Source organism: Ochotona curzoniae, unplaced genomic scaffold (assembly GCF_017591425.1).
Source record: "Ochotona curzoniae isolate NIBS_2020 unplaced genomic scaffold, NIBS_Ocur_1.0 contig_2688, whole genome shotgun sequence".
NCBI lineage: Eukaryota > Metazoa > Chordata > Mammalia > Lagomorpha > Ochotonidae > Ochotona > Ochotona curzoniae.
In genome coordinates this window covers 17478196-17547337 of record NW_024465553.1, presented here as the reverse complement: position 1 = coordinate 17547337, position 69142 = coordinate 17478196, and the positions used below count along the sequence as shown (strand labels likewise).

The 69142-nt window shown below is 51.7% G+C and overlaps 3 protein-coding genes across 4 annotated transcripts in view; 1 reads left to right on the top strand and 2 right to left on the bottom strand.

Moving 5' to 3' along the window:
• ABCD4 (ATP binding cassette subfamily D member 4) overlaps positions 1-11584 on the bottom strand; it is a 14325-nt gene extending 2741 nt beyond the window's left edge. Inside the window, exons 1-13 of one of the 2 annotated variants that reach the window (XM_040975291.1) lie at positions 11482-11584; positions 10309-10427; positions 10020-10147; positions 8499-8638; positions 6949-7065; positions 6495-6620; positions 5531-5581; positions 3281-3375; positions 2945-3066; positions 2770-2861; positions 2505-2594; positions 478-686; positions 295-386 (exon numbers count right to left, since the gene is read on the bottom strand). In XM_040975291.1, coding sequence (XP_040831225.1) covers positions 295-386; positions 478-686; positions 2505-2594; positions 2770-2861; positions 2945-3066; positions 3281-3375; positions 5531-5581; positions 6495-6620; positions 6949-7065; positions 8499-8638; positions 10020-10147; positions 10309-10427; positions 11482-11519 — 1419 coding nt within the window. In that variant the 5' untranslated portion in view covers positions 11520-11584. The remainder of the gene's footprint in view (positions 1-294; positions 387-477; positions 687-2504; positions 2595-2769; positions 2862-2944; positions 3067-3280; positions 3376-5530; positions 5582-6494; positions 6621-6948; positions 7066-8498; positions 8639-10019; positions 10148-10308; positions 10428-11481) is intronic. The other variant, XM_040975292.1, reaches the window with a different exon arrangement.
• Positions 11585-29198: 17614 nt separating this feature from the next.
• Positions 29199-31418, top strand: VRTN (vertebrae development associated). Its single transcript, XM_040975601.1, has one exon. It carries the CDS (start codon positions 29199-29201, stop codon positions 31416-31418), a length of 2220 nt encoding a protein of 739 aa, XP_040831535.1.
• Positions 31419-53410: 21992 nt separating this feature from the next.
• On the bottom strand, positions 53411-56192 carry SYNDIG1L (synapse differentiation inducing 1 like). Its single transcript, XM_040975599.1, has 3 exons — positions 55773-56192; positions 53725-53871; positions 53411-53569 (listed from the first exon to the last, which is right to left on the bottom strand). The coding sequence occupies exons 1-3, from the start codon at positions 56190-56192 to the stop codon at positions 53411-53413; spliced, it is 726 nt and encodes a 241-aa protein (XP_040831533.1).
• Between the last annotated feature and the right edge of the window lie 12950 nt (positions 56193-69142).

Below are 69142 nucleotides of genomic sequence, written 5' to 3'. Positions count from 1 at the left end.
CTGGAAATCCCTGCCAGGAGCCAGGGAGGCAGAGGGAAAGGTCTGGCCCACAGCCAGAGGTGAACAGGGTCCACCGTGCAGCCCTGCCCTGAGCCTGTGGGCCTCCTGTAAACAGGGCCTCGATGCTCCCATAGGCGCCATGTGGCCTACAGCCCACCCCCTTCATCCGACCCAGGAGCAGCTAGTTCCCATTATGGGCTGCTGTCCCGGGCTGAGGCCTGTCCCTCTGCCAGGTGTGGGTGTGGGGCTGGCAGGGGTGTGGGGTTGGCAGGGGCGTGGGTACGGCTGGCTGACCTGCTCACGGAGGGTCCCGTCAGTGAAGAAGGGTTTCTGTGGCAGGAACAGCACCCCATGGGGCCCGAAGTCTGTGAGCATCTGTACAGAGCCTGCGGACGCCCACAGATCTCCAGGGGCTGCCCTCCTGGGACCCGCCCTCACTCCACCCTTCATGCCTATCAGCAGGGAGGCCCAGCCTACCCCGTGTGCTGGTCCACAGGCCGCCCAGCACCCGCAGCAGGGAGGTCTTGCCCGTGCCCGTGTTGCCTGTGATGAGCAGGCTCTGGCCCTCGCAGACCTTCAAGCTCAGGTCCTTGATGAGTGGCTTGTCCGAGGAGGGGGCTGAGATGCAGGCCCGGTCCAGGAGGAAGGCTGCGTCAGCGGGCTCTGCTGCTGGCCACCCTGGGACCCTGCAGTCAGAGAAGGCCATGGGGAGGTGGGACTTTTCCTCCTAGGAGGCGTCACCTCCAGCCTGGGCTCAGAACAGCACCATCAGGAAGCAACCACTTTAAAGGGTGGGGCTGGTCAAAATTGGGTGAGACTCTCAGGAGTCAAAAGGAGACTGGGGGAGGATAGGAAGGGAGGCACACAAGAAAAGGCTACAGGGCCCGGTGTGATAGCCTAGCAGCTCAAGTCCTCGCCTTATACATGCTGGGATTCCATAAGGGCACTGGTTCTAATCCCGGCAGCCCCGCTTTCCATCCTGCTCCTTGCTTGGTGGCTGGGAAAGCAGTCAAGGACGGCCCAAAGCCTTGGGACCCTGCACCTGCGTAGGAGACCCAGAAGAAGTTCCTGGCTCCTGGCTTTGGACTGGCACAGCTCTGGCCTTTGCGGTCGCTTGCAGAGTAAATCAACGGACGGACGATCTTCCTCTCTGTCTCTCTTCCTCTTTGTATTATTGACTTTTCAATGAAAATAAATAAATCTTTAAAAAAAAACAAAGCAAAACAAAAGGCTACAGCAGTGAGAGGACCAGAGCCAATACCTTGATCTTACATTGCAGCCTCCACAACTGTAAGAAAACACATTTTCTACCTGCCTGTGGCATTTCACGCAGGCAATATGGAGGTGAAGTGGGGTACCCACTCTGTGCCCAGCTGAGCAAAGCTCTACAAGCAAATGAACTTGCGCAGCCTCAAGGCCCTAGAATTTCAGCTGTTACTCCACCTGGCTATGCCCCCTGCCCAGGGTGGCAGTGTTGAGTCTGTGTAATGCTAACGGTGCTATGCCAAACCCCCTGTGGTTACTGGTCTCCAAGAACAACACCCTCAGCCTTGGGACTCACAGGTGCACAAAACTCAGAACGGGGGCAACACCAGCTGCTTAATTTTCTTAGAAGACAGAATTGGCCACAGGGTCTGGAATTCAGACAATTTCCTTCTTAAAAAAAAGCAGGTTTTGGTGAATTTAAATGAAAAACTCTTCTTGCTGTTATTGATTTAATTTGAAAAGCAGAGACAGAGACCTCCTATGCACTGGGTTCATGCCCTCAAATGCCACAACAGCTGGGGCCAGACAAGATGGAAACCAGAGCCTGAAACTCAGCCTGGGTCTCCCATGTGGATAGCAGTGATCCAACTGCCTGAGCTATCACTGATGCCTCCCCGAGAAAGCACGAGCAGAATCTGTGATCTGAGGGTGAGCTTGGACAGGCACCCAGGCACGCTGACATGGGATGCGTGGTGTTTAAATGCTATGCCCAACCTCAGCACGCTTGCTGCAAGAGCACTTTCCTTGGACAATAACCTCCGAGTCTCACAACCACTCCAGGAGGAAGGTTCCAGATTAGAACAGGAAGTCATGTGCCCAGGAAAAGGGAGTTGCTGAAAGAGATCTGGGATGCACAGCATGGTTGGAGGCATTACAGATCTGAGAAGATGCAGGAATACAGGCATCTCCAAGACTCTGTGAGCTGCAGCAGAGGTAAGGCTTGGAGTGAGGAGGAGGGAGGGAGTGCTGTTCAGATTTTTCTTTCACTCTCTCGGGCCAGCAGGTGCACAGGCCAGCAGGTGCATGCATGTGGCCCCCATCAGTGGAGGTAACAATGTGAACATGCAGAAAGCTCAATGGCCACAGTGAGGTGTGCACCTCTGCTGTGTCTGGCAGAGTCGGCAGCCTCCACATGGATCCTTCACCACTCGGCTCCCCTTCCGCCCAGGCCAGTGCAGGGCACCAGCAGCAGAGCCTGCCCTCTCCGCTCCTGCCCTCCATCCCAGCCCAGTACTCACTTGTCTAAGTCCCACTCACTGTTGCCCAAAGTATCACAGTCCTGCGATTTGGAGGACATGTCCAGCAGGGTCTCCTGAAGTTCCCCAATCCTGGACAGGAAGTGACACCTGAGCTGGGGCTTGTGGGGGGGGTAGGCAGTTGAAGGCAGAACTTTCCATCTCGCACAGGTTTAGAACAGGTTGAGGTTTTCTTTTCAACCTCCTATTCAGCCCCTCCTTCTGCACATGCTTTGCTGAGGAGGCGGGAGGCAGGGTACAGCCTCACCTGTGTGTGTACCCAGCCACGTCAGAGAGCGTGGTGGACAGGTCGATGAGCCGGGTGAAGCAGCTGATGAGGTAGATGCACACGAAGGCGTTCTAGTGGGAAGGAGAGCGGCAGGTGCAGCCCTGGCCAGAGAGTGAAGGGCCAGCCTCAGGGGGTCCCTGCGAGGGGTCCTCACCTTGCTGACCAGCGCACTGAGCTCTGTTGGGGTCAAGTCTCCGAAGACCCCACTGAAGATGGGGATTGCAATGACCACATAACTCAAGATGCTGCCCAGGTAGTCGAAGGTGTTGACACCAACTGCAGAGGACAGACCGGGTCAGAGGGTGAGGGGATGCGGCCTGTGGAAGCCAGCCTGGCCTCGCTCTCCAGCACCCACATGGAAGGTGATTAAGGAGGTTGCTACCCTGGATCGTGTGCCAGTGTGCAGGGAAGGTGGGGGTTGGTGAAGGGAAGTGGCCTACACTGGCTCAGGGCCCCCTCTTCCGGGTTCTTCCACCCCCACCCTGCCTACTGTATAGCCAGAGCTCCTTGGCCATCAGCTCCCTCTGGGTCTGCAGCAGCCTCTGCAACCGGCGGTCGGTCCTCATGTGCTCCACCTGTCCAGCTCTGGCAAGAAAGGCAGAGATGGCCACCGGACCTGGGGTGGTAAGGTCAGGCTTGGGCGGGGAGGAGGGGCTGCACCCTCACCATGTCCTCCTTAGGGACCCAGCCCATCCAGGTGACCTTAGCCTCAGGCCACTCTTGCCACTGGGGTGCTGCAGCCTTTCCTTATGGCCATATATGCAAACCACGTGAACAGTTGGCCAGGCCTGGTTCAAATTCAAATCCTGGCTCCATTCAGCTACTAACTGGGCAACATTGTAGTCGACTCAAACCTGAGCCTCAATTTTCCCATCTGCAAAACAGAGCTAACAGTGCCTCTCTAACAGGTCAGATTAAGAATTTAGTTTCCAGGTAGGAGCGTGTCATGACACAGTGAGTTAAATCAGGGACACCTGCACCCCATCACCAGAGTGTGTTTCTAGTTCCCATTGCACTAGGTTTCCGAGCCAGCTTCCTGCCAACACACCTTGCAGGCAGCTGTGATGGCCCCAGGACTTGGTTTCCTGCCATCCACATGGGAGATGCTAATGGAGTTCAGGGATCCTGGCTTCTGTCTGGCCCAGCCCTGCTGCTGTGGGCATTTGGGAAGTCCACAAGGTGAAGACTCACCTGTTCCAATTGCGTTTCCAAAGAAATCTCTAATTAAAAAGTTTCCAAATATAAAGTGACCGGGTATTAGAGCTGCTATTCACTAAACATAACACTCAGGGGCTGGTATTCTGGCACAACAAGTTAAGCCCATGCCTGAGGCACTGGCATCCCAAAAAGGCACAAGTTGGGAATCTCAGCAGCTGTACTTCCAATCCAGCTCCCTGCTAATGCATCTGGGAAAGCAGCAGAAGATGGCAAGTGCTTGGGCCTTGCACTCATGTGGGAGAAACAGATAAAGCTTCTGGCTTCTCGCTTTGGCCTGGTGCAGTCCTGGCTGCTAGGGTCATCTGAGGAATAAACCAGTGGATAGAAGATCTCTGTTTTCTGTTTGTTTGGTTTTGTCTTTAAGGTTTATTTTATTTGAAAAGCAGTTACAAGAGAGAAGGAGAAACAGAGAGATCTCCCATTTGCTGGTCTACTGGCCAGATGGCTACAACAGCCAGAGCTAAGCTGATCCAAAGCCAGGAGCCAGGAACTTCTTAAGGATTTCCCACGGGGGTGTGGAGTCCTAAGGCTTTAGGCCATCCTCTGTTGCCCTCCAAGGCCATAAGCAAGGAGCTGGATGGGAAGTGGAATAGCTGGGACACAACCACCATCCATATGGGAGGTTTTGCCTATTATACCACAGCACTGCAACCACTCGGGCCGGGCCGTGTATGTTGGTTAGTGTGATAAAGAGGCAGGTACGAGGGCCCTGTCCGCTGAGCGTCTTTGGAGCGCTCAGCCCAAAGAGCACCTGGACAGCACACATAAATGTGGAAGGCAGGCTTGGCCTCTGCGAGGTGCCCAAGAGAGGCCTTGTGGCTCCAAGGATGGACAAAAATTCTGCAGGCAGGAAAGGTGAAGGGAACGGGACAGGTTGTGGCATGCTTCTTTCCTTCTGCATCATCTGACTGTACAGCAAGGCCACAGAAGCCAGCAGACGCTGCAGGAATGAGTCAGCCTGCCCTGAGGCCGCAGCAGCCCTGCCCAGCACAGACCCTAGCAGGCCGATTCCTGGGACTCCTGCTGCACCCAGGGTGCTGGCTGCAGGCTGCAGCGAACATGGAGAACAGGCAAAGCACTCAGGGTTATGAGATCCATCCCACAGTGCCAGGGATCCTAGAAGTAGCTTCCATTTCATAACACTAACCCCTGGCACCTGCGCTGTTGGTGCAGACGCCAAGGAGACTCCACAGGGGAAGCAGGGATTTCATGGCACTGTCACCTGTCTTTTTGGATAGCACAAATAGCTGGCCTCCTAACCCTGGCCTGGGCGGGGAAGTCACTCTGCAGGATCACAGGCAGAAGAGATGCCTCGCAGGCATCAGCACAGACCACAAAGCTCACATTTCATTGTGAATTCTGACTGTGTGTGAGCCCACCCACCACAGCTGACCCCTCTAAAGCCCCTGTGATACCAGGTCCCGAGGCAAACCCCTGGTCCTAAGGAGAGCAGACCAGGGACAGCCAAATGTGGTAAGCTCAACTCTGATGCGGGAGGACGGTAGTTTCCAACCACACTCACCGGTAGAAAGCAGCAGCCTCAGCATTCACCCGAATCTGCATGTGTTTGAACCTGGGAAAACAGAAGGAAAGAGGTACCGGCAATGAGAAGTCCTGACTCCTCCACGTCGCAGCCCTGAGTCTAGAAGACGCCCCTGCTCCTGCCAGACCAATGCTCCAAACTTTGGCATGGGGGGCAGGCTGTTGAGACGTCTGCAATGGGCATCAGAGCACCTGGGTTTAACACTCATCTTGTGCTAATGCAGACCCAGGCGGGCAGCGTGGTGGCTCACTTGAGACACCTGTACCGTGTCCAGTCCCTGGTTTTGCTCTTCCCACCCCCTACCACTACAAGATTTGGACAGTGAATCAGTAGATGGCAGCTCTTTCAAATACAAATAAATACATTTAAAATCTGAACTATGGGGCCTAGCATGATAGCCTGGTGGCTAAATTCCTCCCCTTGAACGTGCTGGGATCCCACATGGGCACCGGTTCTAATCCTGGCAGCCCCACTTCCCATCCAGCTCCTTGCTTGTGGCCTGGGAAAGCAGTGGAGGACGGCCCTAAGCCTTGGGACCCTGCACCCACGTGGGAGACCCGGTGGAGGCTCCAGTCTCCTGGCTTCAGATCGGCGTAGCTCTCGCCATTGCCGCCACTTGGGGAGTGTCTCTTCTCTCTCTGTAAATCTGACTTTCCAATAAAAATAAATAAATCTTAAAAAAAAAAAAAAGCTATCAAATAGTATCTAGCTGCCCTAGCCCACCCTTTCTTAGAACTGACAGAGATGAGAAATACAGGGGTCTTCTGGGGAGAGCAGGGCTACCCCTAGACTTTCTGCCCTGGTGGGTCAAAACACACAGTAGAGCTGGCTGGTTGGACATAGGTCAAGGGGTCAAGCCCAAGATCTCACTCAGGCTGTCCTCGTCCACAGCCCATTCCCAACTACTACACCCCACCAATAGCTCGGGGTGAGGGACACGCACCGGAAATCCCCCTCCAGCTTCTCTTGCTGCACCAGCTTCGTCACAATAGGCCCCATCAGTGTTTTGTTCACCATGGTTCCCAGGATGAAATAGCCGAAGATGCTCACGGGCCCAAGCCACCCTGTGCTGCAAGGCACACGGGGAAGGAGGATGAGCAAGGGTGAGGGGTGTCTCGTACCCCCACAGGCCTCAGCCTTGGCTCTTGCTGTCCATCTTGTCCAGTGCCAGTAGCCCCGGCTGCTCCTATATGGGGATACCTGACCCTGTCATGGTACCAGGATGCTGAAGTAGCAGAGGGCAAAAGAGAGAGATGGGGCCTGAGCACCATGCAGTCCCTGGGGAGTGAGTGGGAGGGTGGGGTACGGGGTGGGGAGGGAAACATCACTTTTGGACCTTGACCTGGGAGAGCCAAAGCCCGCCCCAGGCGACCTTCACAGGAGAGGGGTGGCTTCACCTCCGGAAGCACTGGTAGGTGTAGTAGATGAGTGTGAAGGGGGAGATGATGAGCTGGCTGGCCATGCTGCTGAGCTGCCGGCAGAATCGCTCCACATCCTGGCTGATGCGCTGGTCCCTGCAGCGATGACACAAGCACTGGAGCCTTGGAGCCAAGCCTGAGGATTCCAGGGGACGACAGTCCCACCTAACTGCTTCTCCTGACCTCGCCGTTCAGCACTGGTGGCAGGCGCCCAGCTGGTGGGGGGAATGACCCAGGGTTGCTGGGTTTCCTGGAGGCAGCCACACCCACAGGGTCTTAACCAGGGTTCCCAACGCTGGCTTCCTACTGTACTTCAGTTTACTCCTCAGAAAACGTGGGACTGGAAAGGTCCAACACCCAGGGGCTTGTACCAGCTCTGAGCAAAACCAGAGAACTTGCAGGAGGGTGAGCTGCCCTTCCTGGAAGAACAGAAGACAGCCCCTTCCTTCTTAACTCCCCCTGTTTTCTCCGATTTGAGCCTGAGTCTGCTCTACTCTAGCTGAGCAGCTGGGAAAGGTTTATGTGGGTGGGGCCGTCAGGCAGCAGCCACATACCCAGGGTCCTGGCTGCAAAGCCAGTCTGAAAGAGGACAGGCCACCCCAAGATCCCATCTCATGACCAGGGCATTATAGACTTTCACTCCTCATAAAGGATGCTCAGTGATCTTGGGCAAGTTACCTACAATCTCTGGGCCTCAGTTTCCTCACCTGTAACTCCTATGGGAGTGCCTGTTATGCAACAAGGACTGAGCTCAGTACCACCTGAATGACAACATGGCAGTCTCTGCCCCAGGAGCCACTGTCACTTCCTTGACACAGGAGAAGGACCTGGAACTCAGTGATGTAGGAGCTGGAAGGTGCTAGAATCTGAATCCCAGACTCAGTCCTCAACTGTGGTCGTTCTGTTTTCTGTCAAAATGCTAAGAGCTGAGAATGGCGCTGACTAGGTTAAGCCATGGCCTGTAGTGCTGATATTGCATCTGGGCACCAATTCAAGTCCCAGGTGCTCCACTTTTAATCCAGGTTCCTGCTAATGTGTCTGGGAAAGCAGCAGAGGATAGCTCAAGTGCTTGGAACCCTGCACCTGTGTGGGAGATCCGGAAGAAGCTCCTGGCTACAGCCTGGCCCAGCACCAGTCATTGCAGCCATTTTAGTAAGTGAATCAACAGATAGAAACTTGCCACCTCTCTTACTCTGTCTCTCCTCTCTAATTCTGCCTTTCAAAAAAATAAAAATAAAACAAAAACAAAAAATAAGGGCTGGTTTTCTAGCAAGGCCACTGTCTTCAGAGGGGGCCTATTGGCAGCCCAGAGTATAAACTGAATGAAGGGACTGCTTCTGGCCTCGTCCTTTTAGCTTCTGTTCTCAGCCCGGCAGCATCTCTGGGAGTGTCCCCTCCCGCCCCGGTCCAGCCTCCAGGCTGCCACATCTCTAAGTGACCACTGCAGATCCTCTCTGTGGGGCCTGTTCCCCAGGCCTATGCCAGGGGGACAGGACCCGCGGAGGGGCATGGGCACAGAGGGCGCCTACGGGTTATCGATGTCGTCCCGCAGCACGTTCAGGGTGTAGTACACGCGGCCCTGGAAGTAGAGGCGGTGCAGGTGCTCGGTGAGGTCCCTCCTCCAGCTCACATACAGCAGGTTGCAGGTGAACTGGTCAAGGCTCTTCAGCTGCGCAGTGGGGGGAGGCAAGGGAGAGGGAGGGAGGGAGGCAGAGCTGGCTTCCTGCAAGGCCCAGTTCAAAGCTCAGCACTGGCAGGAAGCCTCGGCTGACCTGGCTCTGTGCTCACTCAGCACTTCTCTTGTTTACAGCCAGAGGATTCTGCCTTCCTCATTCACCCGCCTGTTCACTCCCTTGGCGAAGCTGGAGGGGTCAACCAATGCAAGGCCTGGTGCTCCGGTCTACAGGGGCCACACTGACCATCCCACTCCTGTCCTGGCTCTCCCATACTGGCAGTGAGGTTCAAGGCACAGTAAGAGCTTGCAGGAAAGCGGCCACAGCAGGAAGAGAAGCACTATTCCTAAGAAAGTGGCTGCACAGCCCGACAGAGAGCTGCAGGTGCAGCCTTCCTTTGCTATCTGCGAGGCATGTGCAAGCACGGAGCACGGGGAAACCCACACATTCCATCTGGCAAACAGACAAGTGCAAGGGCATGGGAAGCGTGGCCTGCAGAGGAAATCTCAAGAACGTGGCCAAGCACAGAGAGAGGGCAGCGCTTGGTGGAGGAAACTCAAAGCTCATCACCAAGGACTCAAAAGCAGTGCCAATGGAGAGCCACTCAGAAATGAGCAGGGAGCTAGCACTGAACACTGCGGGTTAAACTGCCACCATTGATGCCAGCATCCCATCTGAGCACTGGTTCTAATCTCAGCTGCTCCACTTCCAATTCAGCTCCCTGCTAATGCACCTGGGGAAGCAGCAGAGGATGGCCCAAGTCCTGGGGTCCCTGCTACCCACCTGGGAGGCCCCCAGATGGAGTTCCTGCCTCCTTGGTCTGGCCCAGCACCAGGTCACTGTGACCATTTAGGGAATGAATCAGTGGATGAGAGATCTGTGCATCTGTGTGTGTGTCTCCCCATCCCTAACACTACCTTTCAAATCAATAAATCAATATCTTAATAAAAAGAAAATGAGCAGGCTTCAGCCAACTGAACAAGGAATGGGAGAAGGCAGCCATTCGCAAGAAGGCAGCAGGTGGAAGATGAGTGGGAGGCCGTGTCAGGCAGTCTGACCCCAGCCCCGGGAGCCAAAAGTGCGCCTGTGGTTGCAGGTCACAGTTAGCCAGTGTTCTGAGCTTCCTAATGCAAGCGTTCTGGGAACGAAACAGATAATCGTGCCCACTAAATCCCTGTGGCCTAGACCTGGGAGTGCAACGCCAGAGAAAACAGTCCCATGTGTGCAAAGAGCAAGAACAATGCCCTGCTCAGTTCCAACCCTGCCTCCCCGCCCCAGGGCCACTACCAGCCCTCCCGTTCCCAGAAGAGGAAGGGAGACAGGCAGCCTGCTGACACTAGATGGGGAGGGGAGGGCAGAGGCGGGGAGAGTCCTTACCGTGGAGTTGACCACGATGAGCACCACGGCCAGGAACGTCAGGGCCTTGAACCCATCCAGGTCTTTGTTTCCCAGGACCCCATAGTACTGACTGGGGATCAGGCCCACCCGGTAGATCACCAGTTGTTCTAGGGCAAGGGAGGGCAGTCAGATGGCGGTGGGGGAGGGGGGGGTAAGAAAGCGGAGGCCTCCCCTTGCACACCTGCTTCACTGACACCCCAGGGAGAAGGAGAGGGATTCAAAACTGGGGCGCCGCTCCTTCCCTCACCCAGAGCTCTCACTCACTCACCCAGGAGAGCCACCATGAGGAGGGTGACGAACATCAAGACGTTCTGTGACGACCACGAGGGAAACAGAACCTCCTGGATCTTCAGGAATCGCTGGAGGAACCTCAGGTCTAATCTGGGCCTGTGTAAAAGGCCACAGGGAAGCAGAGGGAAGTCCCGAAGGGAATGTGCGCCTTAGGGAGCAGCTAGCAGGCCAGACGGTGCTGCCACAAGACGCCTGGCCAGGCCGGCTGAGGATGGCAGGGGCAGAAAGCTAACCACGAAACCTAGCGCCCTGGCTAGAAGGAAAAGCAGAGAGAGAAACCTTAATGAGGACACCCAAGTGATACTGGGGTGAAAAAACCCACAAACTCTAAAGGGGGGGACACCGATGAAGTGCTTCCATTCTGCACAGTGTCTTTGAGTTGGAGAAGGTGATCTGTAAAGTGTGAAAGCAAGAACAACAAAAATTCATGGTATGTCACACATTCCTCAACCCAGCAGGAAGCCAGGAAATCCACAGGGTACAGAGGCAGCTCACAAAAAGGGGGCAGGAGGAGCCCCCACCGCCAAACGTCTAACACACACGGCAAAGTGAGCAGTGGGGGAGACCACCTCAGATCCCCGAGATGGACAAACATTCCCCAAGTCAGACAAGACCTATAAGGCCAGGTGGAGGGACGGGAAGAAACAGGCAACTAGAACCTTCTCTTGGGGAAGTATCGATGAGGTGACCACTCCAGGTGGCGACACATGCCAGTACATTCCTGTGTGGTCCCCATGGTGGCTGAAACACTGGGGACAATCCGCGCTTATCACCCCAGCACACGGAGAGTGAGAAGGGGTCTAGCACGCGGTATTGCGACGTGACAGCCAGTGCGCTATAAGGGTCGTCCACCTCCAAACCCCACTTGGAGCGAATACGGCGCATGAAAAGACCGAGAACGCTACTGCGAGGAGGAGCCCAAGAGCAGGGACGCAGCGGCAGACACAAGTCCCCGCCACGGCAGCAAGTGGTAGCCATAACCTCGGTCCCGAACCGAGGGTGGGTGCACTTCACGGTCATCCGGACCCCGGCCCGGAAGGTTCGGGGGGCTGGGGCCTGGGGGACTCGGGGGGCCTGGGAGGCTCGGGGGGCCGGGGATGCTCGGGGAGCTCGGGGCCCTGGCGGCTCGCCTCTCAGCTGCCCTGCTCACCTGGCGCCTACCCTGGGAGCGGACCGGGGGGCCGCCATGACCCCGACTGCTGCAGCCGAGAGAGAAGCCGCCGCCCCGGTTCGGGTCCGGGCAGAGTCCGAGCGGCTCGCGTTCCGCCGGGGAAAGGCGGGACTCCAGCGACCACAGAGACGGCGGCGGCTAGAGAGGAGCGCTGCTCGAAGCCAACCTCAAAGGGCCGCGCCTGCGGCGAGAGCGCCCCCTTCTGGACTTGGGAGGTTTCCGCTTGGACGACGGGTAGGGGGTCACGCTAATCTATTAACGCAACTCTTCCAGGATTTGAATATAATAGATGTTTTATACATTCTCACATAGAAGCCAGCGCGATCTTAAAAAAAAGTTCAGGCTTCCGGTTGCAGTTGGAATAAAATCATAAGATCCTTTTGCTTTCTAGCTGGATTTTAAGATTATTTGAAAGGCTGAGTGACAAGGGAGAGAGGGTGGGCTCTGGTTTAGCATCCTAATGCTTGCTGTTTGCTGGGCTTTCTATTCCTTAAGTGGCTTCTGTTTCATCCTCACAGTCCTTGCAGTGGTGAGAAAAGCCCAGCGCTTTCTCATCGTTAGTAGAAATGTTCACTCTACTTAGAACGTGTGTTCCTATCCCGTCATTCTCTCTTCCCTTTTATATTAACGCTTGTTTCACGATATAAAATTCTCTTGTTTCCTGACTTATTTTGTGTCTTCTCCCATAAAAATTAACTTTATCGGGGCTGAGGACAATAGCTAGTGGCTAAATTCTTGCCTTGCATCCTCCAGGATCCCATATGGGCAATGGTTCATGTTCTGGATTCCCATCCAGCTCCCTGCTAGTGGCCTGGGAAAACAGAGGACGATCCAAACCCTTGGGACCCTGCGCTCACACATGGGAGACCTGGAGGAAGCTCATGGCTCCTGGCTTCAGATCAGCTTAGCTCCGGCCCTTGCGGTCACTTGGGAGTGAACCAGTGGATGGAAGATCTTTTTCTTTTTCTCTGTAAATCTGCCTTTCCACAATAAAACACACACAAAAATTTTTTAAATTAGGGCCCAGGGCAGTAACCTAATGGCTAAAGTCCTCGCCTTGCATGCAGTGGGATCTCTTACAGGTGCCAGTTTTAATCCTGGCAGCCCCGCTTCCCTTCCAGCTCCCTCTTTGTGGCCTGGGAAAGCAGTTGAGGATGGCCCAAAGCCTTGGGACTCTGCACCTGCATGGGAGACTCTGAAGAGGTTCCTGGCTCTTGGCTTTGAATTGGCGCAGCTCAGACCATTGTGACTGCTTGGGGAGTGAATCAGTGGATGGAAGATCTTCCTCTCTCTCCTCCTCTCTGTATTTCTGACTTTCCAATACAAATAATTAAAAAAAATTTTTTTAAGCCTCTGTTTTCACAAATCTTAAGTGGATACTTACAATAAACCATAAGATGATATGAAATAGAGGTCAGTTAGCAAGAAGTCACAGGCTGAGTCAGCTGGGTCCCAAGACTGAGACATGTAACATGCACGAAGCTCATAGCAAATACTCCTGGGACCACATCTGTGGAAAGAAGGGAAAGCAAGCAGCCAGGGCAGAGGGCAAAGTTGAGGCACAGGCCGCCGTGACGCCCTTTGGGGAGTGCCAGAGCAGAATGGCTTGCCCCTGTCGGATCCAATCAGCCGTCTTCCCCAGCGTACCCCAACCCGTGTCTTTGGATATAGGTTGCCCACAGAAGGTCACTGTCTTGGGCAGGTCCACTCTGTAACTGGGCCAGCCCTGTCTGCTGGTTCCCCTCCCAGCAATGGGAGCAGGACTGGGACTGTGCCTCAGCATGTCCATCACCCAGAGTGGGGCTGTGCACAGAGAGTAAGAAGGGGTTGGGTGCTCCTTGGCATAGGGGATGTGAGGAAGACTGCCCTGAGGAGGTTTAAACAGAAACTGGAGTGATTGGCAGCAAAGAGCCAGACAGATGCTGCGGGAACAGTGCCCTAGGAAGGGGTGTTCAGGCCACAGGACAGTAGCCAGCATGGCTAGAATGCAAAGGAGCAGGGGACTGGCAGAGCAATTGCTGCCCTGGGGACAGGTGGAGAGCTTACTCACAGACAGGTGTGGGGGGACTCGGGGGAGCATTGGCTGAGCAGCTAAGACGCTGCTTAGGATGTTCAGATCCCATGCACTGCTGCCTGATTTGAAGTCTCAGCTCCACGCTCGATTCCAGGGGTCTGTTCATGCACCCTGGAGGCAGCAGTGATGGTTTCCCACAATCGCAAGCATTTGAGGAGTGAATCAACATTTGGGAGATCCATCTACAAATGCGTGTGGTCTGCTTCTCCTATTTATTTTTTTTAATAGATCACTCAAATAGAGCATTTTAAAAAATTTATTATCGCTTTTTATTTTTATTGGAAAGGCAGATTTACAGAGAGAAGGAGAGACAGAGAGAAACATCTTCCATTCCCCAAGTTGCCGCAATGATTGGAGCTAAGCCAATCCAAAGCCAGGAGCCAGGAACTTCTTCTGGGTCTCCCACATGGGTGCAGGGTCCCATAGGCCTTGGGCCATCCTCGACTGTTTTCCCAGGCTACAAGTAGAGAGCTGGATGGGAAGTAGAGCAGCCAGGATGCAAATTGGCACCTATATAGGATCCTGGTGCGTGCAAGGTGAGGATTTAGCCAATTGAAGCAATGCACTGGACCTGGTCTCTCTGTTTCTCTCTGTTTCTGTGTCTTCTTACCTTTAAAATAAGTGTATAATTGGAAGAATAATTTGAGAGGCCTCTTGGATACCTAATGCGGACTCTGAAGAAGACATGAATGGGCTGTTTATGTATGGAGGCCAGGAAAGGCAAAAGTTCAGGCCTCCTTGGAGCGGCAGGGAAGATTAGAACTCAGCAGAGAGCAACAGATCACCTAAGGCGAGTAAGTACTAAGGCCAGAGAGCTCCAAGGTCCCAGCCCTGTGTGAATAACCGCTGTGGTAGGAAAAAAAAGCAGCTGAATGCAGGGGGGGGGGAACCAACGAGCACAGTGAAGAGGCTCCACTTCCCATTCAGCTCCCTGCTCAAGTGCCTGGGAAGACAGCAGAGGATGGCCCAAGGGCTTGGGCGTCTGCACCCACATGGGAGACCTGGAAGAAACTCCTGGTTCCTTGCTTCAGCCTGGCCCAGCCCTGACGGTTGCAGCCATTTGGGGAATGAACCAACAGATGGAAGATCTTTCTCTCTCTCTCTCTGTAACTCTATCTTTCAAATTAATAAATAAATATTTTAAAAAAAAAGGAAGGAAAGCATTAAAAGTATCTGATGCAATGTGTGGGACACATTCCACTATAAAGCTATTCATTGTTCATATAAAATTCAAATGTGACTGAGTGTCCTGCATGCTTGCTTGCTCAACCTAGCAGCCTTCAGGCTGAATGCCCTTGGCCAGGCTGTGGTCACCCCTTTGAGTTTCCTCCTGATAAACCAAGTAAAGACACTGAGCTGTTCCATGCTGAGAGTTAAGTCAGATCTTCATGTAAAGGGTTCAAGCCAAGACATGAGCCACTCCCTCCTAGAGACCCAAAACAAATGCCCTTGAATTAGAATGACACAGAATTTCTCAGAAATGCTGCATCAAATGGGAGTTTTAACTGGCCTCTGCCTGGGATGACAAGCGTAGGCATATTGGGCTGGAAACAGAGGGTTAATGAAAGACATTGAAATGGTGTTTCTGCCTGATTGCTCAGTTTGATCTTGGACTGTCCCCAAATCAGCAAGCCAAGTAAGGAAACAGAGAGAAGGAGAGAGAGAGAGAGAGAGCCATGCTGGTGTGGGCAGTGGGTTAAGGTGCCACTGCTTGTAGCACCACTGACATCTTGTATTGGAGTGCTGGTTGGAGTCCTGGTTGTTTTCACTTCCAATCCAGCTTCCCGTTCATGTGCCTGGGAAGTCAAGGAGGATGGGCCCAGGAGCTCGGACCCTCTTATGCATGGGAGAGACCCACATGGAGTTCTTGGTTTCTGACCTTGGCCTGGCCCAGTTCTGGTCTTTGCAGCCCTTTGGGAAGCTGAACCAGGGGACCAAGATTCTGCCACTCCGTTTTCCAAATAAATATAATACAGGTCATTATAGATATTATAATACAGGTGGTGAGGGGTGTGATCCTCAGAGAAGCCAGTAGGGGGAGTGTGTGCACTTGGGGATAGAATTGAACTAACACTAATCCAGCCCAAACCGGCCGCAGGTTTTCCACATTTCAAAGACACCTGTGTGTTTCACAAAGCCTGGGGGTGTGGGGTACTGCACTGGTCCTCTGAGAATGCAAACACCCCCAACCTCCATCCTACCCACCATAAAAATATATATATATATATATGAAGCAAGTCAAACAGAACTAGCCCCTAGGGACCATGAGAGTTGTAGAAAATGAAAGATCAGCATGAATTGGGACAGGAGGAACAAGGCTTTGTGTTAAGAGACCAAAAGAGAAATATTGTAGTACAAAGACTTTCAGAATATAGATTGATATTCCCAACCATCCGTAAACCAAAACAAACAGGACCCACAGAGGAGGAAGGGAATAAATAACATTATATTCTCTACCTACAAACTATATTGAATCTGTTAAAAATTAAAAACTTCAAAAGAAAATCTTCTTTAAAAATCTGTTTTAGGGCCCGGCGCGGTGGCGCAAGTGGTTAAAAGGTCCTCGCCTTGCACGCCCGGGATCCCATATGGGCGCCGGTTCTAATCCCGGCAGCCCCGCTTCCTTTCCTGCTCCCTGCCTGTGGCCTGGGAAAGCAGTCGAGGACGGCCCAAAGCTTTGGGAACCTGCACCCGCGTGGGAGACCCGGAAGAGGCTCCTGGCTTCGGATCGGCATAGTATCGGCCCGTTGCGCTCACTTGGGGAGTGAATCATCGGACGGAAGATCTTCCTCTCTGTCTCTCCTCTCTGTATATCTGCCTTTCCAATGAAAAAAATTAAAAAAAAAAAATCTGTTTTAAGCATAGGTTCAGAAAAGGAAAAGAAAGCAAGATTCAGCTCCCTGTTAACGTAGCTGGGAAAACAGTGGAAGATGGGCCAGGTACTTACTTGGGCCCCCTACCCATGTGGGAGAGCTGGAAGTTCTTGGTTTCAAATTACTCCAGCTCTAGTGAACCAGCAGAGGGGAGAGATCTTTTTCTCCCTCTCTGTCTCTTTCAAATTAAATATAAACATGTATGTAAATGCACAGATAATTCATGTAAGAAACACAAATGGCTAATCTCTAGCGATGAGAAAATCAAAATGCAATGCAGTGGCAGGCAGGGGGTCTGCCTGGCTAAGGTGAAGGTTCACTGAGCACCCACTGGGGGGCGTTGAGCTAAACGCTGCCTAAAGGCTGACTCAGCATGAGTACCAGGAGGACCAAGCAGCTGCATTTCACCTGCAGGAAGCTGTGGGCCTGTGAAGCGTGCTGGGTTTCTGGCAAAGCCAACAAGTGGGTGTGTTTCCAAACCTCCTTGCCTATATTGAGTTTCCTAACATCTCAAAGCAGTAGCACTTGGATCTGGTGCCCAGGAGAAGGTTCTGGAAACTGTGAATCCCCAAAACTGTAAATCCCAACACGGCCTAAAAGTCGTGAAAAATGAACCAAAGACAAAAATAACACAACACAACCCTTCCCCTACCTGCCCGCAAAAAAAAAAAAAAAAAAAAGCAAGAAAATCCAGCAGCCTTGAGTGTGCCACTGGATCTGGAGAGGCATGGACTTGCAGTGGCAGAGAAGGTGAGGTGGCACTGGGCTGCGGCTCCATTCTGAGCAGGATGTGATCTGGATGACCACAGCTTTCCCAGCCCTGGAGGCTGCGGGCCCAGGAATCTGTTTGTCCTGTCCACAGCATGCTGAGCAGCTATTCTCATTTCCCCCAAGAGCCCACAACATCCTCCCCCATGGTGGCACCTGCTGGCAGCAGGGCCTCCACAGTGAATGGACAAGTTCCAAGAATGCCTGTCCCTTCCCCCACCTTTTACATAGTGGAGCCCCTGAGACAAAAGGCGCCGGGGTCTGGGGCTGCGCCCTGGGCTCTGGCCAGCTCCTGGGAGTGCCAGACAGCTGGAGCCGGGCTCTACACCACAACATTTACATTTTTTACAGCTTCTCCATGCCCCTACCCAAGCCATGCACCCATTGGACCCACAGACATCAAGATATAGTGGGGGTGTAGACACTTTGTCCTAGACATCCCAGCCCACCTACCCCACAGGTCAGCAGTGCAAGCTGCTCCCCCCTCAGCCCCTCCCACTCTTTCTTGTAACCCCCACCCCCACCCGGCGGTAGTTGCCTTTTCTTGGCTGGTTTTCTTGCCCACTGAAACACACAGCTACTAGGGGACCAGAGCACCTGCTCTGGGGGCAAGGGGCCAGGGTTGATTCCCACCTGCTCCTTTGTTTAATCCTTACTACAGCCCAGGGAGGGATATGCTCCTTGGGGTCAGCTGGTCAATAGGAACTCCGGGATGACCCCTGCTGCAAACCTTCCCATCCAATGGGACAGAGTGAGTGGCATCTGTCCTACCCCTTCTGATCCTTGGGCTTGGCCCGTCTGGGATCCTGGACCCCCAGCTGCAGGCAGCCTTGTGAAGAGGTTTGCATTTTGTCCCTAACAGTTGTTACCTTGCAAGGGCAGGCCAGCAAAGGTGGCCTGGCTTGGCCCATTCCCAGTCCCAACTTTCACTGGTGGGTGCTACAGCCTAGCCTTGCCCAGTCTGCCCCATACTTGGTTCTCATGCAAACAGGTGGATACAGAAGCTTAGCCTGGCATGAGGGGCCCATGATGTTGAGCCATCTCCACTGCATTCACAGGCCATCAGCAGGGAGCTGGATCAGAAGTGGAGAAGCCAGAATATGAACTAGTGCCCCCATGGGACGCTGACACTTCAGGTAGATTAGACTGATAGGCCACTGTAGCAGACCCTGAAAGGCAGATTTCACAGAGAAAGAAGGAGAGCCAGAGATAGAGATCTTCCATCAGTTGGGTCACTCCCTAGATGGCCGCAACGACCCAAGCTGGGTAGGTCCAAAGCCAGGAGCTTCTTCTGGGGCTCCCATGTGGGAGGGAGCTGGGTTTCAAGTGGAATAGCCAGGACTCAAATCACTGCCTCTATGGGATATGGGTGCTGCAAGGCGCCCCAAGATACTAATTTTACAGATGAGGAAACTGAGGGTCAGGCCTATCCCAGGTCCGACAACTAGGAAAGATAGAAACTGAGGCTTGGCTGACTCAGTCTGGAATGGGAGATGGTGGAGGCAAAGAGGGTAAGGCAGCAGGTAGGAAGGGAAGGAAAAGAAAGGGAGGCATAAGAACAAAGTAATCAGGAGTCCTGGTGTCTGGGGCCTTTGTGTACAGTGAACACAATAACTGTTTGTGGCCTAAGGGAAGGAAGGGGCACCTTTGGAGCTTTATTCCCAGGCTTTCCAGAGTTCAGCCTGTAGGCATAACTGTGGCCCCCAGGGCTAGCCTGGGGTCTGGCCTGCACTGAGAGATCAAGCATCTCTGGAATGCAGGCCGGAATGCATACTGGAATCATATTATAAGAAAGAAGCCCCTGAGTGGATGAATGCACAGGCTGGACAAAGGGTCTTCAGTCTCTGAGCAGGTTAGAGGGAGGTTGTTTCCTGGGTGTTGTCATGAATCCGCATAGCAACCTCCCCGATTTGATTGTCATCATTTTCAAAGTGAGGTGGCCAACTTAAACAGTTATTTATCTTGCTCAATATGTAAAGGAAGCATTTTCATTGTGTATCCACTGTGAGTGAGGGTTACTCTATTTCATCTTTCTAAATCTGCATTTTGTTCAAAGCAAGCTACTTATTAGCTAAGTTGTCTTTCTGTACCAGGGGATTTCATGTGTACTAGAAATCTAGGACTTTGGTGTTAGACAACTTTATGTCTAGACCCTTAAGCTGTAACATCTTATCCTGGAAGTTTATTTTTTTTTAATTAATTAATTAATTTATTTTTATTGGAAAGGTGGACATACAGAGAGGAAAGACGGAGGAAGATCTTCCGTCTGATGGTTCACTCGCCAAGTGACCACAATGGCTGGAGCTGAGCCAATCTGAAGCCAGGAGCCAGGAGCTCTTCCAGGTCTCCCACTTGGGTGCAGGGTCCCAAAGTCTTGGGCTGTCCTTGACTGCTTTTCCAGGCCACAGGCAGGGAGCTGGATGGGAAGCGGGGCTGCCAGGATTAGAACCCGGATCCCAGCACATGCAAGGCGAGGACCTTAACCACTTGCGCCATCACTTCCTCATCCTGGAAGTTTAAATGAAGATAAACTACAATTTGCTGAATCCGTAGGTGGGCATTCAGCTCAGTGGTTAAGACACTGGGACACCATGTTTCAGATAGGATTATTTAGGTTCTGATTATAGCTTCCTGGTAGTGTGTGTCCTGGGAAACAGCAGGTGCAGGCTCCAGCACTTAGATCCCTTACCCACGTGTGAGGCTCACAGTGAGTGCTAGGCTCCTGGTCCAGCCCCAGCTATTGTAGGCATCTGAAGAGCAAACCAGCAGGTGGAGGATCTCTGCCTATCTGTCTGCTTTATAAAAGAATAAAATAAAAACAACAAACGTCTAGAACCGACAGAAGACAGAGAATATATACAGAAACAGAGACCACCATAAGCAAAATCTGAATGTGAACCCCAAACTTGGTGAAAACATTTGAAATTTCTATCATAGACCATGGACTCCTCCTATTAAAGCACATAAAGTTGTCATCAGTCTACGAGAAAAGGTCTAGAACCTCCAATCCTCCAAAACAGGCAAGTGGAGCTGGTGTTGTGGCTCCATAGATTACATCACCATCTGCAATGCCAACATCCCATATCAGCACTGGCTTGAGTCAAAAATCAGGTTGGGGCCTGGCAGAGAGGCCTAGCAGCTTAAGTCCTTGCCTTGCACATGCTGGGATCCCATATGGGTGCCGGTCGGTTCTAATCCTGGCGGCCCCACTTCCCATCCAGCTCCCTGCTTGTGGCCTGGGAAAGCAGTAGAGAACGGTCCAAAGCCTTGGGACCCTGCACCCACGCGTGAGAGACCCAGAAGTTCCTGGCTCCTGGCTTCAATTCAGCACAGCTCCAGCCATTGTGACCACTTGGGGAGTGAAACAATGGAAGGAAGATCTTCCTCTCTGTACATCTGCCTTTCCAATAAAAATAAATAAATATTTAAAAAACAAAAACAAAACTAGACCAAAGCCAGGAACTTCATCTAGGTCTTCCATGTGCTACCAGGACCCATGGACTTGAGCCATCCTCCCCTGCTTTCCTAGACGCATTAGCAGGGAACTGGATCAGAAAGTGGAACAGCCAGGACTTGAACCAGTGTGGGTTTACCAGCTATATTATGATGTTGGCTCCATAAATCACTATTCTACAAATTAGTTATTTGAAATGTAGAGTGAGGAAGGCAGAAGAGGAAAGGAAATAGGGAGCAGCAGAGGGAGGGTAAGAGAGAGGCCTTCATTTGCTGGTTCTCTGCCCTGATCCCCAGAATCACCAGGGTTTGTCCGGAGCTAAGAACTCCGTACAGGATTCGCAGGGACCCAAGTCCTTGGCCCATTACGCATACCTTCCTAGGTTCATGAGGATGAAGCTGGATCAGAAGTGGAACAGCATGACTTGAATTAACACTCTAATTATGAGATTCAGATGACTGGAATTTGACATGCAGGTGGAGCAAGGAGACTGAGTTCCTAGCCCCTGGCTTCAGCTTGGTTCTCTCCTCTGCAGCTTCCTGCCCTTGCAAACCTTAGGAGGCAACCAGAGACCCCTCAAGTATTTGTAGTTGGTCCTGTCACATGAGCGTTTAGGATTGCTTTTCTGTTTCTGGCCTCTGGGCCTTGGCTGCTCATAGAGAAAATCAGTGGAAGAAGCAGGGTCCACAAGGCTATGGTGGATGTTACCCTTTGTGCCTGTAGGAGAGGAGAGATATTTGCTATCTCTGGGGAAGCTAGAGCTAGGAAACCGGGTAGAAATTAACATCTGGAATCCTTTGGTAAGTGTTTGAACAAAACTTGACAAGCCTTTTGAATATTACTTATGTTTTATTTATCAGATACAAGAGAACTTCAATATCTTTACAGAAAGTATGTGTTGTGAACAGTGATGGCTGAACTTGACATTTCAACATCAAAGTAGATGTTTAACTCATTTTCCCTAAAGATTTATGTATTTTTATCACAAAGTCAGATATACAGAGAGGAGGAGAGACAGAAAAAAAGATCTTCCGTCCACTGATTCACTCGCCAAGGGACCACAACAGCAGGTGCTGTGCAGATCCGGAGCCAGGAGCCAAGAACTTCTTCCAGGTTCCCCATGAGAGTGCAGGGTCCCAAGGCTTTGGGCCCTAGAATGTGATTTCAAAAAGTTCATGGGGGGCCTGGCGCAGTGGCCTAGCAATTAAAGTCCTTGCCTTAAACACACCTGGATCCCATATGGGAGCCAGTGCTAATCCTGGCAGCTCCACATCCCATCCAGCTCCCTGCTTGTGGCCTGAGAAAGCAGTAAAGGATGGCCCAAAGCCTTGGGACCCTGCACCTGCTGTGGGAGACTGGAGTAAGTTGCTGGCTTCAAATCGGCACAGCCCCGGCTATTGCACTCACTTGGGGAGTGAATCATCGGGCGGAAGATCTTTTTCTGTCTCTCCTCCTTTCTGTATATCTGATTTTGTAATAAAAATAAAATAAATAATAAAAAAAAGAAATCACATTATATCAGTAAAATATGGTTTTCAAAATGTTTCACAGGGAAAGAAAAGATTTGTGGGGCAAGTAGAAACTGCATCCCTGCATGCATTTTAAAAAGATGAAGACCTATGGAAGAATTGGTTCATAGACAAAGAGAGGCAGAGTGTGTTAGGGACAGAAAAGGGAGAACTTACCACTTTTCACCCTCTAACATTGAATCTTTTATCAAGAACATGCTTAACTTGTGAAATTCTGAAGGAAAAACTAAATTTGAACAAATTATACCAAGATGTTCTCAATAGCCTTCGGTAGATAATTTCATCATGGGTAATTTTTCTCTTCTACTTTCAAAAATTTCCCAATTATTCTATAAATAACAATCTTACCTTTGTATTGGAAGAGCTAAAAAGCTTCCCCCCCACTATAATTTTATAGAAAAAAACAACAAAAAACCACTTCTCAAGGTTCCATGAATCTATTAAAGAACTTTCAGTTATCTCCATTGCTTTCCTAAACATAGCAAGTCACGCAGTTGTCTTAGAAAATGTCAAACAACACAGAAAGATACAAAATGGACACACAGTTATCTCTAATTCTGTCTCCTTCTGAGATAACCTGTATTCTCTGAAACTCAGAAAAACAAGTTGCATACTCTTTTTTTTAAATTTTTTTTTAAGATTTATTTTTATTATTTTTTGATTGGAAAGGCGGATATACAGAGAGGAGAGACAGAGAGGAAGATCTTCCGTCCGATGATTCACTCCCCAAGTGAGCGCAGCGGGCCGATACTATGCCGGTCCGAAGCCAGGAGCCTCTTCCGGGTCTCCCACGCGGGTGCAGGGTCCCAAAGCTTTGGGCTGTCCTCGACTGCTTTCCCGGGCCACAAGCAGGGAGCAGGAAAGGAAGCGGGGCTGCCGGGATTAGAACCGGCGCCCGTATGGGATCCCGGGCATGCAAGGCGAGGACCTTAACCACTTGCGCCACCGCGCCGGGCCCAAGTTACATACTCTTATTAAGCACTTTTCAAAAGTATCCTCAGATGAGCTAGAGAGACTGAAACCTATCATGTACTGTCTTACTGCCAAAAGCCAATTCCAAAAAGGTTTCAAATGATCATGTCCTTGTCCTTGAACCTGCTCTAGGAGAAGCAGTTTTATAGTAATTGCTACAGCTGGGTGGAGGGTGTAGCGTGGTTTCAGCTATTTGCCTGAGGCCATACCCTAGTCAGGACAGGAATGGCATTTAAATCCAACAGTCCTAGTTAGACCACGACCTAGGGCCCCTGCCACTGCAATGGGGGTGTCCTGGGTACCACAGCATGTTCTCACAGTCACCAGGGCAAGGTGAAGGGAGCTGCTGCACTCCAAAGGGTTAAAGCCAGGCAGGAAAGCCCCTGGAGTGAGGAGGCTACCCAGGCAGTGGGCTGCAAACCCGAGGCCCTCACCTCCCCCACAGCTGGGGACTAAGGGGCGGAGAGTACTGGTTCCTTTGGGTAAGCTAATTGAGGCTCCCAGAACCCCCCAAGGTGAGCTGTAGGGGAGGGTTCAGGTCCCAGTTATCCCATGGGGTTCAGAAAACTTGGTGTGCTGGGATAGGTCCCCAGGGTCCAGATGGATGTGGTGGTGCCCAGGTGCACTTGGGAGGATGCGTAAATGTTGAACCCCAAGCCTGTGGGATGCCCAGAGCCAAGGCAGGAGGTGGAGCTCTGCCAGACGTGCACTAAGATGGGGTGGAGTGAGCAGTTCACAGGTCTGCCAACTTCTCCCCACCGCGCAGGGCCAGCTGCCTCCGCAAGAGATGCACTTTGGGGTGTCCAGAAGGTCCCCAAAGTCTTCATCCTGCACAGTGAACAGGGCGGTTTCCAGCTTTGTTCTCATCACCGCCTCCTCTAGGCCAGGCCTAAAAAGACTTTCTTCCTTTAGGTCTTTCTATCTAAACCTTTCCCTCCTTTCCATTCCCCTCCCCCAAACTCTTTGGAAATCTTGCAACTTTCTTTCAAGTTGTCTCTGGGCAGTTGGTGTCTGCAGCAGGCACAGTAACACCCCCAGCTGGAAACAATGGATAAGACAATAGCTGCTATCGCTTTACCATTGGAAGTGACCCCCTGAATTTGCACTTCTTTCATCTCAGGACTGGAGCACTGGAGGGTGGGCGATTTCCTGGGGGGGAGTGGCTTAAGCCGCTTCCCCACCGGCCAGTTGGCTGTCGACGGTCCAGGCTCAATGGTCCACTACAGATATGGGACTTGTTATGGAGTGAGAGTGTGGCTTGGCTACGGGACGTCACCAGGAAAGACCTTCTTTTGCCCCGCAGCCTAACTTCAATGTCCCGGGCTGGAAGGTGGAGAGAGAAGTGGACGTCCCCAGGGTGCTGGGCCACCCTCGAGGTGAGTCAACTAGCCAGGGTCCTCAACACTGGGTGGGTACCTTGTACAACCTAGAAACCCTAACTACCCCCTCACTGCTGCTCTTGGAGAGTGAGGGGTGGCCTGAGGGCCCCACGAGGATGCTGCGACTGCGGTTGTGTGTGTGCTACAAAGCTAGCGACCTGGGGCATTGTTTCCAGTTCTCTTCCTCCCCACCCCCACCTCCAGCCAGTCCCCACCCCCACCCGCCTTGCCTATCTCTTTCCTCTCCCCACCGTACACAAAGGTTTGGCCTCTGCCCCTCCCCTGGCCCCCAGGACTTCCCAGGTTGGGTCCCTAGTGTCTGCACCGGTCTTCAGCTACCACTGCCTCCCGGTTCCCACCCCACCTCCACCACCCCGTCTGGGGATGGGGACCCAGTGCTGCCCCCGGGACCCTCCAGTTTGTGGGCTGCACTTGCCTTCCTTGCTCCCAGGCAGACACGTGGTCCAGCAGAGCGACTGAACTTGGGGATTGCTGAGGCTTGGTCTACTTGGTGGTCTCTGGCCTACTTACCTTTGGCAGTGCGAGTTTCCTAGGGAAGCTTCGGTCTTTTGTTTCCAGCTAGGCCTCCACATCACCAAGGTTGGGTTAGGGGTGGTAGGGGAGTAGAGAGCCAATATGGCTGACACTTCCTTGGGAAGGCGTGAGGCTCAGGGGCTAGCCATCTAGAGGAAGAACGGGACCCTCCAGCTACTCTGAAACTCGGGACCTGCATGGTCCCCAAAGGGACTGCCGGGTCAGGAGAATATGGGGGATCCCTGAGACCAGGGCTCCTGTCAGCATGGGCCTGGGATCTTCCCTTTCTTGCACAGAGCCCAGGCTGAACAGAAGCTAACCTTGGGCTTGAACACTTGTATTTGCTTGCAGTGGAGGGAAATGGGAGAGCAGGGCAGCTGCCGGCAGTTGGCCACGCCCTTTCTTCATTCCTTAACTCCTGCTAAGATGCTTGGCTGGATGCTCGTTCTTTATCCCCTCCCTTCCCTTCTAGGAATTCCAGGGGGCCATGTACAGACCTCTTTGCAGATCCCTTCCAAAGGTTGCTGGGAGGGGCTGGGGCGGGCTGGCACACAGCTGTTCTGAATCTACAGCTCAGCACTCACTTTTTGCACCTCGTTGCCTGAATGCACCTGGCAGGCGTCTTGTCTGCCTTGCGTTGCACGTCCAGGAAGGGCGGCAAGGCCGGGAGGACTGTTGCACCTGAACCGTATCACCCATTGTCTACTTAAGGATGATAGGATTCCTCGTGCTGCCCCTGCCTGGAGCCTGCCCCTTTCTTCAGTCATGTTTTCTGGGAGTCCAGCCCCAGGTTGCATGGCTAAGGGGTCGGTGTGGGGGCAGGGTCTCCCCGGAACTACTTTAGCTTAGCAGATTTTTGAAGACAGAAGTGAGGGTGCTAGCGGCTCGCCCCCACTCTTGACCCTTTGGGAAGAGAAAGCAAAGACGGGGTGGAGCCAGTTGGGACTGGGGTTGGAAGAAGAGCTGGCAGGGTGGGACTAGGTACCGCAGGGAGGGGGGGTTGTGTTAAGAGGAAGTGTGGCATAGCTGGACGGTGTGTTGGAAAGTGTGCACAGACGGCTGCGTGAATTCAGGCAAGTCAAGTTTACCTTTCTGGATCTCAATGTCTGTCTGTGAAACGGTCAGCTTTGGGTCAAAGCTCTAAGAGGCCGGTCCTTTGGGATCCTTTGGATGATGGATTTTGGCTGATGGGAATTGCAGCTTTCAGGAGAAGGAGCTCGGAGTAGGACTGCTTATGTTCTCTATGATCTTGGCGGAGCTCATGGCACCTCCAGAGCTTGCCGCTCTCCAGGTGGGAATAGCAAACCTCAGGGAGGTGCAGGTGTGATGGAGCGTGGGGTAGGGTTGAGGACCACCTCGAAATAGAAGTACCCAGGCTGTGAAATGCAGACTACACTCTCCCATGAAGAGCTTCACTCACTGCCCCCCAAGTTGTCATCCTTTAAGGGTTCGTGTGTTCCGCCCACTCACTCACACAGTTGAAGTTAATTGTTTCTTTTGGGTTGGAATGTGGCTGTGTTCCTACTTTGGTTGTATCTGGAAGAGGACTCTACTTAAAGCTGTGTAACGGTTCCATTGGCCGCCTCTTGTTGAATGGGATCATTGCCAGAAATAAAAAGCTCGGCTATGTGTGTGCCTGGTTTGGTCTTTAGAGTTCAGTTGTTTTTATTTGTTTGTTTTTTATTGTTCATGCAAAAGTTACTTTTTACTAAGGATGGATAGATAGGACAGTTGGTTATCTTCTGGGTCCACAGAGAAGGAATTATTTTTAAAGAAAGTATGAATAAGTGCATAACATGAGAAGCCCAATGCTGGAGTTGTCGTAGGCATTTTAAAGAGAAATCTCTGGTCCATAAATGTCTCACGGGGAGGCTGAGCACCATTTTCACAAAGTTCTCCCTTATGCTTATAAAGTGGAATTCCGGTGCTTTGGTGCTTTTAAACTTTTGACTTTTATTCAATCACGGTTTATATCAAACACATAAGTATACAATTAGGTGATGTGACATGTGTAGGTACTCAAACACGATTTAAAAAAAAGAAATTGGAAATTATTTAACGGGTGGGTTTATATAGAGAGATGGGTGGGGGGATCTCCCATCTGCTGATTAACTTCCCAAATGGCCACATCAGCTGGAGCTGGATGTGTGTGAAGCTGGAAGCTTCCTGCCGACGGCTCACTTGGGCCATCTTCTGCTGCTTTCACATATGCATTTGCCGGAAGCTGGATCAGAAGTGGAACAGCTGGGACTTGAACCCACCCTCCTATGGGATTTTGTTGCTCACTGTGCAACAGCTCCTTAAACATAATTTGATCTAAAGAATCTTACAGAACGGACAGGCCCTTGGCTATGGGCACCCTAGTGTGGTCTTTCTAATTCAAAATTGTCCAGGAAGAAATCCTCTCTCTACTTTGCAATTGAACACTGATGTGCTTGTATTGAAAAGGAGGTGAGTTCCTGCCTTAAGGAGCATCTGGTTTCAACTACTCACCCTGGGTGGCTTAGACACATTAAGCCAACTCCATCTATCTGGTCAATTAGGGATAATGCTAATATCTACCTTAAAATGTCGTCAGGATTAGAACAGGACATGGTTAGAACACACTGCCCGTTTGATAAAAGGGTGTTTTAAAGGAGTTCTTGGGGATGGGCCCTTGGCCTTGCTCCATCTCCTGGAAGCAGCAGTGGCAGCCTTACCACCACACAGGAAGCCTGGCTTGGGTCATTACCATTGCGGGCATTGGGGGAATGAGCCAGTGGGTAGGACGTCTCTCGCTCCTTTTGCCTTTGGAAAGAAATATAACCGACATCATAAAAAGACTGAGGACCCCCGAAGAGCTTTTATTTGTATGAAGATTTTTCTGAAAAGTTCATGAAAAATAGAATTGACAGATAAGTTTATTGCAAACTGTTTCTGTAATCCAGGTATAGTTTCTCATAATTCTCTCTTTTTAAAAAGATTTATTAATTTATTTATTTAAAAAGATTTATTTATTTTTATTACAAAGTCAGATATACAGAGAGGAGGAGAAACAGAGAGGAAGATCTTCTGTCCAATGATTCACTCGCCAAGGGACCACAATAGCCCGTGCTTTGCCAATCTGGAGCCAGGAACCAGGAACCTCCTCCAGGTCTCCCACTCGGGTGCAGGATCCCAAAGCATTGGGCTGTCCTTCCCAGGCCACATGCAGGGAGCTGGATGGGAAGTGGAGCTGTCGGGATTAGAACCGGCGCCCATGTGAGATCCAGGCACGTTCAAGGTGAGGACTATAGCCACTAGGCCACTGCACCAGGGCCCCTCTTTTTTTTTTTTTTTTTTCCTTAAAGATTTTTTTTTAATTGGAAAGTCTCAGGGCACAAACAGAGCTGTAAGGGAAGTGGAGCAGCTGGGATGCGAATTAGCGCCCATGTGGGATCCTGGTGGATGCAAGGCAAGGCCTACAGACACTTGGTTACCGCACCAGGCCTAAGGGTGTTCTTAAGTAAAGCAAATCTTTGAAAAAAATTTTGTTTTGAGTATGCGATTAAGAACATAAAGACTTCTAATATACTGTGATTGCACTGTTGTCTCAGCTCACACTATCACAGTTTTCCTTAAATGCTAGCTAGTATGTGGGCAAAAAAGGCAATAATATCCCACCATTATATTTATAATGACACGTTAGTGTGTCCTCTTATTAGGAAAGTAGCGTAACAAGGGCAGAACTTATGCAGTTGTGTGACTCAGTGTGTGTGGTGCTAGGTGTTGTCCGAGCAGATGGCAGCTGATCCTTTGTGTTCTCAGAATGGGGAAACGTGTCTCTCCCTGTCTCCAGTCTCTACTTTCACAGTCTCTGTTCTGCCTGCACCCATCCTACAGGACCTGTGGATTGTCATTCCCACCCTCCAGAGGAGGTCCCAAAGCACAGAGAGTTTGAATGAGATGCCCAAGGTGGAGTTAGGATGCATCCCTCAGTACCAGAGATGAGACACACCCAAGGAGCCTGTCAGCCAGCAGCTTCCCTGGGGAGAGTGGTAGGGAGTGGAGAAAGCCCAGGGGTAGACCAGTCTTTGTTTCTGGGTGTCACGTGGGTCCCTTGTCCTCACCTCTGCCTCTCTGCTTTCTGCCAGGATGACTTCTCGGGACCAGCTGGTGCAGCAGGTGCTGGGTGAGCTGCAGGAGGCTGTGGAGTCCGAGGGCCTGGAGGGTCTCCTTGGAGCGGCTCTGGAAGCCAAGCGGGTGCTGACTTCCTTCAGCCTCCCTACCTGCCGGAAGGGAGCAAGCTCCGGACCACAGGTGCTCGAGGTGGACTCGGTGGCCCTGAGCCTGTACCCGGAGGATGCTCCCCGGAACATGCTGCCGCTGGTGTGCAAGGGAGAGGGAAGCCTGCTCTTCGAGGCGGTCAGCTTGCTGCTGTGGGGGGACTCTGGGCTCAGCCTGGAGCTGCGGGCCCGCACCGTGGTGGAGATGTTGTTGCACAGACACTACTACCTCCAGGGCATGATTGAGTCCAAGGTCATGCTGCAGGCGGTGCGCTACTCCCTGTGTTCCGAGGAATCTCCTGAGATGACCAGCCTGCCGTCTGCCACATTAGAGGCCATCTTCGATGCTGACGTCAAGGCCACCTGCTTCCCCAGCAGCTTCTCTAACGTGTGGCACTTGTATGCCCTAGCCTCCGTCCTGGAACGCAACATCTACTCAATCTACCCCATGCGCAACCTCAAGATTCGGCCCTACTTCAACCGTGTCATTCGGCCCCGCCGCTGCGACCACGAGCCTTCCACCCTACACATCATGTGGGCCGGTCAGCCCCTCTCCAGCCACCTCTTCCGCCACCAGTACTTTGCCCCCGTGGTGGGGCTGGAGGAGGTGGAGGTCGAAGAGGCTCCCAGCCTCTCTGGGCCTCCAACTCTGGTCCCACTGCAGCCGCTACCGCCAGCCAAGACCCTGGAGCTGCTCAACCGTGACCCGGGCCTCAGTTACTCGCACCTGTGCGAGCGTTACAGTGTTACCAAGAGCACCTTCTACCGCTGGCGGCGGCAATCGCAGGAGCACCGGCAGAAGGTGGCCTCCCGCTTCTCGGCCAAGCACTTCCTGCAAGACAGCTTCCACCGCGGGGGTGTCGTGCCCCTGCAACAGTTCCTCCAGAGGTTCCCCGATGTCTCCCGCTCCACCTACTATGCCTGGAAGCACGAGTTGCTGGGCTCTGGCGGCAGCGGTAGTGGTGGCGGCGATGAGTGTGCCGAATCCCCGGCACTGGCTGCCACGGAGCTGACCGCAGAGAAGCCCCCAGAGGAGCAGGTGGCCGAAGGCCCCGTGTGCTCCTTGCTGTCAGCGTCCAGCCCAGGAGGCGTGCTGATGATGCAGCGGGCCAAGATGTATCTGGAGCATTGCATCTCTCTGAACACGCTGGTGCCCTATCGCTGTTTCAAACGCAGGTTCCCCGGCATCTCCCGTTCCACCTACTACAACTGGCGCCGCAAAGCCCTCCGCAGGAATCTTGCCTCGAAGCCGGCTACGGCTTCGGAGCCAGTGGTCACTACAGCAGAGGCTCCCCAGCCCACGGCTGCTGTGGAACCTGCTCTGCTCCTTGGGAAGGGTGAGGTGGGAGAAGAAGAGGCGGAGAAAGCTGGGGCGGGCCCCCCTGCACCCCAGGAGCTGCCGCCACCCAAGTTGCCCAAGATACGCCTGTCCCGGTGGCAGAGGCGGTTGCGCCGGGCAGCCCGCAAGCAAGTACTGCGGGGACACATGCCATTCTGTCGCTTCCGCCTCCGCTACCCCAGCCTGTCACCCTCCACCTTCTGGGTCTGGAAGAGTCTTGCCCGGGGCTGGCCTGGAGGTCTGTCCAAACTCCGGGTTCCAATGGCACCAGTGGCCCCCATGGACCCGGAAAGGAGCGGTGCAAAACGCGAATTGGGGAAGCCAGAGAAAGATGCCAGTGGGGGTGTGATAAATGTGACGGGTCCACCTGAGCTCACCTTGCCCACGGGGGCTTCTTTAGGAGACAACTCCACGGTGGGGACCCAGGGAGGGCATCCTGAAGAGGGGACCCTGAGAGAAAAAGGGGCATCCGCCCAACCCCAGTCCCAGCCCCAGCTCTGTGGAGGGTTGTCGAACACCCCTGTGGTGGTGGAGGCAGCAGGTAGCAGGGAGGGCCAGGTGCTGGTGATGGACATGCTGGCTGCTACCAAGTTCAAGGCCCAGGCCAAGTTGTTCTTGCAGAAGCGCTTTCAGTCCAAGAGCTTCCCGTCCTACAAAGAATTCAGTGCCCTGTTTCCCCTCACCGCCCGTTCCACCTACTACATGTGGAAGCGGGCCCTGTATGAAGGCCTCACCTTGGTGGATGGCTGAGTGGGAGTGGGGTGCCTAGGGTGCTGGAGGGAGGGGACCCCAGTTGCCCCTGGCATTGCCAGGATGCCCTGTCTTTGCTCGAGCTCTTCAAGGTCCCCTGTCATCACCCAAGGAGCTGTGTGTGTGACTCCAGGGCACAGAGAGTATGCTAGGGTGAGAGCAGACGTCAGCCATCTGGTCTCCTGTAGACAGCTTCTGGACCACAGTTGTTCTTTTTCTGTTGATTGCAGACCATATTTTTATTGTTTTAGTGTTTTTGTTTTGACTTTCAGCGGGTTGGCTGAGCCCTGTTGCTGCTGTTGCAAGCTGTGGAACGTGTCAGTTGAAGCTGCTTTCAGCTTTTCCAGGGTGGCCATCTGTCCCCACCGAGGGGAACAGATCTCTGTCGCAGGGTGATGGCTGCTTGGTGTCCTCTGGGGCAACTGGGATCACCGCGTGCACTGGCCTGTGCCCTCCCCAGGGAGGAAGGCTGGCTGGAGAGGATGCAAGTACTGTTTAGGACATCCTGTTGCAGACTGGTCTGTTGAGAACCCCAAGTCCCCTGTCCATCTGGCTGGCGTGTACCCCAACATTCTGCTGAGCCTGAGCCCCTCAGGCAGGTGGGAGAATGTCCAGCTTCCAGGAATAAAGTTTGAAAACCAAAGAAATAAAGTGAGCGATGCCCACAGCTGTTGTTCTCTGGTCTTTGTTTGGCTGGGATGGGGTGCTTCCCCCAGCCAGGGTGCCATGCTGCTCTTGCTGGGGGGATGGCTGGGGGTGGGTGGGGTTTATGGTGCCTGTGAGGACCTTTCCCTCCCATTGGAGAAGCTGAGTACACTGGGTTTCCCACCTGTTCTTGACACATGGTCAGGCAGGCTGGGCTCAGCCTCAGGTTCTTTTGCACATGTCTAAGTAGTGGGTGGGACTGAGCATTAGGTCCAGTCGGGACAAAGCCTGGTTAAAGAAGTCATCTTGGGGCCCGGTGCGGTAGCCTGGTGGCTAAAGTCCTCACCTTACATGCACCAGGATCCTGTGTGGGCACCAGTTAGTGTCTTGGCAGCCTCACTTGCCAGCTCTTTGCTTGTGTCCTAAGAAAGCAGCCAAGCTTTCCCAAGCCCACAGCCTTGGGACCCTGCACCCATGGGAGATCCGGAAGAAACTCTTGGCTCCTGGCTTCATGTTGGCTTAGCACCGGCAGTTGCAACCACTTGGGGAATGAACCAGTGAACAGAAGATCTTTGCCTCTCCTCCTCTATAAATCTGACTTTCCAATTGAAAAAAATCTTAAAAAAAAGTCATTTTGGTGCTGGTGCCATTGTGTAGTAGGTTAAGCCTCCGCCTGCTGTGCCAGCATCCCACATGGTGCCGGTTTGAATTCTAGCTGCTCCGCTTCCGATCCAGCTCCCTGGGAAAGCCATGAAGGATGATCCCCCATCCACGTGAGAGACTGTGGAAGATGTTGCTGACTTCTGCCTGGTCATTTGGGGAAAGAACCAGTGGATGGAAATTTTCTTTTTTAAGAGACCTTTTTCTTCCTGATCAGGCTCCCTGCAGTGGCTGTCCTCCGTGGATAAGGTCTTGGGGAGTCCTGCTCGGCTCTGTCTTGTTCACCCCCACATCCAGCCTGTGTAAGGCCTGCTGAGTATGCTCCCCGTCACGTGACCGTGGGCCCTGCCTGTCTATGGCGGAATCTCCACACCCTCTGCTTGCTGTCCTGTGGGTCTGCCCCAAGCTGGCGTCCGTGGAGTGTCTGCAGAGGCCTTGGCGATGTCGCATTCCGTCACTGTCCTCTCTGAGACGTGCTTGTGCTCTGATTCTGCAGATGCTGGATTTTTGTCCTGCACTGGCCCTTTCCCACCAGGCTTTGCTGCCCCGCCTCTGGCCTTGAACTTGCTACCAGTCTGCTCCAAGGGCCTTTGTAATCTGGAGGACTTTCCCTGCCGCCTCTGACCCGCAGCGTCGCTGCCACCCTGCTCGCCCTGATCCGTGGGCTGAGGACGCCTGGATGTTTTTCTGTTTTGCTCAGATGACAGTTGCACTCCTTTCTGTTCCCGTTTGCTGTTAGGACAGGAGCCCCAGAAAGTGGGGCTTTTCTGGACTTGCTTGCACTGCTGTATTCCCTATGGATGGGTCAGTTCTTGGCAAATAGAAGGTGCAAAGAAGTGTTTGGCGCGGTAGCTTAGTGGCTAAAAGTCCTTGCCTTGCACTCACTGGAATCCCATGTGGGCGATTCCAATCCCAGCAGCCCCACTTCCCATGCAGCTCCCTGGATATATATTTTGTCCTAACCCCACGGCCAATTGTTATTGGCTACTGCACTCATCTTTGATGCTGGAATGGGTTTTAAGTGGACTTTGCCTCTATTCAGACTACATTATTCCATCCTCCAGATGAAGGCCAGACCAATCTTGGTTAAAACATAAGTGTACCCGGCATGGTAGCCTAATGGCCAAAGTCCTTGTTTTGCACGCGCTGGGATTCCATATGGATACCAATTCTAATCCCGGTGGCCTTGGGACCCCGCACCCGAGTGGGAGAAACAGGAGGAGGGTTGGAAGAGGTTTTCGGCCAATATGACCTGCAATAGCTACCTCCAGCCAGAAGATGGCAATGTGGTCCAACAAGAGACAGTACTTGGTTCCAAGCAGTTCAGTCCACCTGGTTTCCAGCTCTCAGCCCATGCTATTTACTGCTTTGTCCAACAGGGGGCGGTGCTGACTCCCTCCTGAGAGCTATCCTGGTTGGGGTTTGGTTTCTGGCCCTGGGTACCAAAGCAGGTCCTTGGCTAGCTGGATAGGGCAGGGTCTGTCCAGTGGGGTTTAAAAGCCACCTGGGTGGCTTTCAAGCTAATACGTCACCTGCAGTTCTGGCATACCATATGGGCATCGGTTTGAGTCCCATCTGCTCTTCTTTCTGTCCAGCTCCCTGTTTATGGCCTGGGAAAGCAGCAGAGGATGGCCCAAGGCCTTAGGACCCTGTACCCACATAGGAAAACCAGAAGAAGCTGCTGGTTATCAGCTTCAGACCCATCAAACTCTGGCTGTTGGCAACCATTTGGGGAGTGATTCAGTGGATGGAAGATCTCTCTATCTGTAAATCTGCATATCCAAAACAAATAAATAAATCTAAAAAACACACAGGGCCCGGTGTGGTAGCCTAGTGGCTAAAGTACTTGCCTTGCGCATGCGAGGTGCTGGTTTATGTCCAGGTGGCCCACTTCCCATCCAGCTTCCTGCTTGTGGCCTGGGAAAGCAGGCAAGGACAGTCCAAAACCTTGCACCTGTGTGGAAGATTTGGAGGAAGTTCCTGGCTCCTGGCTTCAAATGGCTCAGCTCCAGTCATTGTGGTCACTTGGAGAGTGAATCATCGGATGGAAGATCTTCCTCTTTGTCTCTCCTCTCTGTATATCTGACTTTCCAATAATAATAATAATACACACACACACACACACACACACACACACACACCTGTCTCACTACTTGGGGGGCTTGTTGGCAATGTGTAGCAGTGCATGACCTAGCCTTGCTGCGCCTCCCTTTTGCTCTCTTGAGATTGTGGGTTACAGCCATGCCCTCATCTAGTGAGTGTTGTCTGAGCATGTGGGAATCGATGGCATGCAGCTTGAGAGCCCCTGGGAGCCCCATTCCTGGTTCCAAGAGGAAGTGAATGCCCCAGGGACACTTGCTCAAGGTCACGCTCAGGAGAAAAGATGGCTCTGTCCCAAGGAGGCAAGATCTTGGCTTTGGATCTGTGCCAGCACCAAACCCTGAGCCTGCAGGCAGACATTCTAAGGGCTGTGTGGAAAAGCCGAGATAAAAGCGATATGTCAATATTTATCGATTTAGCAAAGGTTTTCTAAGTAGGGTTAAATTATTGTGCATAAAGCTGTTTCTTTTATAATCTCCTTAGAAAGGCAGGGATACCTAAGTGTGCCCATATTTGCTAGAATGCTTCATGCTGCTTTTGAAGTCAACATTTGTTGAAGTTATTTGTATGTTTTTCTTGCACTAGCTGTCTTGGGTGCCAATGTGGAAAGCAATTGCACTGAAATGGACAATGTGCGAATAAGGAAGGAAACAGAAGGTGTGAGTTTGACTTCACATCCTTTTCTAACATTCTGTGCAGTTGTAACAACTGGTTCTAAAAAATCTAAATTTAAGACTTTTATCCTAAGAAACCAAACAGATGGCTGCGGCATTGTGGTTCTGTGGGTTAAGCATCTGGCTCCACTTGGGGTTCCAGTTCCAGTCCCAGCTGCTCCTCTTCCCATTCAGCTTTCCTCCTACAATGTACCTGGGAAGGCAGCAGAAAATGGACCCCTGCCACGTGGTGTGGGAGATCTGTGTGGAACTGCAGGCTCCTGGCTTCAGCCTGGCCCAGCCCCAAGCACGTGGCCGTTTGAGGAGTGAGCCAACGGGTGAAGGTATCTCTCTGTTACTCTGTCAAGTAAGTAAGTCTTTAAGACAACCAATCAGATGAAAAAGGAATAATTAACACTTCTCCCTCTTGTTTCCATATGAGTCAACTTCAAAAAGTTCATGGCTGTAGAATTCAAAATGAAGATTGCAGGGCTGTTAGGGCCACTAAGCGGACACCTGGGTCTCAGATCAGAATGCTGGTATAAGCTCCACTGATTTCTGCTTCGGGTTCAGCTTCTGTCCATGTGCCTGGGCAAGAAGGGCTGATGGCCGTGCGCCGGGGCTCCTGGCTTTGGCTTGGCATGGCCTCGCTCTGCCTGTGAGCGAGGTGGGGTGAGACTGAGCAGATGGAAGATCTCCGTGTCATTCTGCCTTTTGCTTAAACAAATCTTTTAAAAGGTAAGTATTTTGGCACAAAAGTATTAAAAATCCCGTGGGACCTTCTAGCATGGCTTTCGTTCCTCCTTCCCAGCTAGAACCCACAACTTACCTTTGGGGTCTCACAGATTTTCAGCTAATTTCAGCTATTCCTGTACCTGATTTATCTCAGGGAACAGGAGGAAGAAAGCTTTTAGGGGAGATGAAGAGCAGCAGAGAGGAGGTTGAACAGGCTTAAAAAATTTTCCATGGAAAATGACTTTGAAAATAGCATGAAATCCGCTTAACTTTGCAGCTCCTCCCTTCCAGGCAGGAGAGCTGGGGGGACTGTGCTAGGAGGGCAGCTGGGAGGAGACGCAGCAGCACTGGTCCCTGCATCACCCTGTGTCCCTGGGAGACTGCTGGGAGGGGGGGCGCATGGCAGAACCAGACCACGGGAGCCTTTCCGGGGCGATGCTCACCACCTGTTCCAGGGGCAGACCAGGAAGAAGCACAGTGTGCTGCCCTGTGGCGCTGGCTTTTCTGGCTGAGCCTTCTCCTCCCAAACTGGATGGGCGCAGAGGCCGAGGGGAGCGTGAGGAGAGGACTGTCTTCCTTCTTGTGACTTGAGTGCTGAGAGTGACGCTCTGTTTCCACGCCTCCTGACTTGGGGGCGGCAAGTTTGTCTCTTAAATCAGAATTGGGGGGCCTGGTGGTGTGGTCTAGTGGCTAAGGTCCTTGTCTTGAATGAGCTGGGATCCCATACGGTCACCGGTTCTAATCCTGGCGGCTCCACTTCTTCTCTATCTCTCCTCCTGTCCGTATACCTGACTTTGTAATAAAAATAAAATAAATCTTTAAAAAAAATCAGAATTGGGGCCGGGGGTAGACACTTGGTATAGTATTTCACTATTCATCTTTTTAAAATATTTATTTATTTTTCTATTGGAAAGTCAGATATACCTAGAGGAGCAGAGACAGAGAGGATGATATTCCATCTGGTGATTCACTCCCCAAGTGACTGCAACGGCCAGAGCTGAGCTGATCCGAAGCCAGGAACCAGGAACCAGGAGCCTCCTCTGGGTCTCCCACACGGGTGCTGGGTCCCAAGGCTTTGGGCCATCCTCGAATGCTTTCCCAGGCTGCAAGCAGGGAGCTGGATGATAAGTGGAGTAGCCAGGGCATGAAACAGCCCGTATGGGATGCCAGTGCTTACAAGAGGGGGGATTTAGCTAATTGAGTCACGCTGCCATGACTTATTTTTCTATTTGTAAACTAGAGGGATAATGGTGGAGGTGGTAGCTACTAGGTCCAATAACACGGAGCTGATTAACGTCCTGGAAGACATTTCAGCAACTCCATGCTGGGAAAGCCCTCCACTAAGCAGAGGAGGGGGCAGGCAGGAGAGATGGTGAGCTTAGATCTATAAAAACTCCAGCCTGAACAGACACTGGGCCCTCAGTTCTCCACTGAGCTGCCTGCCTGGCATGTCAGGTGTGTATTCTCTTCATCAAATGTTCCTAGCCATCTTCCTGGTAAAACAAAAACATAAAGAAAGAAACAAAAGCAGAATGACAGGAGAGAGAGAGATCTTTCATCTGCTATCTCTCTCCCAAAATGCCTGCAACAGCCTGAGGGGCCAGCTCGATTTTCAACTGCAGCCAGGAGCCTACACCTCCACCCAGGTTCCCCCATGTAGGTGATGCAAACCCAAGCACTTGAACCATCGTCCGTTGCTTTCCCAGGAGTATTAGCAGGGGCTGGATCCTAGGCAGAGCAGCTAGGACTCCAGTTGGTGCTCTGACATGGGACGCCATAGTCCCAAGCGGAGCCCAACCTGCAGGCCACACGCTGGGAGTGGAACTGAGTCAGTGTTTCTCAGCCCTACAGCAAGAGTCCCAGGGCCCAATCAGGGTAGTTTTCAATTCATATCTTCACATAGCATCCTAGGTGATCATCATAATTCATTTGGAATTTGTTTTTAAGTGCATTTGAAAGGTAGAGAAGGACAGAGTGAGTTCCTGTTCAGCGGTTCACTCTCCAAATGCCTACAACAATCAGGACTGGGTCTGGAACTCAGTCTCAGCTGCCCACACGGGGGCGGGGGGTGGTGGGCAGGGATTCAGGTACTGGAGGCACTGTTTGCTGCCTCTCAGCACAGTAGTAAGATGCTGCAGCTGAGAATCGAGCGGGGTTTCAAACCCGGCACTCTGACATGGCATGGAGCATTCCAAGCTGCACTTAACTGCTGTGCCAAGGCTGCCCTACTCTTTGATTTTGCTAGCGGGATAAAGCAGGAAGCCGTCTGACTTGTTAGCTGCTTTATCCCTGTACCTACACAGGACCTGGTATATAGCAGGCTTTTGAAAGCTGGTGGGTTTGGAGCAGCTGGCAGTGTTTCCTGCTGGGGACCCAGTGAGGGTTGCCATGGAAAACCTGGGCTTTAGAACAAAAGAGACCCAGTGCCTGGTGCTGGCCTGCCCTGGAACAGGTTGGCACCAAGGTTGAGACAGAAAGAAGATGAGGAGGAACCAGAAGAAAGTTCATGTTGCTCTGGGATGTGCTAGATGGAATGGGAATGGACCAATAAAAGATACCCAACTGCATCTGAAATTCAGACCAAAGGTGATTTTGTGTGTGTGAGTGTAAGTATGCTCCATGCAATATTTGAAATACACTAAAAAAGCATTCAGTGTTGATCTGAATTTCAAATGTAACTATTTCCTCTGGCAGCCCTCCCTGGGGAGGCCGTGGTGCACTGCTGAGCATTCCCAGAACTCTCTGCTCTCATTAACTTCCTCTCTCTGCCAGCCAAGGTGGTGGCCAGCTCACGCTGGGCTGTGAGAGGGTGGTGGGCACGTCTTGTCATCAATCTCATCCTCACTCCTAGGAGTCCCACACATTGCAGTTGTCTGGATGATTCTGTTTTTTAAGATTAATTAATTTGAAAGAGAGAGACACATACAGTGTGTGCATGCAAACCTGTACAACAAGACAAACACGTCTTCCATGTGCTGGTTTACTCTCTTCTTCCCGCTCCCAAAATACACACAACAGCCAGGGCTGGACTAGGCTGAAGACAGGAGCCAGGAACCCGACCCAGGGTTCTCACCTGGGTGGCAGGCACCCAAACTCATGTGCTGGCTTCCGCTGCCTCCCCCGGGCACATGAACAGGGAGCTGGATTACAAGTGGAGCAGCCAGCAGCCCCTTTCATATTGCACCATGATACTAGCACCCTGGATGCTTTTGAAGTTGATTTTATAACTTGACTGCCATCACGTCCATCAGGTATTCTACCTTCGTAACTGGCTCCAGGACTCTGCAAAAGTGTCAAGGTTGTGAAAGACAGAACTGGGGAGCTGGCACAGTGAGGGAGCCCAACTTTCCAATGCAGGGTGGGATCCTGGAGCGGAGAAAAGGCATTGATGGGCCCAGTGTGATAGCCTAGTGGTTAAATCATTGACTTGCATGCAGAGAGTATTGCATGCATGGGTATTGTGCCCATACAGGATCCTGGCACTTGGAGGTGGAAGATTAGCAAACTGAGCCATCATGCAGGGCCCGGGTTTATGCACTTATTTGAATATCAGAGTTATGTAGGAAGAAGGTGAGATACAAGGACAGAGAGAGAGGGAAGAGAGAGTGAGAGAGAGAGAGGTCTTCCATTTGCTGGTTCACTCCCCAGATGGTAACAGCCAGGGCTGGCCCAATTTGAAGCCAGGTGCGAGGAGCATCTTCTAGGTATCTCACGTGGGTGGCAAGGGCCCGAGGACTGGATCATCTTCTGCTGCTTTTTTGCCAGGCCATCTCCAGGGAGCTGGATTGGACGTGGAGCAGCCAGGACACACGCCGGTGCATGCTGGTGTCCTGTGCAGTGGTTTTATGTGTTGTACCACAACTCAGTCCCACAGCTTTGAAAGCCTTAAAATGATTTAAAAATGCAATGCACGGGATCAGTGCTGAGGTATAATGAATTAAGCTGCCTTCTGCAGCCCTAGCAGCCTCTATAGGCGCCAGTTCCAGTTCTAGCTGCTTTGCTTCCAATCTAACTCCCTGATACGTCACCCAGGAAGGAAAGCATGGGAAGAGGACTCAAGTTCTCAGGTCCTTGCATCCGTGGAAGATCTGGATGAAGCTTTTGGCTCCTGGCTTCAGCCTCACCTTGCAAGCATTTGAAGAATGAACCAGAAAGTGGAAGATCTCTCTCTCTGCTTCTCCATCTCTCTCTTTAATTATCTTTCAAATAAAATAAATCTTAAAAAAATACAATGTTAAAAAAAGAAGGAGTCAGAGCCGTGGCACAATGGGTTAAATTGTTCAATTTGATGCTGGCATCCGATAGCAAAGCGTGTTTGAACCCCAGCTATTCCACTTCTGATCCAGACTCCTGATATTACACCTAGGAAGGCAATGGAAAATGACCCAAATACATGAGACACCCTCCTTCCCACTATGTGGGAGACCAGGGTGGGAGATCAGGAATTCCAGGCTCCTGGCTTCAGCCTAGCCCATTTGCAGAGTGAAACGATGGCTGGAAGATATCTCCCTGTCACTCTTACAAACAAATAAACAAACAAACAAACCTGAAAAAGGAAGGAAGGAAGGAAGGAAGGAAGGAAAGGAAGGAAGGAAGGAAGGAAGGAAGGAAGGAAGGAAAGGAAGGAAGGAAGGAAGAAAGGAAGAAAGAAAAGGAAGGCATCCCATGGTATAGTGGGTTAAACCACCAACCAGGATCCCGGCATTCCATACTGGAATGTCTGGACTTGAGACCCAATTCTGCTTCCTACCCAGCTTGAAGTTGACGCTTACCCTGAGAAGCAGTGATGGCTCAAGACCCTGAATCCTTGCCGCCCACGTCGGAGAACAGAGTTGTGGTCCAGCTTCCTGCTTTTGGCCTGGCCTGACTCTGGCTGTTGCAGGCATTTGAGGAATAGCCAGTGGATGGAAGATCTTTTTCTCTCTCCCTATTGCTGTTCCTTTACAGTTAGACAAAATGCAAAGAAAATCTTTAACCTGGCCTTGAAGTTTCAGCATGGGCTAGGCTCTGCTTGCCTCTTCCCACCTCCGCCAAGCCTTCCTTATGCTGTAACTGCCTGAGCAGGGAAGACAATTCAAAGGGCTGGAGCTGGTGTGCCCACTTGGGACACTGTATGACAGTAACCATTAAAGGCATTTCTGTACGTGAGCAGAGGAATTTTGCTCCCAAGCATAAACCTACAAGGATGTATTCAGAAAAAACATGTTAGTAACCGTGGTTTTCATAATAAGGAAAGAGCAGAGTGCCCGCCGGTGGTGGATTGGATAAATAAGTTATGGCGCAATCACACAGCGCACTGTTGCACGAAAATGAGAATGCCTGATCTACGCCGTGCCCAACAAGCGGGATCAGTCTCAGAAGCAGGATGTGCAGCTCAAGAAGCCATGCGCCAAACAGGAGCTACTGCACTATTCCACTTGGCTAAAGTAAAAAACCAGTCTGTGCTTTCAGAAGTCAGGGCACTGGCTCTCCTTAGATATAGTGACTTCTTCTTCTTTTTTTTTTTTTTTTTAAAGACTTATTTATTGCAAAGTCAGATATACAGAGAAGATCTTCCGTCCAATGACTCACTCTCCAAGTGGTTACAATGGCCAGAGCTGAGCCGGTCCGAAGCCAGGAGCCAGGAGCCTCTTCCAGGTCTCCCACGCAGGTACAGGATCCCAAGGCTTTGGGCCGTCCTCGACTGCTTTCCCAGGCCACAGGCAGGGAAGTGGATGGAAGGAGGGGCTGCTGGGATTAGAACCGGTGCCCATATGGGATCCTGGCACGTTCAAGGCAAGGATTTTAGCTGCTTGGCCACTGTGTTGGGCCCAATGACTTATTTTTCTTAATGAGGTTTTTGTATGACATAAGTTGTAATTCATGAGCTGTGTAGTTTCGTACTTCAGAATGTTTTCATTTCTAAATTAACATTATTTGTTGAAGTATAATAAACCTTTTTATAATGAAACGTTTAAAAATGATTTCCTTTTATCTGAAAGAGTTGCAGTGAGAGAAGGAGAGAAAGATCTTCCATTCGCTGTTCTCCACAAATGACCACAATAGCTGGAGCTGAGCTGGTCCAAAGACAAGAGCCAGAAGCTTCCTCCAAGTCTCCCATGTGGATACAGGGAATCAAGGACTTGACCATCCTCTGCTGCTTTCCCAGGCCATTAGCAGGGAACCGGATCAGAAGTGGAGCAGCCAGGACTCGGACTAGCGTCCATTTGGGATTCTGGCACCACAGATGGAGGCTTAACTGTTAAGCCATGGTGCTGGCTTCAATAAAAACCGTTCGAAAAAAAGATCTATGTATTTATTTGAAAAACAGAGAGGGAGCAGAATGAAGGGAGGGAGGGAGAGAGAGAGAGAGAGAGAGAGAGAGAGAGAGATTGAGATTTCAACTACTAGTTCCTGGATCTTCAGCCTAGCCCAGCCCCAGCTATTGTGCCCATTTAGGGACTGAACCAGTAGATGGAAAATTTTTTCTTTCCCTCTCTCTATTGCTCGGCCTTTCAAATCAATAAATAAGTACATTTAAAAAGGAGAAGAACTTCAAATTTAAACAACTCAAAAGTTATGAGTAAGTAGATAAACTGGACTTGAGCTCTACAAAACACTGATTCACGAATCCGAAGAAACAAACTGTTGATACAGAGTGGAAAAACACTGAACTCCCATTACAAGCCTGCACTTGGATGAGGCCTCAGAACAGGTAAATCTTACTTAGGGTAGGGAAATGAAGACAGGCCTGCCTCTTGAAGGAAGGGTGTGGGGCTGACAGGAAATCAGCATCAGGGAACTTACTAGGGTGAGCAGGAAATTCTGTCTGCTGAGAAGGGCTGGATCCACACAGGTGGATGCAATTGCTTAGCAAATGCTTGCTTAGCAGTCCCTGCTGTTCATTATGATGCAAATTCCATACTGAGAGGAAAACAAAACTAACCAAATAACAACCTTCGTTGATCATATGCATGCTGACATGTTCAGGGAGAAGTGGATTGTTTACTTTGTCTGAACTACATTTTTAAAATATTAGGATGCATGGGCCTGTAGCGGTGGCCTAGAAGCTAAAGTCCACACCTTGCACGCACTGGGATCCCAAATGGGTGCCAGTTCTAATCCCAGCGGCCCCACTTCCCATCCAGCTCCCTGCTGTGGCTTGAAAAGACAGCCGAGGATGGTCCAAAGTATGCCATCCACTGTTCCGCTTTTCTACTGAGGAGACCCATTTCTGACACTTGTACTCTACGATCAGACCACCAATATTGGATGTGAGCCCTTGTGTCCCTGCACACCCTACCTGTGCCATTTCCCAGACTCCGTGCAAGCCCACACACCAAGTCCACACGAGTGTGCTGCTGGGCAGCTAGTGGGCTTCTCCCAGCACCAATGCCACCACGGGATGCCCAACTTGCACCCTCTGGACCCCTCCATCCCCAAGGCTCACGCACTCGCCATCTCCCCACATATATTAAAAACAAACAAACAAAAATAGAATAGGCTAGATGACTACGCTGGCACACTCGTGTGATTAACCCAGATTTGGCATTAATCAGGCCCACGAGTCCCACCAGCTATTAGCTACTTTTCTGCAGCAGCTGAACACTTGCCTGGGTACAATACAATCTAAGCCATTGCCCACTCCTGGGGAAGATTTAAGTTTTTAATGGAATTTCATTCAAGAAGTATAGAGTTTTTCTTTAAATATACTGTTTTAAAAAATTTAATGTCCCATCTAACCCTGACAGCTAAAAGTGCCAGTCTATACTAAATAACTAAAGCATAAGGGACAATAAGAGAATTCAGCAACATATCCAAAACCGTGCCGGTAGGGATGGGCCTTGTGGTACCCGGGGTTTCTGTGGCTACGTGGGGCTCTGTATCCTCATCAAGGTGTTAACTACTTTGCTTCTAAACCAGTTTCCTACTGAGGTATTCTGGGAGGCAGCAGGTGATGGCTCAAGTGCTGGAGTTCCTGCAAGACCCGGATGGAGTTCCTGTCTCCTGGCTTTGAGTTGGCCCAGTCCTGGCTGTTGTGGACATTTTTGCTAGGAAATGAACTAGCAAGTTGAAGATTCTGTCTTTGAAGTGGATGAGAAAATAAATAAATACAAGCAATATTAATGTGTGAGATCTTACTCCCCCAAATTCTGATAATTGATCTATGGTGTCTACAGGAATCAGAAGTTTTTAAAAAAGATTTATTTACTTTTATTGGAAAGGCAGATTTACAGAGAGATGGACAGACAAACAGAAAGCTCCTCCATCCACGGGTTCATTCCCTAAATGGTGGCCATGGCCAGAGCTGAGCTGATTTGAAGCCAGTAGACTTTTCTGAGTGTCCTATGTGGATGCAGTGCCCCAAGGCTTTGGGTCATTCTCCACTGCTTTCTTAGGCCACAAGCAGGGAGCTGGATGGGAAGTGGAGCAGGTGGAAGATTAGCCAGTTAAACCAACATTAAGGCCTCAGCACACACCATTTTATATCCAACCTCAGGGCAGGCCCAGGGCCTCAGAGGCCATCCCATGGGAGGTGACTCATTACCCTTCCTGCCATTCACTTGGGTGCTTTCCACTCACCTCACTCCTGTCTCCACTGGTTCTCAGCAATTAAAAAAAAAAAAAGTGAGAGTTATCTATTTGAAAGCCAGAGCGACATAGAGAGGCAAGAGACTCTTCCATCTATTGGTTTACTTCCCAGGCACCTGCAAGAGCTGAAGCTGGACCAGGCTGAAGCCAGGAATCAGTAGCTGGGAACTCACTAGGTCTTTCACATGGGTGGACATGGATGACAAAATCCAAGCACTTGAACGTCCTCCAGTGGTTTCCCAGGCCGTAAGCAGAGAGCTGGATCAACCAGGACTCAGAGTGGTACTCTCTGAGGTGACTTAACTTGCTAAGCCGTGGCTGCTAGAGGTGACTTAACTTGCTAAGCCGTGGCACCAGCCCCTGAATTCCATCTTCTGTGAACTTTCCTAAGGGTCCTCCTAGAATCAGGTTAACTGGGAAGACATCAGTATAGGATGGAATGGTGGGAAGGTTGAGGGGTTAGGTAGCTGCCTCTGGCCTTGGGCTGCCAAGGGCACTGGGACAGGTCTGTCCTCCCCTCCCCTATGCTGCTGAGCTCCCATGGCGAGTGAAGGTTGGTGGTAGATGTGACCCAGGGCCTGAGTTGGGAGCAGAGGGAAGCGAATGAAAAGAGCCAGCCTTTTTTCCTCCATACATGGAGGCCAGGCAGGGGAGAGGGAGCCACCCTGGTTCCATTGTTCTCCTTTCCTGTGTGTTCCTGCAGGGCAAGGACCTTGCAGCCTCAGAGGGACAGCCTTTGTGGCAACCCAGATGAAAGGCAGCAGCTGAGTGGACAAGTTCTGCTCTCCCCTCCCTGGCGGATACTCAGCAGGCTGGGCTCCCCACCGCGGGGCCACACAGCTATCTTGCATCCCTTTCATCTCCCTGGGAGTTGCAAAGCCCTGCCCACCCAGTGTCTCCCTCCCTGTCCTCACAGTCTCTCCCCAAGAAGTGGCTAGTTTTCCTCACCTGGGAGACAAATGGCAGTGGAAGCGCAAACGTACCCGCACGGTGCAGGAGCCTTGATCCTGACCTCCGCGGGGACCCAGCAGTACTCTCCCTTCCCAGGGATGTTGACAGGGTCCAGACTGAGCCCCTGAAGGAGCAGACGCGTGTGTTGTACATATGGCTGCCTTGTCAGTTGGAGCAGGCGTGGCATGGCTCGTGCCTGGAGCTGGTTAGCTCTCCTTGGCATTGGAGCGGGACGTGGTGGGGGGAAGTTTTGAAATGTCAGAGAGGGCTGATAAGAATGTCTTTGAACTGTCTCTTGGAAGACTTTTTAGCCAGTTGAGGGCCAGTTTGCAGAGTGGAGATTAGGATGCAGCAGGCAGTACAGGGCAGTCAGAGTGGAGGTGGGGAACCTGTGAGAAAAGACTCTTTGCTGTCTGGCTGTGGACAGAGAGGCTGGGGGCCAGGTATGTGTGTGTGTATGGGGAGGCATGAGAGATCTTGCAGGGAAGTTATTCAAAGCAGTGGTCAACTGGAGATAATTTGTAAAAATTGTTTGACTTGAGAGGCAGATAGACATCTATCTGCTGGTTCGCTTCCCCAATGCACTCGGCTGCCAGGGCTGGGCCGGGTGGAAGCCAGATCTGATGTCCCCTGTGGTACCAAGGATTCAGATGCTTGTGCTGTTATCACTTGCTGCCTCCCAAGGCACTCACGGGCAGGAAATTACCTTCAGGAGTGGAGGTGAGATGCAACCCCCAGGCCCTCCAGAGATGGAATGTGAGCATCTCAACCTGCAGGCCAGAAGCTGGCTTGTGAAAACAGCTTTTAAGAAATTCCAGTGGGGGTCCGGTGCAGTAGCCTAGAGGCTAAAATCCTCACCATCCTCACCTTGCACGCACCAGGATCTCATATGGCCGTGGTTCTAATCCCGGCAATCCCACTTCCCATCCAGTTCCCTGTGTGTGGCCTGGGGAAGCAGTCAAGGACGGGCCAAAGCTTTGGGATCCTGTACCACCAGTGTTGGAGACCTCAAAGAGGTTCCTGGCTTTGGATCGGTGCAGCTCTGGCCTTTGCGGCTATTTGAGCAGCGAATCAGCAGATGGAAGATCTTCCCCTCTGTATCTTCTCTGTGTATATCTGACTTTCCAATAAAAAAAATCAAAGTGAATTTTAAAAAAAGAAAAAGAAATTTCATTGAACACTCCTTGCACACTCAGTGCGGATGCCAGAACAATACCAGCATTTACATATGTACTACTCACCGTCAACTCCACCAGCAAATCCATTTTCCAGATGGGAACATACTGAGATGCTTGTCCAAAGGTGCACAGAAGCCAGGGCTGCGATTTGAATAGGGCTGTCTGACTCCATGGTGTGTGTGGCTTGTAGACAGCGCTGTGGGGGAGGGCTGGAGGCAAGCTGAAAGAGCTAAGGGCAGAAAGAGGCTGGGAGTCAGCCACAGAAGATGGAGGTAGCCTAGCAGGCTCTCAGAGGCTGTGTTACCATTCCCAGGATGTGGAGCCTCTTTTGGGCAGTTTCCCTGTCATTCTAATGCGTGTACACACACCTGCCTGTGTGGCAGAGAGAGCTGGGATGACGATCCTTTGTGCACTAATTCTGCCACCAGGGTCTCCTTTGCAGCCGCCTCTCCTCTGTCTTCTCTGCTTATGGGGCAAAGATGAAGGCTGTCCCCAGGTCCCCTTCCTGTCTGAGCCCTCTGGGAGTTCCTCTGTCACTTTAACCTAGGGGTGCTAGAACAGGCTTTGCAGCCTGTGAAGCTCCTCCAACGAACAGAGGACAAAGCGGCTCCACGGCTGCAGGTGCAGGCTACAGCAGCATGTCCAAGTCTTTCCCCCTGCCCAGAGCAGCGCCTCCCTCTGCTGCAGTCCCCAGGGGCTGCTCTGAGAGCTGGCACAGGCTGGAGCAGGGCTGTCACCCTCTCGCCCTTCCCCTGCCATGTCACTAAAAATAGAAGAGCTGAGTGTATCCCCAGGGAGGGCTAACGGGGCAGCAGACTGGGAGGCAAGGCTGTGGTAAGCAGGTTTGGATGTAGGGACAGCAGTTCAGTGGTTCCTGGGCCTTCTCTCCTTTTGTGTTTATTTATTTGAGAGAGAGTGAGTGAGCGAGTAAGTGAGCTTCCATCTGCTGGTTCATTCCCTGCAACAACTGGGGCTAAACGAAGCTGAAGCAAGGTGCCTTGGAAGTCAAGCTGGGACTCCACTTTGGTGGCAGGGACTCAAGCACTTGAATGATTACCTGCTGCTTCCCAGTGATTGCATTAGCAGGAAATTGGATCCAGGAGCCAGAGCCGGGGCTTGAACCTAGGCACTAAGATGCTAGGTCAAAGGCTCACCCCATGCGCCCGGCATGATAGTGTAGCGGCTAAAGTCCTTGCCTTGAACGTGTCGGGATTCCATATAGGTGCAGGTTCTAATCCAGCTCCCTGCTTGTGGCCTGGGAAAGCAGTGGAGAATGGCCCAGTGCCTTGGGACCCTGCACCCGCGAGGGAGACCTGGAACAAGTTTCTGGTTCCTGGCTTCGGACTGGCTCAGCTCCAGCCATTGCGGCCACTTGGGGAGTGAACCATTGGATGCCAGATCTTCCTTTCTGCGTCTCCTCCTCTCTGTGTACCTGCCTTTCCAATAAAATAAATCTTAAAAAAAGAAAAGAAAAGAAAAGGCTCACTCTTGTCACTGGGCCTCTGGAAGGAAGAGTCTGAGACGAGCTTCCTCCCTAATGCCACATTTCAAAACACGCCCTCCAGGGCTGGCTCATGCTGTCCCTGGCCTGGGCAGTGCCCTGACCCCAGCCCACTTCGTGCTGGGAGCTTTGAGGGAAGCGACAAGGAGACAGTAGAGGCTTGCTGGAGCTGGGGTGGAGCTGGAGCTGGCAAAGTTCCTCTTGGGGGACTCCCTAGGAGAGGAGAGGACAACATTGGAGATAGCGGACCCTCACAGGTGCCCAGGCAGGATCTGATGCATTTGAGAGAGGGGGCTGCTTGGTCAACTGTTAACCCTTTAGTCCTTGGGCGGGGGAGGGACCTTGTCCTAGAGGAGGGGCCAGGGAGGCAGAGAGGGTAGAGCCGACTCGTTGACTAGAACCAAGTGTTGCGGAGTGAGAGATCATCCAGACAAGTCTAGGATGTATTAAGGAGTCTTTATTAACCAAGCTTGGTGATGGCTGTGCCCACTAGAAATGAACAAATGACAAGTCTACTTTGCAACCCAGTCTGAACTGAAACCCTGAGAGGAACAAATGGTCATTACCATAAAGTCCATCTATTAAACTGAAGACTCATGTTCCAGCTTTCCCAGCAATATAAATTATCCTAAAAGACATGCAGCAAACAAACTGGACATACTTAGAAAGCTGTGAACATTCACCTTTTCCTGGCTTCTCTGTCCATAGTCCATTACTGCTAGGCCTCACCTCTCCTGGAACTCTCAAAAGTACACAAATTAGAAATATAACATCTTAACATTCACATCTTTACTGACTGGCCCAAGCAGTGAACAGGGTGTGGAACACAGACATGCAGGGACCGTGTTTAGGGGCGACCTGTCCTCAGATTCTGTCTGCGGGAACCAGAGAGCAAGCAGGTCCTGCGGAGGCCAAGAGTCGGAATGCCAGAGCGATGGAAACACATGACCAGGACAGCGAGCGCTCCCTTTCATGGGCCTTTAAAGGGGCTTGGGAGGGGCGTGGTTATGTAACAGCCCAATACCGCTCCCTCTCAGGTTCCAGGTGATGATAGGTGAGTGTCACAGGTGGACCACATAGGTGAGGAAGATGTGGCTTTCAAGCTGGTGACCCTGAACTAGCTGCCTAAGACCACAGCACAAGTAGTTGATCATTTTAACAACCTGTGTTGTGTTAGCTTATCTGGAGGGAGTGAGGAGGGACAGGAAAGGCTGCTGGCCCTGCGGCCCTGGTCATTCCCACCACCAGGAAGATGCCTTTGACTCACCATGGGGGCAGGTTACTGTTCCCACTTGGCCTGACCTCTTGAGTCCCTGGTCTGTCACCTAGAGGGGCCCCTTCCTTGCTGGGGCCTGAGGTGCAACGAATGGGGGTCCTCTCTGCTTGTTCCTTTGCTTGCAACATTGGCGGCCCAGGCAGAGCTGGCCTGGATATCACTGAACCACAGGCCAGGTGCACCTGACTCCTGGTTTCTCTGTGGGCACCTCTCAGTCCAATACAAAAGCTGTTTGACCCTCCGCCCCCTGCCTCCCTCCACCCTCAGGCCAGGGTTTTCTCCTTTATTTCCTGTCCTGGCCATGGGGAGCTGGGTGGGTGGGTGGGAAGGGCAGCAGAGCAGGTGCCATTAAAGGGTATCCACCAGGGGCAGCCCCTGCCTTCTCGAGCAAGACCCAGCTTCCCAGTAGAGCAATGGCAGTTTCTATTTTAAAACAGTTGGGGTTGGTTGCTTCCCTACTTTCCTGCTGCGTGTTTATGGGGAGGAAAATAATTGGTAATATTTGCACAGATGTGCTGGCACTGCAATGCTTCTGGCACCTTCTCCCAGGGGTCCTCCCTGCCCCCCAGTCTGAGGAGTCAACCTGAAGGGGGCGGGCAGTTAAACCCCTGGGGGCCTCCCAGGAGCCTCTGGGAGGAAGGCAGGAGACAGCCAGAAAGCTGGAGAAGTGCAGTGCCCGGGGCACGCCCGAGGCAGCCTCATTGGCAGAGCTGGCTGCCTGTGCTCTGAGGATTGAAGAGGACAGAAGCTGAGCTGAGCTGAGCCGGGTCCAAGTTGGGCCCTCCTAGCAGGCTGTAGTGGTGGCAGGGCCTCAGGGCTCTGGGTCTGATTCTGTTGCAGAGCCTGCTGCTGCATTTGCAGAGGAAGGAGAAGCAGAGCAGAAAAAGGAAGCCATTTGGTTTCTCCTTCCTTTTCTTAAGGGCCGAGAGAACATTCCAGCGTGCTGGGAGAAAGGGTTGGGAGTTGCTGGGGTTGGGAGACAGCCTGCCCAGCCCAAGTAGAGTCTGGACTGGAGCATGTGCTCCTCGATGTCCACTTGGGAGGCCCCCAAGAGGCAGCCTGGAGATGGAGTGAGGCCTGGGATGGAGAGGGCCAGATGGGACGCCTCAGCTGTCATGCTTCCCCTGCCACTTGTGGGCAGACCCGCTTCATGATGGCTGTGTGTGATGTTTACAGGCACATGTGGGCTGTGCCTGTGCATCAAGTGGCATGTGTCCCCCCCCCAACTGGCCTCTGTGTGTGTGTCTGCCTATGTGCAGGTACATGCAAATATATGGCATGTATCGATGTGCATGTGAGTTTGAACGTATGTGCATGGGTCTGGGGACTCAATGACAGGAGTGACTGGGCAATGATCCCAGACAGCACAGTAGGGGAGAGGAAGACAGCTGGCAATGGCCACGCTGTGAGGCAGGTTAGTTCCAGCCTACTTTGGCTTGCGTGCCATTCTTGGCGGCAACTGAAGCTCGGGCCCACCTTGGGGCTCTCTGGGAGCTGGCAGGTAACACAATTGTTGTTCTTCCAGCCAACGGGCCAGACACCTGGAGTACTGACCCACCCACTGGTGCCAGTCATTAGCTGGTGGCTGCACCTATGGTGGCTGACCCAGGCCCTTCACCCTGGGTCAACTCTGAAGGGCTGGCTCCCGAACCGAAGGTGCAGATTGTTGGTCAGGATGGCAATGAACCTAATCTGCCTTGGTCAGTTTCTGCCTCCTTCCTCTCTCCCCTGCACACATTGTTCCAAGGCAGCCTTGGACGTACAACTTGTGTGCTAATATGTGTCCCAGGGCCCCACCCTGCACAGCCTGTGTATGAGCATCTGCTCATGGCTGTGCCTGCCAGCAGGTGCACATGTGGGTGTGGGGTGTGCACCACTCACCTGCCTGGGCCTGCTTGCACAGTGACCTCCAGACAGCACAGGCTCCTGGGGGCCCAAGGCAGGCAGGCTCAGGCACGGCCCTTAGAATGGGAGAGAAAGGAGTCCAAGACCCCTTTGCCCCTCATGCCCTGTGCCATTCTTGGTAGCTTCAGGCAGCGCTGTACAGTGCCCATCAGTCACCATGGCTGACACTCCTCCTTGACCTCAGATCCTCTTGAACCTGGAAGGGCTTTTCTGCAGGTCTGGCTGATGTCTTATCTTGCAGCCAGCACACACAAGCATGTACATGCAACAGTAGAGTTCCTGGCATGGTGCCGACCCTCTGACTACCTTGTTCTCCTGGAGCCACCAGTGGCCTTGTCCCCTCCATAGGCTGCTGGGGTTCAGGAGCAGCAGACACGGCCATGGCCGTCGGTCGTGCAGGACCCAGGCACAGGAGGGGGCAGGCAAAGACAGCGAGAATCCAGAGGCTACCAGGTGTTACAGAAAGGTTTATTACAAGGATAAATAAATACAATGGTCAGGCATTCAAACTGCTGGGGGTGCAAGGGGTGCAAGGGCTGGGCAGGGCTCAGGATGGGGGAGGTGGCAGAGCTCCAGGCTTGCAATGGGGACAAGGGAATGCCCAGGGCCCCACATCGTGTATGGAAGGGTTCTGTGGCTTCAGCCAGCCAGACCCTGCCTCCCAACGTCCTGCCCCCTGCCTGCCTGATGAGAATTGTAGATGTTTCCTAGTGGCTGAGGGTGTTGAGAGCAGCCCTGAGCAGGTGTTATCAGGGAAGGCGCCTGGAGGATGGCTAGGAGCGCTCCCAACCCCCTACCTTCAGAGCTGGAAACATATCCCCAGTGTCCAAGAGGTAGCTTCAACCTTCCTCTCAGAGTTGATGGGGCCTTAGATAGTCCAGGCAGAATCCAAGTAGCCTGGAAACCGGGGTTCTCCTGACACTCCTCTGCCCACACATGTAAAGAGGCAGGTGAAACAAGATCCTTTAGATGAATTGCATTCACCCTTCTAGGATTTGCTCAAGAGACACCTCCTCCAGGAAGCCTTCCGGAGCACCCCTGGCTACTTGCTCAGTCGGCCATGCCTCATCTATGCTCACTCCTCCTGCATTTCCCACAGGGCTGGATTTAGGACCCTGTACTCAGTGGCTGCTGGCAGATTCCCCCAGTCTACCTAGAGGTGCCAGCAACTCAGCACCCACCAGGCAGAGCCCAGAAAGGGATGAGGGGGAATGAGGAAGCAGGGAGTAGGTGGTACTTCAGGGAACCCCCTCCCCAGGTCTCTCCATAGTCCTCTTCTGTCTGCAGGGTCTTGGTGTCAGACCATGGAAGAGGCAGTGAGTGAAAATCACAAAGATGCGGAAGCCCTGGGGTCTGCAGGTGCTTCTGTCCTGGCTGGCTGGGGGCAGGGCATTGCAAGGCTGGAGAAGAGGGTTAGGGGAAGCCCAGGCTGTCCCTAGTTGAAGACCCTCTTGGGCATCCTTTTCCCTCACTGCAGCCACCTGCTCTTTCTCTAGATGCAAGTGGGTTTGGCAAAGTGGTTAGGGAAGGGGCTGGTCTGGGCTTGCTGGGATGCCCTGTTGGGCAGCCCTGTCCATTGCTACGTTTCATCAGCAACCTGGCTTCCAGAGGGAACCTCTGGCCGGCTGTGTGTCTGGGAGCAACAGGTGACAGGTGGAGGGGTCAGTGCTCAGCTCTGCAGGCTGCAGCCTGGGCAGGTGGGGGAGCTGCCCATCACAAGCCTCTCTCAGGAGTTCTCTTTGGGGGCGGGAGTCCTCCGTAAAGCCTGCAGCCACCAGCTCCACAACTTCCAAGAGACAGAGCCTACTTCCTGGCTTCTAGCCATGGCTGTTCTGGGACATGTACGCTGCCAGAGCCACCACCACAGCCACATAGAGAGCTGCGCCCACAGCAATGGAGAGTGTGGCCAGGAAGAGAGCCCGGCGGGAGGTGGTGCTGGCCAGGCGGAAGTCCCCTTTGGAGATGGCCTTGCTGGTCTAGGAGAGATGGGCTGGTGAAAGGGGTTATCTACCAGGCTCAGCAAAGCAGCCAGTCCTCCACACCCTCCTCCCACAAGCCAGGACCCCTGATGGCATCCCCGCGCAAGGAGAGGCAACCCTGGGCACCCCGATCCTGTGGTGGCTGTGCTTACCCCCTGGGAGAAGTAGAAGGCAGCAATGCCCAGGGGCCAGAAGCAGCAGAGCATGGAGAAGAGGGTGAGACCCAGGTGGTCCCTGGGAGGCAGCGTGAAGAAGTTGTCCTCACTTTCGCTCTCACTCTCTGATGAAGTCGCATCACTCTGTAAAACAACGTGTGCTGCCAACTAGGCTCATGGTTGCCCCTGCCAGGTCTCAACGAGCCAGCGTTCTACCTACAGGAAAGACCCAGGAGGCAATATGGAGCAACAGGCAGTCCCCTCTGCTGCAGGTGGCGTGGGAGGGGATGGCCTTGGCACTCTGCCAAGCCTTAACCAGGACCCCATGATCTGTTAGGGCTTCATCATGAGGAAAGTGTCCAAGGGTCTCTGCTGGGAGTGCTCATCATAGGATGAGCGGTCAGAGGCTTCTCAAGGCCCAGAGACCAGGAATCTGAGCTGATAAATGATGGAAGGATTTGCAACCAAAAACTGGAATCATTACACATCATCTTTACAGGGCCTCATATTCAACCTAGCAGTTAAAACACTAGCGCCATGGGGTAACAAGTGAATTCTCCACTTGCAGAACCTGCATCTGATATGGACACTGGTTCCAGTTGCTCCACCTCTAATCTGGCTTCCTGCTAATACACCTGGGAAAGCACTAGAGGACAGCCATCCTAGCTTTAAGTTGGTCCAGCAAAGGCCATTCTGGCTGTTTGGGGAATGAACCAGTGGATAGAAAATCTCTCTCTCTCTCCTTTTCTCCATAATTTTGTCTTTAAAAAAAGAAGAAAAACAAAACAAAACAACAAAACCTATTTGGGATGTCTGCATTCTGTATTGGAGCACCTGGGTACAAGTCCTGACTCTGTTCCCAGTGCCAGCTTCCCTCTACTTCTCACCCTGAGAGACGGCAGGTGATGGCTCCTCGGGGTCCTTGCTCCCCACATGGGAGAGCCGATGTTAACTTGCCCCAGCCTCAGTTGTTTCAGGCATTTGGGAAGGAAACCAGTGGGTGGGAGTTCCCTGGTCTCTATGCCTCTGGGGGGAAAAAAAAATCACTTCGTAGCAAAATACTCAATTACATAAAGCAATATTGAAAAGTATATTTTTAGAGAGAAAAGTAAGATTACAAAACTAATTAGAACAAGATTTCTTTGGAAGACGGAGGAAGGCAAAAATATGTGAATTAAAGTAGACATAGGTGACCGCCTTCCCAATCACTCATATCAACTCAGTCAACCCTAGCACACGTCTCTCAGTGTGGACTCCATCCAGGTCAGAAGCACCTTCTCCTCAGTAGCATTCAGATTCCTGCCCCCCAAGCAAGCCCTCTTACATTTCAAGGTCTGATTGGGGCCCCGAGAATCTGCAGCTTTAAAAAAAACAATTAAAGCGAGGGCCTGGCACGGTGGCTCAGTGGCTAAATCCTCACCTACCAAGCAACAGCACTGGTTCGTGTCCCAGCTGCTCCACTTCTCATCCAGCTCCCTGCCTGTGGCCTGGAAAAGCAGTAGAGGATGGTCCAAAGCCTTGAGACCCTGCACTCGCATGGGAGACCTGGAAGAAGCTCCTGGCTCCTGGCTTCAGATCAGATCAGCTCTGGTTACTGCAGCCACCTGGGGAGTGAACCAATGGATGAAAGCTCTCTCTTTCTCTCTCCTCTTCTCCATAAATCTGATCTGCCTTTCCAATTAAAATAAATAAGTATTTTTTAAAAATTAAAAAGCAGAGCTACAAAGAAAAGGGGAAAGTGATCTTCCATCTGCTGGTTCATTCCCAGGTGGCCAAAATGGCTGGAGCTAGACTGATCTGAAGTCAGGAGCCAGGAGCTTCTTCCAGGTCTCTCATGTGGGTGCAGGGGCCCAAGAACTTGAGTCATTCTCAGCTACTTTCCAAGACCTTAAGCGGGGAGCTGGATCTGAAATGTCACAGCTGGGACATGAACAGGTGCCCATATAGGATGTCAACACTGCAGATGGAAGCCTAGCCTACTATACCATGGTGCTGGGCTGGTTGGAGATTGGTGGTAGGGCTGTATTTTAAATGTATCTTCTCACCTCCTCCTCTTCCTGGCCATTGTCCTGGCCTTGCAGCTCCTCCTGGACCCCATAGGACACTGTTTGGATGGCAACATCCTCTTCGGCAAGGTCAGTCTCTGTGGACTGTTCTGTGGGCACTGCCTGGGCCTCCCGGACCTCTGTGAAACTGGTCTCACAGCTGCCCACCCTGGGCTCCTTGACCTTGTCTCTCCCCAGGAGACAGCTGGGCCGGTACCAGGCCTCCACGGCCAGCTGTAGGGACCCTGGGTCCAGGAACTGGTGGGTGTGGGCAGGACCGGCAGTGCCCAGGAGGTAGGAGTAGAGCTTCTCTTGGCAGGACCAGCTGGGCGGACCAGCGTCCGGGTAGGCGTAGGGGCCGCGGAGGTGGGCAGGGCTTCTGGGCAGCAGAGGGTTTTGCAGTTCACTCAGGCTCTCCATGGCTTCAGGGACAGCTGCTGGAGAAGGGAGCCCGAGCCAGCCAAGCCAGCAGTTCTCAGAGAGCTGTTGGGAGGACAAGACAGACAGACACTGAGACTAGAGCACTTGCTCTGCAGTCTGACCCAGCTTAAGCCACACCCTGGCCATTTGCCTGCTGTAGGACCTTGACCCAGCCATTGGACTGCTAAGAGTCTCCATTTCTTCATGGATCAGGGCTGAAAGGTGGTGTTGGGGTGGAGGGTACTTGGGGGTGTTGAGTGAATTGAGTGAATTGTTTTATGGCTAAACAGGCCCACACTTATCTCAAAGCATGGCAGCAGGACATGCTCACAGCTCTTGGCCCCCACTGGGATATCTGCTCTGGGTTTGGACACAGCTAGGGCTCATCTGGTCTCCAGGATGAACTGTGACTCTAGAAAGTTCCCAGGGCTTCTTGGGTGCTGAGCTCTGGACCTGTACATTCCAGGTGGGAGGGTAGGCCTGTTCAGGGGCTACAGTGTACACTCAGATGGAGGTGGAGACACACTCAAGGGATGGAAGTGTAAATGCATTCATGGGATGCAGAATAATCTTTGTGGATTTAAATGGTGAACTGGCAGGGGCCTAAGTCAGCCATGATACTGTCCGAGCTGTGAAGCTGCTGGTTCTCAGCTAACAGGACCTTACAGCAGAAACAGCCATGATGCAGGTAACACCAGCTATGGGCAGGCAAACAGCTGCTGTGCCTTAAGAAGGTATGAGTTTCATGTCCTACGGCCATCGCAGGAGGAGTGCTTAACAGCCCACGGCTGGCCTCTCCCTACATACAGAGAACATCCCAGTGTGGGGATTAAGAGCAGAAATATTATGCCACTCCTTAATCACCAACTCTGCTAGCGTTTCCCTGGTGTTGTTTGATTTTCAGTGTGATGGATAGCCTCCCATTAATCTATGTTTTAAAAACATGATTCAATGTGTGTTCTCACCCTGAAAGAAAAAGCCTAAAACCTGCAAGCAAACTCAGGCTGGCCACACGACCAGCACAGCCTGGTGACGGCTTGTCTCTGGGTATAAATCTTCAGCTTGACTCACTCCATAAATGCCAGCAAGAGCGACTGTTTTCAATCGGACTCCAAGTTCTCAGTTAACGAAGCTCAGGCATATGCAAGCCAGAGGGCAAGCATGTTTGAAGTACAGGAGGGTTAGAGAAGCAGTGTAGAAGAACTGAAGGGTTGCAGTTCAAGTTTAGAAGTGAGCGTTTCTCTCCCAGGTTCAGGCAGTCCCAGGTTCACCTCTTGCATTGCTGGTAAGCAGCCCTCTAGTGTGCCTATGGCAGAGCCCTCACACATTCTGGAGCTGTGGTGGGTGAAACAAGGGTGTGGAAAGAGGGCTGGCACAGGCCTGGTGGCTGTGGGGGGCATCTTATTCTCTCCTCCCAGGACCCTCATGGCTAAGCTGGAGGCTGGGGTTTGTGTCTCATTTTGCATTTCTGATCTGAAAACCAGGGGCGGGGTTAGCCCTGGGGCCTGATGTTTCCAATTGTTTCCTAATCTGTGAAGTGGGGCTGGCCTTCGCAGGCAAACCCACAGGAAAGTTCTAGGGACCTAAGGTCATGGCAGACATGATGGTAGGCTGTGGGTGACAGGTGAGGAGGGCTGCTGTTCTGACTTTTCTGAGGAGGACATCACTTCTGACCCACAGGGCCTTCTGCTAACAGGAAGGGGCAAAGTGTGTGGAGGGGCTTCTGTCCCCAGGGCTAGGGTCATTTGGTTCCATTACCAGTCCTAGCCTCTGTGGAGAGTCCTGGAAAGGTTTCTTTCCACTTGTAGGAGCAGGGCTCCAGGACTCATACTTGGCAAGTGGGTCTCCCCTGAAGGACCTGCTGGGAGGGAATTTCCAGCTGGTAGGGAGGCTGTCCTTGGAGCTGAGCTGTGAGCTCCAGAAAGGTAGCCTTGGGGCTGGGACTCCCAAGAAGGTCCCGAAAAGCATCCTACAGGGGTATGCTGAAGACACATGTCCCACGTACTTAGCTCCTTATACATAGGAAGCACACGCAGGATGCTGCTGCCATAGGCAAAGGTCTCTGGGGGTGCCCCAAAATGACTCAGTGCCATGTGCTCTCTGCCTGCAGAGATAGGGTCCGCAGCTGTGGGCAAGCTGTGCAAGTCTGGGTCCTTCCTCTCCTGTGTTCTTGCAGCCAGCTGCTGGGCCTCGCTGGATTGGACTTTGCACCTGCTCTCCTCTGGCAGGACCTGTCTCTTCTGAGAGACGGCCATCTAGCTGTCTCTTCTCAACAGGGTGGGACTCACTGGGGCAGGGCTGGACTGCATGTGACCCAGGAACTCCTGAGTTTGCAAGCCTGAGACCCTGGGAGTCCCAGTCCTGTTCCACCCTCTCCCTAGCTACTTTTTTTTAAACCAGGTCCTCAGTTTCCCTTCCTGCCATGAAGCTTGGGTACCAGGGTGAATGATATTGATAGGGGTCCAGTAGTCCCTGATGCTGCAGTTCCCACTGAGGTAAAAGCCCACTTGTGAGAGGCAGAGGCAGAAACAGAGGCAGACCAGTGCCTTTAGAGCTTCATGAGGCACCGTCATCCACCCTGCACCACCACCCTGTGAGCAGGTTCAGGGCAGGATGGGGAAGGGGAGGAGGCAAGACAAGACCTGTGTCTTCCAGGTGGGCAACAGTGCCAAGGAGATATCTGGCTCTGCTCGCATCTTCCCTACCTCCCATCATGTGCCCCAGGCCCAGCCTTGCTGTTCTCCCTTAGCTGGCTGGGAATCTAAGACAAAGCTCCCTCTAATCTTACCATCTACTGGCCTGTAGCCTTGCAGGTCTCCCTCAGTCAAACCCATGATACCACCCATCCGTGTAGGCTGACAAACATGCAGCCTCAAAGCAGGGGGTGTGGGCTGTGCCAGCACCTCTCAGAGCAGATGTGTGCATCAAACACAACCCTTTCCTGTGCCTTGTCCCACCCAGGGCCTTCACAAGTCTCCTGCCCTCTGTCACCCTTAGAAGGAGCCAGAAAGAGAAATGGAGTGTGACCAGGCATTTGTCAGGTATATCCAAAGCAAGCAAGGGCAGTGGCATCCAGCTCTTCACTGCTCCGGCCAACTTCCTCTGGCTCAGGATCTCCAGCTGAGCCTCTGCCAGGCAAGCCCTGCTCCATCTTCCCTGGATGGCCTCCTCCTCTTCTCCCTGGGGACCTGGGAGCAGGATATCTCAGTGCTTCTTGCATAGAGATGTATGAGGCTGGTTTAACACCACGGGGGCCGATGGGAAACCACCCGAATGTCCATCGACCGGGAACAAGTGAAATAAATGATCGGACACGAGCCGGTGGTACAAGAGCTTCAGGCAGGGTTGCAAAGAGTGATGACTTGAGAAAACGCTCCTGGCAGATTCCGTGAGCAGGGACTACAGGAAGCGCTAGGTGCGTGTCATCTCCACTCTGCCCACATGTCAGGCTTGATCAGCTCCCCCTGGGGCAGCAGAAGGCTGCTCTCTTTCCTCTCATACCCTCCCTCCCTCCCTTCTGGTTTTTTTTTTTTTTTTTTTTGATCCACCTTTATTTCTTACAGTGAGCATGTACTACTGCTTTGAAGTCATCCCCACTCCCCACCCAAAAAAAAAAAAAATTAAGTGCATAGATTTTTTTTTTTTCTGAAACAAACGATCTAAAATCAGCTCAAAACCTCCCCAGGCTGGGAGGTTTTTTTTTTTCGGTTTGGTGGTTGAACAGAGTTTGGAAGTCAGCCCTCTCAACTCCCAACACACACACACACACACACACACACACACACATACACACACACACACACACACACACACACAAGGTTTCATGTGCAGCCTCACACCCACATGGGCATTTTTACAAAGCAACCCAATTTGGAGGCTGCAGTACCTGCTTGTAGTCCAGCCAAAGATGGCAGCTCTCTATACAGTGAATGTTCTCCCATACCTGTAAGGACTACACAGAGCTCAAGGACTTGGTCCTAGGGGGCAGGGCTGTGGTGCAACAGGCTAATCATCCACTTTCAAGCACAAGCGTCCCATATGGGTGCCAATTCATGTCCCTCCCATTCCATTTCCCGTTCAGCTCCCTACTTGTGGCCTGGGAAAGCAGAGGAGGCTGGCCCAAGTACTTGGGAACCTACACATCCATGTGGGAGACCCAGAGTGGCTCCTGGTTCCTGGCTTTGGAATGGCTCAGCCCTGGCTTTTGTAGCCGTTTGGAAAGTAAACCAGTGGATGGAAGGTCTTTTTCCTTTTCTCTGTAAATCTGCCTTTCCAGTTAAACAAATCTTAGGCCTGCCACGATAGCCTAGAGGCTAAAGTCCTCACCTTGAATGCACTGGGATCCCATATGGCCACCGGTTCTAATCCTGGCAGCCCTGCTTCCCATCCATTTCCCTGCCTGTGGCCTAAGAAAGCAATCGAGGAAGGCCCAAATCGTTGGGACCCTATACCCATGTGGGAGATCTGGAAGAGGCTCCGGGCTTCTGGCTTCGGATTGGCTCGGTTCTGGCCATTGTGGCCACTTGTGGAGTGAATCAACGGACGGAAGATCTTCCTCTCTCTCTTCCTCTCTGTATATCTAACTTTGTTATTATTATTATTATTATTTACTGGAAACACAGATTTGCAGAAGGAGAGACAGAGAGAAAGATCTTCTGTCCACTGGTTCATTCCCCAACTGGCCACAACGGCCTCAGCTGAGGCTATCTGAAACCAGGAGTCAGGAACTTTTTCTGGGTCTCCCACATGGTAGGCTTTGGGCCATCCTCTACTGCTTTCCTAGGCTACAGGCAGGGAACTGGACGGAAAGTGGAACATCCGGGACGTGAACTGGAACCCATATGGTATCCCAGAACATGCAAGGTGAGGATTTATTCACCAGGCTATCATGTTGAGCCCCAAAATAAATAAATCTTAAAAAAAAAAAAAAGAGGATCTACATGGACTTGGACCTGGTCCATAGGAGACAGGTTCTCAGGCCCAGTCTTCCCTACCATTGGCCTGACTAGGTCTCAGAGTTTGTTGTGGGATCAGCTCCCTAGCTGGGTCCCTGGAACCAGGACACATACTTCAAAGCAAGCCAGGATCATCACCACTTCCCCGAGATCACACGAGCCTTCCGGAATCTGTGCGCCTGTGTGAGTGTGTATGTGTACAAGGGTGCACCCCTCTGCAGAGGAAAGATAGGAGAAGGCTTAGGATTTCACAGCTAAGGAGGATCCCACCTGGCCTGCTTAGAGCTTGTGGGGGGCCCCTTGAGAGTGGGAGAAAGTAGAGGCGAGAAGCCCTGGAGTGTTTCCCGAGCTGATTGGGGGCAGGAGAAGACACCTCCCCAGGCCAGGGGCAGGAAATCATCAAGGCATCCAGTAGGATCCAATTACAGCCACCTGCTGATTCCAACGGTTCTGAAGTCCAAAGCCACAGTGCAACCTCATCCCACTTATTTATAAAATACACGGCAGGGCTGGAAGGGGCTGATTTTTAATAACTTGTCTCAGTAGGACCTTGAGACTATCAGGAGAGGAAGAACTCACTCTTACTGAGCTTTTTACCCACCACAATCCAGGGGCTCATGTGCTCTAAACGCTGGTGTGGCGCTACCCTTCTAATGTGAATGTTAGGGCTTCCTGCTGGGCATGGTTGGTGGGGGCTCACTGTCACAGCAGGGAAGCTCGGGGAAGATAAAAAGGTATCGAGGCAAGTGGTCTGAATGCTAATGTCCCCAGGGAAGAGGCATGCAAAAAGGTGAGGCCAGTGTGTGGCACCGCCTCCCTCCGAGCCCTTCCTGATTTACAAGTGGCTGAGTCCCTGGGAGGCTGCACCAGGCTGGGGGAGAAAGTTGGGAACTGAAGCCTGCTAAAGAGGAAGGCACACCGGAAACATCCCAGGTCTCTGCTGGGATTTTTTGAGGGTTTTGACAAACCAGCAGCTCTCAGAAGGATGGAGCCCAGGCCTGGAATCCATTCTTCCCTTAAGGGATGAGGGCTCACAGCTAGAGTCCTCCCAGCCCAGGGACACCAAGGATCCGCTGCTGTCTTCCCAGCAGCTTCATTTTGCTGACAATGCCACAGCAATGCTCCCAACTCCTTCATCCTTATTCTTTTTACAGACCTCAGTGAGAATACCTGGGTCACCAGAAGCAGAAAGTTGTCTCCAGGATGGATCTTGGACTCCGTGGGCATCAACACTGCTGGAGACAGGTGTGAGTCCTGGGTTGCTAGACTGCACCCTTGGAGTCCAGAATCCTGGACTGGGGCCCAAGCATGTGTACGTCAACCAGGTTCCCAGGGGAGGCTGCTGCTCCAGGGGCCCCCACTGAGGAACCACTGCCAGGACAATCCTTGAAAGAAGAGGAAAAAGAGGTGTAACTGACAGGCTATGAAATAATGCAAATACTGGATGAATCCAAAAGGAGGCCAGAAAGAGAGGAAAGAGGTAAAAACAATAGAAAACCAACAGCTAAGATGTTAAACTCACACCCAGCTACAGCAAGTGCCACTTAATGACCTGTTCTGAGAAAGGCTGGTAGGTGATCTTATGCAAACATCAAAGAGGATATGGACACAAAGTAAGATGGCTACAATGTTGCCAGGTGGGACAGTCTTAGGGGACCACCGTCAGATGCAGTCTGATTTTTTACTGAGATGTCCTTCAGTGGTGCATCATTGCATAACAGTAATCAGACTGAATGTAAACGGATTAAAATTGCCTGCACAAAGGCAATTAAAGTTAAGCAGCATTCTGTTGCATTTGTGTGAAATTCTAGGAAGATAAAACTGCAGAAAGGGGATCCATGGTTGCTAAGAGCTGGGGGCAGAGGAGGAAACTGACTCAAAGAGCTTGAAAGCTTTCTAGAAGAATGTAACTTCACATACCTTGATAATGGTTGCAGCGAATACTACTGTTGGTATTTTACAAAACGCATCGAATTGCACACTATTTAACATTAGTGGATTTTATCATGTATATATTATACATCAAAGCTGGGTTTTTAAAAAGACAAAGATAGACTGCAAAAGAAAAAAAATAACAAACTCCGACTCTATACTGCTTATAAGCAATGCACCTGGAATATAAAAATATAAGAAGAGTGACGTAAAGGGATGGAATGATAATAGCACTAAGTCCTTTCTGGGTTCCAGGCACTGTTCTGAATGCAGCACTGTATTTAATATAACCCTCACTGTGGCCTTTGAAGTTTGTGCCATCATGCTTTATAGATAAAGGCCTGGAAGCCCAAGAAAGTTGTAGGTGTCCACAGGCAAATGGAGTGGGGAGAACTGGACGTGAGCCCCACAAATTGACTCCAGAGTCACTCCAGCCTAGGGCCAGCACTCACCAACTACCAAGGGCTTGCTTTGTCCTGAATGCTAATCGCTCCATGCACTCCCCTCATTGAGCCACTCCCCCTTCACACGGGCCAATACTGGAGCGCCAAAGGGTTACAGAGGTTTTCTGAGATCACATAGCTGGAAGATGGCAAAGCCCATCTGACCCTTGGCCATCTGACTACAACATATGCTCTGAACCCCCAAACAGCATTGCCGTCCTGGGAGACCGATGGCTCTGATAGAGGAAATATGTACACTGGCCGAGACACAGAGCATCTGGTGTTCCAGCCTGCAGCTTGGAGGAGGTTAGTCATGTCTGGGCTCTGTAGCATTTGGGAGGAGGCACCAGGCGCATAGTGGGAAAGAGAGGCCCAAGGGGCAAGGGTAAGCTGCTGCTTAGGACATCTTTTTCCATTGTCAGAGGGCCTGGGTTCAAGTCCCAGCCCTGCTCTTAAGTGCAGCTTCTTTCTAATGCAGATCCTTGGAGGAACAGGTGATGGCTGAAGTCACTGGGCCTCTGCTATCCAGACCCTGGCTGAGTTCCTGGCTTCTGAGTTTGACCTGGCCCAGATCTACCTATAGTTTGCATTTGGGGGATTAACCAGGGATGGGAGAGCTCTCTGTTCCTCTGCCTTTCAAATAACATAAATAAACTGATTTCAAAGGCAGTGTTATACATGTGTTTAGAAGTTGGGATTCATTGTTGGGGTGTGGCCAGCTTCTGTGAAAAACCCTGTGAAAGGTAGTCAGCCTAGGGCACAGTGAGTTAAGTTGCTGCTGTGACACCAGCATCCTGTGTTGCAATGCTGGTCTGCATCCCAGTTGCTCCTCTTCCAATCCAGGATCCTGCTAATGCTCCTGCACAGGAAGTTGATGACGGTCCAAGTGCTTGGGACCCAGCCACTCAGGTGGGAGATCTGGATGGAGTTATGGGCTTCTGGCTTCTGCTGGAGCCCTAGTGGCCATTTGGGGAGCAAACCATTATACAGACACACACTCTCCTTGTCTCTTCTCTCTCTGTAACTCTGCCTTTCAAGTAAATAAATAAATTGCTGAATTCTGCAAAATGATGACAGCCACCATTCACTGTCTCTTTACCTGTGCCAGGTGTTCCTAATATTTTATCTTAAAACTTTACAGCAACAAATACAGTGGTTGGTATTAGCATACAATGTTCTGGTAAGAAAACTAAGATTTTTCAGAAAAGTTAAGATGCTTACCCCAGATTTAACAGTAATATGGGCTAGCTTTAAATCTAGGTTTATTTATTTCTTTGAAGGTTTTTCCAGAACTTAAAAAAAGTTTTATTCATTTTTTTAATCCGAAATAGAGATAGAAAAATCTTCTGTCTGTCCTCCCCTTCTTTTTTTTAAAGCTTTATTTTTTTTTTTTAAGATAATCTTACTTAGTTGATTAGGGTACAAAGGATCAAGGACTACAGGGAAGTGGGTAATACCATTGTTTCCATACTAATATGATAATTTTCCCCCCCGCATCTGGAGAGCTTTATTTGTTTTTATTTCACAGGCAGATTTACTGAGAGAAGGAGAGACAGAAGAGTTTTCCATCTGCTGGTTCACTCCCTAAATGACTGCCAATGGGCCATTGCTGAGAGGATCCAAAGCCAGGTGCTTAAAGCTTCTTTCAGGTCTCCCACATGGGTGCAGGGTCCCAAGTGTTTGGGCCATCCTCTACTGCTTTCCCAGGCCATAAGTAGAGAGCTGGGTGGGAAGTGGAGCAGCCAGGAGCTGAACTGGTACCCTTGTGGGAAACTGGCACTGTAGGTAGAGGATTGGACTGTTAGACCACCATGCTAGCTCTCTGTTCCCAAAGCCGGGAGCCTGGAACTCAAACCACTACCTGCAGCTCCCGAGGGTGCACGTCAGTAGAAATGCTAGAATTGGAAGCGCAGCTGGGACTGTGAATCCAGCACTCTGTTAGGGGAGGTGGACATCACAGGTGCTGTCTTTCCCTCTGCCTGATATCTGCTCCAAGTTTGATTTAGTTCAAAGCCTGGGCTCTCACTAGCTCCACTTGCCAGGGTGTGTGTGTGATCCACAGTGAGAGTGAGGAGTGAGTGAGGAGAGGAGTTGGTCCTGAATGGGTTAACACTTCACAGAGCAATGGGAGCTTTGGGGAGAGATTACAAGATTTGGGGGGTGTTTTGGTTGCCCTGGAGTGGCTGTCTAGATAACCTTTGAAGGTTTCAAATAAACACAGTGCCATTGTGAGGATGCTGAGCTATCATTCCTTATCTCTGGGTGCAACAAGAGAGATAAAAGTGGGAGCTTCCTGGTAGGGCTGAGAATTAAATGAAATGATTAAAATCCAGGCAAAGGTGAAATCAGTAAAAGGTGCTAGACCATCCTCAGATCAGATAGCGTAGAGACTGTTCTGCCCACTGCTAGTGTGAAGGCCTGTGACTCTGGCGGCTGTTTATACAAGGCTTGGGGACAAATTCGATGATTCTGGCGTGAAATTGGGAGAGCCACTAAGCCAGCAAGGGGTCCTCAGCTGCTTTTGCTGATAGTCAGGCCTGGGTAGATGGGCAGAGGCTACCCCAAGGGTCAAGGAATTTGGTGGGGGGGACTCTCCTTCAGCCCCAATACCTCTGAACTCTTTGGCTTCTTCCTCAAGGGCTTAAAAAGTCCCCTTCACTGGAAAATTAAATGGGGGTGGTGGTTAGCCCCATAGAGGCTGATGAAAAATTCCTGTGTCCCCACACAGAAGTACCTGGGTTCAACTCCCACAGCCATTCCTGACTGCAGTTCCTGCTCATGCGCACCTTGGGAGGCAACAGTGACGGCTCAAGTGACTCAGCTCCCGCCAACCATGTGGGACACCAGGATGGAGTTCCTGGCTCCTGGCTGTTGTAGAGAGGTGGGCAGCGAACCAGCAGATGGGAACTCATTTTGTCCTTTTGCCTCTCAAATAATAATAACAATAACAATGCCAACAGTCATAGTGACAGCTGCCTGCAAACTCTTATACCTTCTGAGAGGGGCTGCACTAGATAGAGTCATGACTGCAGTGGCTACAAATCTTAGCAGCCATGACACTGTGGCTTTCCAAGGCCAGGTCCTCAGGGCCCATGTGTCTTTTACCTTGTTATTTGCCACATTCACTCTTGGACACTTGACTTGTCCTGTAAGCAGTGGGATGGCCCTGAGAGAACCATGCTGGCGAGGATACGTGAGTCCATGCTCTGGTCCACAAGACCTGCTGGGTCCAGCCTTCTAGTTCTCCTGAGGATGCTCGACCCAACTCAGCCTCCTTGCACGGGTCCCTCTATCACCTGCTAGGCTTTGTCAGTGTTACACAGCTGAGTTCTGAGCCCTCGAAGCCGGAAAGCCTGAACAAAAGTCTGTGGTTGAGATTGTTAGGGGTTGGGGCAGGATGGGGGAACAGCAGACAACCGAGACATCTATTGCTCCCATCCAGCTCCTGGACCACTCACTCTCTGTCACCTGCCTTGGCAAGCTGAGCTCTCAGGCCAAGGTCACATCCCCAAGGAGGGCCGTGCTGACAACCTTAGTTTGGATTTTGGTCCCTTGGCTTCATGCTCTGCCTTTCAAAACACCATAGTCTCTATTTATATACGTGTGATGTGTTGATCAGTGCCTTTCTCCCTCCTTGTGTTCCAGACAGGCGGAAACTGTGTGTCTCACCCTATTCCCGTATCCCCATGCTGACCTATAGTAAACACTCAATAAACAGCAGATGTGATGGATGAAGGAATGAATGAATGAGTACATCAGTGAATGAGTATGTTCCAGGACCTGGGATGGATGGAGTATATCTGGCTAAGACACATTTAGTTCTGCACAACAAATGTTTCTTCAGTCATTATTCCAGGCTGGTTCTTGGGGTGAAAAAATAAACAAGATGTGTTACTTATTATCGGGAGCGGGTGAAAAACAGACTAGCAAGTTCAAACATTTCCATAGAACAGAGGAAGCTGTGCCAATAACATACGCTATGCTGTGGGTGCACTGGAGAGGGAACTTGTCCTGGGGCAGAGGGACAGTGAGGACTAGGAAGGGGTATAATTCTGCAGAGGGCTAGAAGTCAAGCAGGTGAGCCAATGAGAGAAGGGCTCGCTGACCAAGGGAAAGCATGCCGAGGAGGGAAGCCTAGCTGCTTTGATATTGCTGGGATGAGGTCCCAGGGGTGGGAACTAGGAGAAGCGTTGTTCTCAGGGCATCCAAGAGTCTCTGTGTTTCAGGCAGAGCTCTGGCAAGTGGCTGTGCTCAGAAGGATCAGAAGTGAGAATGGTGCTGGGAGTCCTGTTAAACGACTATTACTGAAAAGTAGGTGTGAGAGGATGAGGACACGTATCTACTCTCTCGGGTGCAACCCTGGTGGGCAACCCTGGTGGGCAACCCTGGAGTCACAGCTGAGGGGCAGATAAGAGGTCAGATCCACAGAAGTCTGGTGAACTGGAAGCCAGGCAGAGAGGAAGCCAGGCATGACTGCCATGTGGCTGGCTTTGTTAAGCACACAGAAGGCAAGGGAAGCCGATGCAAACAGCAACGTGGGTAGACGCTGCTGGTTCAAGAGGCAGGTTGCACATAAACAGCCACCCTTTTTCATTCTTCAGTTTCTTATCCACATGATGGGATGTATATGTCTAAAAGAGCAAAATTACAACATAAAAGAATAATAACCAAGTCAGGACCGTGGCACAGTGCTTGAAGCCTCCTCTTGTAACACTTGGTTCCTGGCTGCTCTACTTTCAATCCAACTCCCTTGTAATGCACTTGGGAAAGCAGTGGAAGATGACCCAAGTGCTGGGGCACTTGTACCCGTGTGGGAGACCTAAATGGAATTCCTGGCTCCTAGCTTTGACCTGATCCAGCCACTTCTGTTGTGGCCATTTGGAGAGTGAATTAGTGGGCGGAAGGTAACTCTCTCACTCTCTGTCTCTGTAAATCTATTTCAATAAATAGATACACCTTAAAAAAAAAAAAAAAAAAAGAATATCAAGGACCCAGCACAGTAGCCTAGTGGCTAAAGTCCCCTTACTTTGCACGCCCGGGGTTCCCATATGACCCCGGTTCTAATCTCATCAGCCCCGCTTCCCATCCAGCTGCCTGCTTGTGGCCCAGGAAAGCAGTTGAGGATGGCCCAAAGGCTTGGGACCTTGCACCTGTGTGGGGGACCTGGAAAAGGCTCCGGGCTCCTGACTTTGATTGGAGATCCATTGCAGTTACCTGGGGAGTGAATCAAGACAGAAGATCTTCCTCTCTGTCTCTCTTCCTCTCTGTATGTCTGACTTACCAATAAAATAATTCTTAAACAAACAAACAAAAAAAGAATGGCAATGGACTAGAAACTAGGAGCAATTTCTAGGATATAAAGAGCAGAGCAGATTCCTGGGCGAAGAAATGGAGAAGAGAAACCTATAGCCCTAAATATAAAAGATGGAGACCTGTCTGGGGTTGGGGATAGAAGCCTACCTGAGTGTGAGAGAATACACTCCAGCCACCATTCTGGTCAACACCCTTGCTCATGCGGAAGTGTGAACAGGCCACAGAAGCTAAGGAAAACCACTCTTAGGAAAAGAGGTGGGTTACATGAGCAAAGAGAACAATCGCCACGGTAAGACTCAAAAACTGT

Excerpts from the sequence above, each read along its gene's own strand:
- VRTN (XM_040975601.1), top strand. The coding sequence starts at position 29,199 with ATGACTTCTCGGGACCAGCTGGTGCAGCAGGTGCTGGGTGAGCTGCAG.
- SYNDIG1L (XM_040975599.1), bottom strand. The coding sequence starts at position 56,192 with ATGGAGAGCCTGAGTGAACTGCAAAACCCTCTGCTGCCCAGAAGCCCT. Across the intron at positions 53,872-55,772 it reads ATGGCCAGGAAGAGGAGGAG|AGTGATGCGACTTCATCAGA; the intron begins GTGAGAAGATAC and ends GTTGTTTTACAG. Across the intron at positions 53,570-53,724 it reads CCTTCTACTTCTCCCAGGGG|ACCAGCAAGGCCATCTCCAA; the intron begins GTAAGCACAGCC and ends CATCTCTCCTAG.